The sequence below is a fragment of the Haematobia irritans genome, chromosome 2 (assembly GCF_050003625.1).
Source record: "Haematobia irritans isolate KBUSLIRL chromosome 2, ASM5000362v1, whole genome shotgun sequence".
In the NCBI taxonomy this organism is placed as follows: domain Eukaryota; kingdom Metazoa; phylum Arthropoda; class Insecta; order Diptera; family Muscidae; genus Haematobia; species Haematobia irritans.
In genome coordinates this window covers 180,308,281-180,380,369 of record NC_134398.1, presented here as the reverse complement: position 1 = coordinate 180,380,369, position 72,089 = coordinate 180,308,281, and the positions used below count along the sequence as shown (strand labels likewise).

Sequence of the window (72,089 nt, the reverse complement as noted above, 5' to 3'; positions counted from 1 at the left end):
CTGGGTCATTGTGAAATTCTGAGTCGATCTTGTGATGTGCGTCCGTCCGTCTGTGGAAATCACGCTAAACTTGCCAAGATATGGCTTGCAGACACGATTGCCATACACCCGGAAAAAAGGGGCTCTAATGCTAACTGAACTTTATTTAAGTTCTTGAAGATTAGTTGATTTTAGTTAAATTTTGCACAATATGAGTAACTTCCTTATTTGAATAATTTTTTGTTAACTGTAATGACGTGAACTAAAAATAAGAAAAAAGTTGTATACAAATATAGTGCACAATTTTACTACAAAATAAAATAGTTCATATTTTCCTAAAATGGCAGAAGTTTGCTTAATTAAATGAAGTTCAAAAACAAGAAAAAATTAATTATTTAAAAAAAAATATTTATTCAGTTTGACAAAAAGTATTAACTTATTTATAACATATTGCAATTAGAAAAATATTGACAAAAAGTATTAACTTATTTATAACATATTGCAATTAGAAAAATATTTTATTTAAAATTTTCTAAAATAAACCTACATTTTCTTCTACGGTGGGTTCACTTTTTTTTGGTTGTAGTTGGTAGAATTCTACCCAAGAATGGTAGATGTTTTTTGGTAGATTTTGCAAAATATTCCTTACCACATAAGATGTACTTCACAATAAAAAAAAAAAACATGTATATACGGCCGTAAGTTCGGCCAGGCCGAAGCTTATGTACCCTCCACAATGGATTGCGTAGAAACTTCTACTGAAGCCGATGGCAAGGTATCTTAAAACTTTCTAACACCGTAATATATACTATGTGGTATACCATACGTGGTATATATTAAACTAAAAAAGGCCGACTAAATACGTATATAATTAAGTTTCAAGTTCCTATAGAAATAAAATTTTGACAAAATAAAATTTTGACAACATTTTCTATAGAAGTAAAATTTTGACAAAATTTTCTATAGAAATAAAATTTTGACAAAATTTTCTATAGAAATAACATTTTGACAATGTTTTCTATAAAAATAAAATTTTGGTAGATTATTTTTGGCTCGAGTGGCAACCAATGGACCAATTTTTGTGTGATTGGGGATCGGCTATATATAACTATAGACCGATATGGACCAATTTTGGCATGGTTATTAGCGGCCTTATACTAACACCACGTTGCAAATTTTAACCGGATCGGATGAATTTTGCTCCTCCAAGAGGCTCCGGAGATGAAATTGGGGGAACGGTTTATATGGGGGCTATATATAAGTATGGACCGATATGGACCAATTCTTGCGTGTTTGTTAGAGACCACATTCTAACACCATGTTCAAAATTTCAACCAGATCGGATGAATTTTGCTCCTCCAAGAGGCTCCGGAGGACAAATCTGGGGATTGATTTATATGGGGGCTATATATAATTATGGACCGATATGGACCTATTCTTGCATGGTTGTTAGAGACCATATACTAACACCACGTATCAAATTTCAACCGGATCGGATGAATTTCCCTCCTCTAAGAGGCTCCGGAGGTCAAATCTGGGGATCGGCTTATATGGGGGCTATATAGAATTATGGGTCGATGTGGACCAATTTTTGCATGGTCATTAGAGAACATATACCAACACCATGTACCAAACTTCAGCCGGAGCGGATGAAATTTGCTTCTCTTAGAGGCCAAATCGGGGGATCGGTTTATATGGGGGCTATATATAATTATGGACCGATGTGGACCAATTTGTGCATGGTTGTTATAGACCATATACTAACACCATGTACCAAATTTCAGCCGGATCGGGTGAAATTTGCTTCTCTTAGAGCAATCGCAAGCCAAATTTGGAGGTCCGTTTATATGGGGGCTATACGTAAAAGTGGACCGATATGGACCAATTTTTGCACGGTTGTTAGAGACCGTACACCAAAACCATGTACCAAATTTCAGACTGATCGGAGGAAATTTGCTTCTTTTAGACCAATCGCAAGCCAAATTTGGGGGTCCGTTTATATGGGGGCTATACGTAAAAGTGGACCGATATGGACCAGTTTTTGCATGGTTGTTAGAGACCATATACTAACACCATGTACCAAATTTCAATCGGATCGGATGAAATTTGCTTCTCTTAGAGCAATCGCAAGCCAAATTTGGGGGTCCGTTTATATGGGGGCTATACGTAAAAGTGGACCGATATGGCCCATTTGCAATGCCATCCGACCGACATAAATAATAACTACTTGTGCCAAGTTTCAAGTCGATAGCTTGTTTCGTTCGGAAGTTAGCGTGATTTCAACAGACGGACGGACGGACGGACATGCTCAGATCGACTCAGAATTTCACCACGACCCAGAATATATATACTTTATGGGGTCTTAGAGCAATATTTCGATGTGTTACAAACGGAATGACAAAGTTAATATACCCCCATCCTATGGTGGAGGGTATAAAAAAAAAACTTTTGTTTGGGTATAAATTTTGAAAAAATGTTCTATAAAAAAAATATTTCACAAAAATTTTCTCTGGGAACACAATGCTGCCAAAATTTTCTATAAGAAAAAATTTTTCACAAAATTTTCGCTAAGAAAAAATTTTTTCTAAGAAAAACATTTTCTATAGGAATGCAATATTTACAAGTTTTCTCTAAGAATAAAATTTTGACAAAATTTTCTCTAAAAATTTTTTTTGATAAAATTTCCCATAGAAAAGAAAATTCTCTATAGAAATGAAACTTTGACAAATTTTTCAATAAAAATAAAATTTTGGCTAAATTTTCTGAAAAGTCTGTATTAAGTCAACATTTTTAAAAATTTCAATTCTCGTTTTAGATCCTATTAGCATAGTCCATTGCTGACCTTGTTGGTGCGAGCTAAAAATATTTAAAATTTCGACACATATATACATAATTCAAAGGATATCCAAATAAATTGTCATATACACCGCTCCCAAATTTTGGATTCTGGTGCAAATTTCATCCGATACGGTTGAAATTTGGAACGTATGTCAATAACCATCACGCAATAATTGGTCCATATTCGTCCGTAATTATATAGCCCGCATATAAACCTATCCTCAGAATTACCTCCAGCCACTTGGAGAATCAAATTTCATACGACCCGGTTGAAATTCGGTACGTGATGTCAACATACGGCCTCTATCCACTATACACAATTATCTATAGTCCCCTTTAATAAACGGTCTATAATTATATATAGCCCCTATATAAATAATTACCCAAATTTGATTGTCGGTGCAAATTTTCTAAATTTATTTAATTTATTTTCTATAAAAGGCCCTTTTCATTGTCCCACCAAGGTAACACATATGCCATTCATGAGCATTTTATATTTGAATCTCTGTTGGTAAAATCAATTCAGCAACAACAAGAAAGGCAAACACGCAGGCATTTCCCAACTTCTCACACTAAAGTGTTTACCTAAGAACAAAGACAAATGCAAATAAATTAAAGTGATTGGACGCCCTACAAGTGGCAATACTGCAATACTGGCATTATGACAAGTTTGATATAGTGTATATCAAATGCATTGAACTTCTCTTCAATATGCGCTACTCTATTCTATGTTAGGCTTAAGGATAAGCGATCAAACATGTAACCATCATAATTGAAAGAAGATAAACTAGACCCTTTTCGGTAACACTTGGGGTGTATGAAACAACCTTGTTCACAAGAGGTAGAGCTGTAGTGAACTATGCAGTGCCAGTGTGGACCCTACAGGTAGGCAAATTGCAACGGAATAACCTGTCCTGTCAGAATGCTGCCTTTAGAACAGCGGCAGGGTGTCTCTGCAGTGTTCTCCTGTTAATTTTTATGTGGAGGAAAAGATGCTGTGACGGCATTATCGTAACGTGGCTTTATCGTAGACTGAAGTAAACTGTGAATAGTGGTGTAATGCAGAAAAATCTCATATATAAAAACGAGCTAAAATTGAAATGAGTTATTGCTTGATTCTTACCAAATTTCATGAAGATGGGAATTAAAATCTTATCGATATCTTGTAAACGATAGTAGATATTCAAGACAAGTTTTGACATTCAAGACAAGGGCGACTCAACTGGTGATGCTCATATCTAGCGATTCAGCAATTCAGACATATTTGCCACCGTTATATTCTAAATTCTCTGCATAGGAAACCATTCCCATTATAACAAAAATTCTAACTCTAACTCCGACTCAACTGGTGATGCTCATATCTAGCGATTCAGCAATTCAGACGTATTTGTCACCGTTATATTCTAAATTATCTGCGTAGGAAATCATTCCCAAAAACTTATTAGGCGTTCTTTTGATTCGAGCGAAGAGTTTCAACTGTCTGTAAGAATAAACTGATTTGGACTGGCGTTCTCAACTTAATGAAACTGTAGGCTCGATTGTCTCAATGATAACATACCCTAAAATTTGTAACGGAATTGAGTTCGATGATATGAGCCGCAGCTTTGTAATTCGTAGTCGCTTGGGAAGTGCTTGTTCGTCGATTTGTAGTTGATCTTTCGACATTCATCGATTTATCGGTAACTGATGATGAAGTCTTTCAGAAGGCTTCATCAATTGTCATTATTGTCTCGCATATTACTCGTAGAAATTGTCTGACCACAGCTCCGATTGCGTCAATTGTGTGGTAGCCGTTTCAAACCTAGTAGCAGCTCTGTGTTGCTAATAATTCGAGTTTTGTAACAGATTCATATCGGTAGGCAGTTTAAGTCTTATTGAAGCCTACTTGGATGTCAGTAGTGAGACTGTTGATCCAAAAGTCTCAGTGATAGAACCGTAGGTCCGATGATCTCAGTCGCGGAACTGAAGAACTTAGTGGTGGAGCTGTCTCGGTCGGAGAATGAAGCCGCCGAGTCGCGACACCGATTTCAATTAATTAAAAATATCGATTTAAATCAGAAAAATATATTAATAATTGTCGTATATTTTGCCAAAATTGTGAACCTTTCGCCCACAATAAATCAAATTCAAGCAGCCGACAAAAATGGGTCGGCTTCATTCTCTGGTCTCGGTCAGAAAATTGTAGACCTATGGCCTCAATGGTGGAACAGTAGGTAACAGTACCTCAGTTATGTGCTTTACAGACTATCAGTTATTCCGGACAATGCTCGTGTCGAACATATCCCATATATTGTGCACATTATCAGTTAAGTCCGGAGGCATAATCGGTAGTGCTGCATGTTTATGGGATCGATAACACATTTACCGATTATTTAGTCATCGCCGACAAGTCGTATCGATCCGACACACTGTAAGATTCTTTACAAACACCGACATTCCGTGCGGAATAACTGATAGTCTGTAAAGCGCATTATACGATTCCTTAGCGGCTTAAAATTCAGAACCAAACTACGTTTCACTACGTCAATTTTTCGAGTCCCTGTTTGGTTGTAAAAAGTCTATAATAAGACCCATTCGGACGATGTGCTGGTTGATAAATAAATCTCCCTGCAGAAGAAATATGCTATAATGTCCAAAGTTACTTATGAAACTGTAGATCGCAGGTTATAGACCGTAAAGTCTCAGTGGTAGAACTGCTGAGCCGAAAATCAAAATCTTGGGACTGCAGCCCTGTAGTTCCCAGTTATAGAACTGTTTGAGCACAGGCGCGTTGTAGCATTGAAGAATGTGTAGTTACAGACAGTAAACAGGATCCACGATGAACAGCCATGTGCTGAAGGGAAAATACCTTTTACGAAAGTTTTGGCCCAACCGAAAACAGGCTGGTGCATTGGGTCGATATCAAATGATCATATGAGAGTTGACAAAAATAAATATTAATATTCGAAAATTGCTTTATTAGTTTTCAAACTAATCCCCATTGAGATCTATACCCTTTTGCATGCGTTTGAACCAATTCTCGAAGCACTTTTGCCCCCTTCTGATTGAGGTATCTCAAATCCATGTGTCTGTACGCATTAACCGCTTATTCAGGTGCCGGTAAACGTGGACCTCTAATTTTATATTTATTTTTATATATTCAGGTGCCGGTAAACGTGGACCTCTAATTTTATATTTTACGTACAGGAACAAAGAGAAAACATTCGGTGCCAGGGTAGGACCATACGACTGATGAGTCATCAAAAATGCAGTTCTTTGAGGCGATGTGTGATTAAGATTATCAACAGTTTGACCTGCGACTGGAAAAAATCCAAGAATACGAACAGATTTACGTAATTTGTCAGGCAGCCCTTAGCCATAGAAGACGGAAATTAAGAACAAGTATATACGGCCATAAGTTCGGCCAGGCCGAATCTTATGTACCCTCCACCATGGATTGAGTAGAAATTTCTACTAAAGACTGTCATCCACAATCGAATTTCTTGGGTTGTGGTAATACTTGCCGATGACCTTGCCATCTTAAAACTTCTTAACATCGTCCTCTAATTTGTAGACAAAAAAAAAAAAAAAACAGATTAAATACGTATATAATTCAGTTCTTGATCCGCTATATGGTATATAGGGAAGTGTATAAATAATTACCAACGCATATGAAGTTTTCGCTTTATAAGGGGGCTATATACAATTACGAACCGATATGGACCAATTTTGATGTGATTGGGGATAGGTTTATCTGGGGGCTATATACAACGGACCAATTTTGGCATGGTTGTTAGAGGCCATATACTAGCACAATGTAACAAATATCAACCGAATCGGATGAATTTTGCTCCTCCAAGAGGCTCTGGAGGTCACATCTGGGGATCGGTTTATATGGGAGCTATATATAATTGGCCCGATATAGATGAATTTTTGCATGGTTTTTAAAGACTAAATACCACGTACCAAATTTCAACCGGATCGGATGACATTTACAACTCCAAGAGACTCCGGAGGTCACATCTGGGGATGGTTTATATGGGAGCCACCGTGGTGGAATGGTTAGCATGCCAGCCTTGCATACACAAGGTCGTGGGTGCTATATATAACCTAACCTATGGGTGCTATATATAATTGGACCGATATAGACGAACGTTTGCATGGTTTTTAAAGACTAAGTACCACGTACCAAATTTCAACCGGATCGGATGAAATTTACTAGTTCAAGAGGCTCCGGAGGTCAAATCTGGGGATCGGTTTATATGGGGACTATATATAATTAAAGACCGATATGTATAAATTTTTGCACGGTTGTTAGGGACCATATACTAAATCCACGTACCAAATTTCAACCGGATCGGATGATCTTTGCTCCTCCAAGAGGCTCCGGAGGTCAAATCTGGGGATCGGTTTGTATGGGGTCTATATATAATTATGGACCGATGTGGACTATGGTTAGTAGAGATTGTATACTAACACCATGTACCAAATTTCAGCCGGATCGGATGAATTTTGCGCCTCTTACAGGATCCGCTAGCCACATCTGGGGATAGGTGTATATGGGGACATATATAATTATGGGCCAATATGGACCAATTTATGCATGGTTGTTAAAGACCATATATTTATACCACGTATCAAATTTCAGCCAGATCGGATGAAATATGCTTCTCTTAGAGGCTCCGCAAGCCAAATCTGGGGATCCGCTTATATGGGGGCTATACGTAAAAGTGGACCGATATGGCCCATTGTCAATACCATCTGACTGACATGAATAACAACTACTTGTGCCACGTTTTAAGTCGATAGCTTGTTTCATTCGGCAGTTAGCGTGATTTCAACAGACGAACGGACATGCTCAGATCGACTCAGAATTTCACCACGACCCAGCATATATGTACTTTATAGGGTCGTAGAGCAATACATCGATGTGTTACAAACGGAATGACAAAGTTAATATACCCCCCATCCTATGGTGGAGCGTATACAAATTGTAAATCGCCGTTACGAGATTGGAATTCAATAATCCCACCAATAAACTGGTAAAGGGAAGATCAATTGGATCATACCACTTATCGCTCTCTTAAGTACCACCCACCAATACCAACCAATATTTAATCGTCCATATCTGATAATTGTCTCTGGAACCATCTCGCTATCAATGCAAGATTGAATATATTTTATTTTAATATACAACATTTGATTAACCACTACTTTACCTCCACTTAAAATACATTTCAAGCTAGTTAATTCGATCCCAAAATTATCAAGCCCCGACTTCAAAATCCTCCTTCATCAGGCTTGAGGACTGCGATGGATGTTAAATGGTAAGTCAGTATTCTTTAACATTCATTTAATGCTCATGGCTATCTCGCTATTCCGTTCTTATACTTACCATTATACCTTTTAGTAAAACAGCCCTACGGGAAATGGATCAACCACAGAACCAGTACAGGACTAGTCCCTGGTGTGTATGGACCAGTCCCAGTTCTGGTCAAAACATATGGAAGCGACCGGTCACTTTAACATGGTTTTGTCATTGACGGGGTAAATTTACATTTTGGTACGCGTCTTGGACTCATTTCAAAGAACACGTTCTGGGACAATTTAGCAGGAGCACCCCCATAGACAGGTCCTCAGGAACCAGTCTCGGATAAACTCTTTGAAATCTGTTTCAATTTGGGCATTCCAATCGAATCCGAAATGAAAAAAAAAAAAACTTTTAAAATATGTCGAACAATAACAGGTTGGCTGATAAGTCCCCGGTCTAACAAAGAAAAACACATTTTTTTTGTCAAAATTTGTTTTTATTATTCAACATAGTTCCCTTCAAGAGCGATACAACGATTATAACGACCTTCCAATTTTTTGACACCATTTTGGTAGTACTCCTTCGGTTTTGCCTCAAAATAGGGTTCAGTTTCGGCGATCACCTTTTCATTGCAGCCAAATTTTTTCCCTGCGAGCATCCTTTTGCACAGAGCTTCCGCATATCCAAATATTGATGAATGATACGACCAACACGTTCCTTTGATATCTTTAAGGCCTCTGCTATCTCGATCAACTTCATTTTACGGTCATTCAAAATCATTTTGTGGATTTTTTTGATGTTTTTGTCGGTAACCACCTCTTTCGGGCGTCCACTACGTTCACCGTCCTCCGTGCTCATTTTACCACGCTTGAATTTTGCATACCAATCAATTATTGTTGATTTCCCTGGGGCAGAGTCCGGAAACTCATTATTAAGCCAAATTTTTGCTTCCCCCGTATTTTGTCCCTTCAGAAAACAGTATTTTATCAAAACAAGAAATTCCTTTTTTCCATTTTTTTTTCACAATAACAAAAGTTGCTTCTCAAATGACGCTCTATCTCACAAACTAATTGACTTACAGACATCAAATTTTGATACGAATCATATGAAGGTTGGTACTATATAAAAATAATATGCATTTAATACGAGCGACGCCATCTATGTGTCAGATCGGGGAATTATCAGCCAACCTGTTAGGTTATTCTGATAATTTTATTTCACTAAATGTGAAAATGCTTGATATTAAAATCTTAATGTATCTAAATAAATTACGACTATTTAAAAATTGCAACTAACTGGACCACAGGTACCAGTTCTGTGATAGGTCCGTCAGTGGCAATTTGCACCAATTTCCCATAGGACATTTAGTTTAAAGGGTGATACGGTCAAAATTTGGTCAATATAAACTTGACGTATTTCCTTCAATTTTGCATTTAAAAACCTGAACACCCCTCATTTTGAAGGTGTGTGTGTGTAGAATGTTGGTCCTATTTTGATTTTGGAATTCACTCTTCAGTTGTCAAAATGCCGTCCAAACAAGAAGAGCAGCGTATCAAAATTTTGCTCGCGCATCGCAAAAATCCGAGCTACTCGCACGCAAAGCTGGCAAAATCGCTAAAGGTTGCCAAATCAACCGTTACAAATGTAATTAAAGTGTTTGGGGAACGTTTGTCGACAGCCAGGAAGTCTGGATCGGGGGGAAATCGAAAACCGGAAGCCGCTGAGACGACAAAGAGAGTTGCCGGTAGTTTCAAGCGAAACCCTAACCTCTCTCTCCGAGATACCGCAAATAAGCTGGGTGTATCGTCTACAACCGTGCATCGAGACAAAAAACGAGCCGGACTATCGACTTATAAGAAGGTAGTGACTCCAAATCGCGATGATAAACAAAATACGACGGCCAAAGCGCGATCCCGGAGGCTGTACACGACGATGCTGACGAAGTTTGACTGCGTGGTAATGAACGACGAAACCTACGTCAAAGCCGACTACAAGCAGCTTCCAGGACAGGAGTTTTATACGGCAAAAGGAAGGGTAAAGGTAGCAGATATTTTCAAGCACATAAAACGGTCAAAGTTCGCAAAGAAATATCTGGTTTGGCAAGCCATCTGTACCTGTGGCTTGAAAAGCAGCATTTTCATAGCTTCCGGGACTGTCAACCAAGAAATTTACGTGAAAGAGTGTTTGAATAAACGTCTGCTGCATTTCCTGAAGAATCACGGTTGTTCCGTACTGTTTTGGCCGGATTTGGCATCTTGCCATTACGGTAAAAGGGCCATGGAGTGGTACGCCGCCAACAACGTGCAGGTGGTTCCCAAGAACAAGAACCCTCCCAACACGCCAGAGCTCCGCCCAATTGAGAAATACTGGGCTATTGTCAAGCGGAACCTAAAGAAGACCAAAAAAAACTGCTAAGGACGAGCAGCAGTTCAAGGCAAACTGGCTTTCTGCGGCGAAGAAGATGGACATGGTGGCTGTACAAAATCTGATGGCAGGTGTCAGGCGTGAGGCCCTGCAATTCGGATTTGGAAAAGCGAAAGCCTAACTGAATATTTTTCCTGAATTTTATACTAATTGGACTTGAAAACGAAATTTAATTTGATTTTTTAAATAAACGATTTCACGGATTTACACGCGTTTTCCCTTGACCAAATTTTGACCGTATCACCCTTTATCACTTTTCTCATTTATCTGTCCATACTTTAATTTATATATTTACACGTCGTCACATCCAATTAGCTAAAGTTTATCCTATTTTGTAATTTCATGGATTTAATCTACGGTTTTTATCTTCATTGTATTAAATGAAATTCCATATGAAGTGCTAATTTTTATTTGGGATTCGTAAAAGGAAAGGGAACCTAATCAAGGGGTAAGACATCCTCCTGGATGTCCTGGTTTTAATCACAAAATGGTACGGCCATTCTATTAGTTTATCTACACGAACACTACATTAATTTTCCTATTTTACAAGACTGAGCATGGCCAGAGCCATTAGGTAGCCAAGGTCAGAGGAGATGAGACCAAAACCGGGAACCCTTACAAGTTTCATCGCCATAAATTGAAATGTTCTGAGTTTTTATAAAACATATAATGTTAAATGTCTAGTTAAAACAGTATTTTCCGTTTCTCTATACATTCACAAACTGTAGTAAACATTCAGGTCAGACACACTTCTAAGAAATTCCGAAATTCTCTTTCATCGCTTGTCGATAAAAATATTCACAATACAAACACTAAAAGCCAAAGTATTCTGGGATTTTCTCCATTATTTTGCTTTCGTTTGCTTCATTCCCTATAAAGCTGACAGAGTGCGGTGAGTAAACATCATTTGAATTTATCATTAGCGTATGCATGTTATGTTGGCAACAGCTGACATTTTTCCGAACGTCTTTTAGTTTGTTAAAGTTCCGGGAGGGGGACGGTGTGAGTATACAAAGTAAGTCCTTAAGGATTTGGCATTAGGGTAAACAATCAACTTAGTTAATTGAAATTGAATCTCTTCAATTGAAATTAGAAATACATAAATTCTACCAGGAATAAATTGAGTGTACTAATTAAAGTTGATGGCTTAGAGAGATGCACATGTTGCGGGAATGTCAATATAATTTCATTTTACGTTTTTAAGATGTTTATAAAATAAATTGAAAATTTAATGTCATACAGAAGAAGATGAAAACAATTTCGATTTCAATCTTATTTTACAATAGCTCATATAAGATTTTTCCTTTCTTTATTATCTTTTCCATTTAATCATTTTCCATCTCTAATAATTTCTTTTGTTGTTTGCCTGATTACGTTCACTTGCTATACAACAGCCATAAAGAAATGAAAAATTGCAAAATGTTTTATTTTTTTCATAAAAGACCAATCAAGTTGCATGAGAATAAAGTGTGCAGTATACATTGAGTTCTTTCTTTTTGGAAATTGTATATGGGACTTGATTGGACCAGGGATGTGAAACGTAGATTTCAATATAGATTGTTTTTATACCCTGCGCCACACTGTGGAACAGGGTATTATAAGTTAGTGCATATGTTTGCAACACCCAGAAGGAGACGAGATAGACACATGGTGTCTTTGGCAAAAATGCTCCTGAGTCGATATAGCCATGTCCGTCTGTCCATCTGTCCGTGTACACATTTTTGTAATCAAAGTCTAGGTCGCAGTTTTAGTCCAATCGACTTCAAATTTGGCACAAGTATGTGTTTTGACTCAGATTTGACTATTGATTTTGGAAGAAATCGGTTCAGATTTAGATATAGCTCCGATATATATATTTCGCCCTATATGGACTTATATGGCCCCAGAATCCAGAGTTTTACCCTAATTTGCTTAAAATTTTGCACAAGAAGAACAATTAGTACTATAGTCAAGTGTGCTAAATTTTATTGAAATTGGCTCAGATTTAGATATAGCCACCGTAGTGCCATGGTTAGCATGCCCGCCTTGCATACACAAGGTCGTGGGTTGTATTCCTGCTTCGACCGAATACCAAAAAGTTTTTCAGCGATGGATTATCCCACCTCAGTAATGCTGGTGGCATTTCTGAGGGTTTCAAAGCTTCTCTAAGTGGTTTCACTGCAATGTGGAACACCGTTCGGACTCGGCTAAAAAAGGAGGTCCCTTGTCATTGAGCTTAACATGGAATCGGGCAGCACTCAGTGATAAGAGAGAAGTTCACCAATGTGGTATTACAATGGACTGAATAGTCTAAGTGAGCCTGATACATCGGGTTGCCACCTAACCTAACCTAACCTAACCTAGATATAGCTCCCATATATATCTTTCGCCCGATATGGACTAATACGGTCCCAGAAGCCAGAGTTTAACCCCAATTTGCTTAAAACTTTGCACATGAAGAACAATTAGTACTATAGTCAAGTGTGCCAAATTTTATTGATATTAGATATAGAGAAATCGCCACTGCTAAGTCGAAAACTTTAAAGAATGACTTCAATTTTCCTATATTTCTAATACATAGAAATCGACCGATAAATCATAAATACACCCCAGGGGATTACCAGACTGAAATTTTAAGTCTACAGTTTTTTAGAAGTCTAACAAATTTTGTCCAGATATAGTCAGATTAAACTGTACGAAAACCTTTATATATAGCACCCAACACACATGACGGATTTGATGTGGTATGGCAAATGTGGTGCAGGGGGCGACCGGGCATCTTCCCCAACGGACATATAGCCCAAAATGATTTTTTGGGCGTTATAACCTCCCTTTGGGCTTTATTTCCTCCTCCATCACAGTCATAAGCCCCATAAAAAATGTGGGTGTTATGACCGTTTTAATATACTTGTTATACCCTCCACCATAGGATGGCGGGTATATTAACTTTGTCATTCCGTTTGTAACACATCGAAATATTGCTCTAAGACCTCATATAAAGTATATATATTCTGGGTAGTGGTGAAATTCTGAGTTGATCTGACCATGTCGTCCATCCGTCCGTCCGTCTGTTGAAATCACGCTAACTTCCGAACGAAACAAGCTATCGACTTGAAACTTTGCACAAGTAGTTGTTATTGATGTAGGTCAGACGGTATTGAAAATGGGCCATATCGGTCCACTTTTACGTATAGCCCCTATATAAACGGACCCCCAAATTTGGCTTGCAGACCCTCTAAGAGAAGCAAATTTCATCTAATCCGACTGAAATTTGGTACATGGTGTCAGCATATGATCTCTAACAACCATGCAAAAATTGGTCCACATCGGTTCATAATTATATATAGCCCCCATATAAACCGATCCCCCCATTTGACTTGCGGAGCCTCTAAGAGAAGCAAATTTCATCCGATCCGGCTGAAATTTGGTACATGGTGTGAATATATGGTTTCTAACAACTATGCAAAAATTGGTCCACATCGGTCCATAATTATATATAGCCCCCATATAAACCGATCCCCCGATTTGGCTTGTGGAGACTCTAAGAGAAGCAAATTTCATCCGATCCGGCTTGCAAAAATTGGTCCACATCGGTCCATAATTATATATAGGCCCCATATAAACCGATCACCAGATTTGACCTCCGGAGCCTCTTGGAAGACCAAAATTAATCTGATTCAGTTGAAATTTGGTACGTGATGTTAGTATATGGTGTCCAACAACCATGCAGGAATTGATTCATATCAGTCCATAATTATATATAGCCCCCATATAAACCGATCCCCAGATTTGACCTCCGGAGCCCCTTGGAAGAGCAAAATTCATCCGATTCGGTTGAAATTTGGTACGTGATGTTAGTATATGGTGTCCAACAACCATGCAGGAATTGATTCATATCAGTCCATAATTATATATAGCCCCCATATAAACTGATCCCCAGATTTGACCTCCGGTGCCTTTTGGAGAAGCAAAATTCATTCGATCTGGTTGAAATTTGTTACGTGGTGGTAGTATATGATATTTAACAAACATGCCAAAAGTGGTCCATATCAGGCCATAATCATATATAGCCCCCATATAAACCGATCCCGAGATTTGGTTTTGGAGCCACTTGGAGGAGCAAATTTCATCCGAGAGAGCTGAAATTTGGGACATTGTGCTAGTATATGGTCGTTAACAACCATACCTAACTAGGTCCAAATCGGTCTATAGTTATATATAGCCCTCAGATAAATCGATCCCCAATCACACAAAAATTGGTCCATATCAAGTTCATAATTGTATATAGCCCGCATATAAGCGACCCCTGTATTTCAATTCTGGCTCTCTACGTACCGTGCAAAAAGTCCATATCGATTCGTAATTATTTGTAGACTTACCTACACATACCTTTTTTGTCTAATATATACCACGTATGGACTAACGCACAATTTAGAAAACGATGTTAAGAAGTTTTAAGATACCACAACCCAAGTAATTCGATTGTGAATGATAGTCTTTCGCAGAAGTTTCTACGCAATCCATGGTGGAGGGTACATAATATTCGGCCTGTTCGAACGGCCGTATATACTTGTTTTATATTAACATTGTGCTCCGCCGATTTAAATTTTAAGTCTAGAGATTTTGTAGACGTCTAATAAAAGTTTGTCCAAATCGGGTGATATTTAAATATAGGTGTATGGGAACATAAACTTTTACGTGAAGCACCAAATATACTTGAAGGTTTTGAGATGGTATCGGAAATATGGATCTACAAAGTGGTGCAGGGTATAATATAGTCGGCCCAGCCCGACATTAGACTTTCTTTACATGTTTAGTGTTGTTACGATTTTTTTCCATTCTTCTTATAGAACGAGTTGCAAAAATCACATCCCTTAATTCTGAATTGGTTTCTGTTGATCGTACGCATTGCATTAACTTCGTATACCACTTTCACTGCCCTCACCCTATGTCTTTGTGAATTTTTATGTAGGAATGAAAATGTAGGAATGCAATTCACATCTCTGGTGAATAATGATTCATAACATATGTGTGATATTTTCTTCATATTATTCTCTTTCGAAGCTAAAGTGTGCGTGTGTATACTATCAATAAAATTTTTTGGAACAACAATATCCATTGTTAACCTTAAGAAATGTACTCCGTAGCTCTACAGAAAATATTAGAAATAGATTTTAAAATTTATATAATATAGCAAAATGCTGTGTTGCTATATATAGAGAAGAAATTGACTTGAGCCATAAATAGTTTACAAAAATTTTGAGAACATTTTACAAGAAAAATACTCTACTCTTATTTCTTTCATATATGTATAGAAAATTTTGTCAAAATTTTCCTTTTACAGAAAATTTTACCAAATTTTATTTCTATAAAATATTTTGTCAAAATTTGTAAACAATTCATTTCTATCCAAAATGTTGTCAATGTTTTTTCCTAAAGAAAATTTTGGTCCACATTTTATATTAATACAAACTTTTGTGAAAATTTTATTACTATAGAAAATTTTATCAAAATTTTATTGCTATAGAAAATTTTGCCAAAATTTTATTTCTATAGAAAATTTTGTAAAAATTTTTATACTATAAAAAATTCTATTAAAATGTTTGTCAAAATTTTGTTTTTACAGAAAATTTACCAAATTTTATTTCTACAAAACAAATTTCAAAATTGTATTCCTATTAAAAATTTTGTTAAAATTTTGTTTTTACAGAAAATTTGCCAAATTTTATTTCTATAAAAAATTTTGTCAAAAATTTGTAAAAATGTATTTCTATAGAAAATTTTGTCAACATTATTTTCTATAGAAATTTTTGTCAAAATTTTATTTTTATAGAAAATTTCCCCAAAAAATTTGTCAAAATTTTATTTCTATAGATAATTTTGTCAAAATTTTGATTCTATAGATAATTTTTTAAACATTTTATTTCGATAACAAAGTTGTCAAAATATTACTTCTACAAAAAATTTTGTCAAAATTTTATTTCTATAGAAAATTTTCTTGAAATTTTATTTCTGTAGAAAATATTCTCAAAATTTTATTTCTATAAATAATTTTGTAAACATTTTATTTTGTAGAATATTTCGACAAAATTTTATTTCTGTAACAAAAAGTTGTTAAAATTTTACTTCTACAAAAAATTTTGTCAAAATTTGACTTCTACACAAAATTTTGTCAAAATTTTATTTCTATAGAAAGTTTTATATTATTTATATAAAAAATTTTATTGCTATAGAAAATTTTGTTTCTATAGAAAATTTTGTCAACATTTTATTTCTATAGAATTTTTTTTTTGACAAAATTTTCTATAAAAATAAAATGTTGACAAAATTTTCTATAAAACAAAATTTTCTATAGCAATACAATTTTTTATATAAATAATGTTTTCACAAAATTTTCTGTAGAAATAAAATTTTTATAAAACTTTCTATAGAAATAAAATTTTGACCAAATTTTCTATAGAAATAAAATTTGGACAAAATTTTTATAGAAATAAAATTTGGATAAAATTTTCTATAGAGATAAAGTTTGGACAAAATTTTCTATAGAAATAAAATTGTGACAACATTTTCTATAGAAATAAAATTTTGACAAAATTTTCTATAGAAATAAAATTTTGACAAAATTTTCTATAGAAATAAAATTTTGACAAAATTTTCTATAGAAATAAAATTTTGACAAAATTTTCTATAGACGTAAAATTTTGAAAAAAAAAATCTATAGAAATAAAGTATTAACAACAATTTTGGTAGAAGTAAATATTTAACAAAATTTTCTGTAGAAATACAATTTTGACAAAATCTTCTATCGAAATAAAATTTTGACAAAATTTTCTATAGAAATAAAATTTTGAAAAAATTGTCTATAGAAATAAAATTTTGACAAAATTTTCTATAGAAATAAAATTTTGACAAAATTTTCTATAGAAATAAAATTTTGACAAAATGTTCTATAGAAATAAAATTTTGACAAAATTTTCTATAGAAATAAAATTTTGACAAAATTATCTGTAGAAATAAAATTTTGACAAAATTATCTGTAGAAATAAAATTTTGACAAAATTTTCTATAGAAATAAAATTTTGACAAAATGTTCTATAGAAATAAAATTTTGACAAAATTATCTGTAGAAATAAAATTTTGACAAAATTTTCTATAGAAATAAAATTTTGACAAAATGTTCTATAGAAATAAAATTTTGACAAAATTTTCTATAGAAATAAAATGTTGACAAAATTTTCTATAGAAATAAAATTTTTACAAAATTTTCTAAAGAAATAAAATTTTGACAAAATTTTTTTATAGAAATAAAATTTTGACAACAATTTCTATAGAAATAAAATTTGGAAAAAATTTTCTATGGAAATAAAATTTTGACAAAATTTTCTATAGAAATAAAGTTTTGACAAATTTTTCTGTTGAAATAAAATTGTGACAAAATTTTCTATTTGAGAAAAAATTGCATATAAATAAAAATTGTGTTGAGTGAAAACATTGTGCCCCAACGTCCCTACAATACGCTAAATATTAGAAAAAAAACCTACATTAGGGAATTCCCCCTACTTCTGGCAACACTGCATTAGGAATGGCAAACTTAATATAGTTCCCATGGCATATAGTTCCCATGGCATATAGTTCCCATGGCATATAGTTCCCATGGTTCGGAATTTTACTTTCCATTCAAATCTCAAACTATTCGTTGATAAGGCCTTTTTCGAAAAATTTGGTTTCTAGCCAAGCCCACAACCACAAGGCTTTACCTTAAAAGGTGTAAATCTTTACTAAGCAATTGCCTTCTATCTTGTATCAGAGCAACCAAAACCACCCCGAAAAATCCAACCCTTGGTTACTATAGCAATCGAAACAAGGAAATTTGACATTTATGAAAAAAAGAAAAGAAAACAGACACAATAAACATTTTATAGCCGGTGAGCCGAATCGTAAAAAAGAAAAAAATGAATGAAATACAAATGGTAACAAGGCGCAAAAAGAAAGCCTCAAAATCTCAAAAATCAAAAAGTGTACGTGGTAAAGTGAAGCACATAGCTCATAAACGTAAAACACACGTTACCCATGAATTCGAAGAAAATGAAAAGGAGGTGATGGCATTGTTGGAAAACTCCAGCCTTATAAGTGAATCAAGTAATAATGAGACTAGAGAAGAAGATAATAAGTCACCAAGTGAACGATTTTTTTGTGGTACACCAATGACGGCAGACGAGGAGTTGGAGTCGGTTAGTGCAAGAAGAAACACGAGTGGGGGTATATCACCATTTGGTGAAGGAGAAGAAGAGGCAGATGTGAGCAGTGGTGGAGACCCCGAGGAGATTATCTCCAAACAATCCACTGATGATTTGTCTACTACGACACGTAGCGGCCAACAACCAACATTGGCCTCGACTTTCATACAAATCGATGATGAAACCATGGAAAGTTTAATCAAATTGGTTAGCAATGATTTTATAGGAAATTTTGAAGACCTCTGCTACAAACCTAATGTGGAAGCGGAAACTTCGTTGCTGACATATTCCAAGGGCTCGAGTTTAAATTCCAATGTAAATTTAATGATTAATCGTTTGTATATGGAAGCTAAATATCGGCGAACTAAAGTCAACATGGATATGGTCAAAGTTTTGAAAAATTCACAAAAATATGTCAAACTTTTCTACGACATTGGCCTCTGTACAACTCTGTGTGATTTCAAATTTAAGCCCATATTTATGGAACCCTCATGGGATTCGATGGATATACCATCGAAAAAACTGATAAAGCTTCATATTAAAGATTTACGTTTTACCGAACATCCCGAGCTTCAGGAGGAACATCGTTTGGCCAATAACTTGGAGTTGATCTACGAGCATCGTAATCAACGTTTAAAGGAGAAAATAACAGAAAAACTCTATGCTGATCTTCAGGTAGAGAGAAATGTTCTCAATGATTTACTCAAAAATGAAGAGAATTCGGGAAGAACCAACTCTCTTGCAATCGAAGAGCAACAGAAAAAAGCCTTAGCCATAGAGCAACGTATGTTTAAGGTGAAAGCTTTAAGGGAAAAACTTTACGGTGAAGAAAATACGAATAAGCAGCTTCTGCAAGATATCCTAGAGAATTGGCTGAAATTGAAAAATTTACGTAAAGAACAAAGCCATCAATATACACGACTGAAATTACGTCTCAAAATCGAAGATCTAACGGTGACTGAAATGAGAAAACGTCAAAAGCTATGGTCTCAACGATTCGATACAGATCTTAATGAAATATATCGTGAGAAACTAGAAGAGTATTATCGTTGCAAGCGTTTGTGGCGTTTGGAACGTAATGCCGGTGAAGATATCTTAGCGAGACCTCGTAAACCTAATGTGGGCCAACTATCTTCACAACTGCGAGATGAATTTGAGCGTTGTTTCGCCAATCCCAAAGAGCCTCGTATTGATGTTATACGCGTACTAGATAATGATGAGGATTTAGCCATTGCCCCTGGTCCCAAGAAACTTCATAGTTATTATATGCGTGTATTTTTCGATGGTCAAATGGTTGGTGAAACTCGTTGCTATAGACTGGAAAGAGATTTAAGTTTCAAGATTAATGAAAATTTAGGCATTGTTTTAAATCGTAGATTACCCAAGGATATCAAGATTAAGGTGAGTAGAGTATAGAGAGATTTTAACCTATATTGACTTTATAGTTTTAACTTCGTAAGCCAGTGTTACCGTTGTGTTCACTAATGCTGTGTCTCCAAACGATCGATTGAGAATCGCATCCTGAGTCGATCTAGCTCTTGGTGTCCGTCCGTCTGTCCATGTATGTGTTGTTCGCATGATTCCAGTCACAATTATTAATCGATTTTAATGAAATTTATTAGATGGCATTTTTTGGGTTTGATGGCAAATATTCTCCCAAGCAGTTCAACCAGTACACTTCCCGAAGATAAATTTAAAGATTTTACCTATGAAGACTATATCAGATTCTGGATTTGTAAGAACCATTTTTGTTTGAGTTTTAGAGGAATCATTAACATCTCTTGTAAGTGTGCAAGAAAATTATGAAATAACGACTTGATTTGAAATCTAAAATCTGCAGATTTTCACCCCCATTTTTCAAAATGATTCGAGGAGTAAAATATGGAAATTTACACTCAGTTGCAAGCAATTTTCATGATCAGTAAGTCAAAACGGTCTACATGGAGGCCTTACCAAATGGACCGATAAAACTAAATCATATACACTTTGTTGTGGGTCTAAAATGCCAGTATATTTTCAATTTGTGGCAAATCGGATAAAAACTACAATTTCTAGAAACCCTAGGAGTTAAATTGGAGTACCAAAACATGGAACCATACACACAGTATTCAGCACATTTAATTGTAGTTCTAGAATCTAGACCCCAAATCGGAGGGCCGGTTTATAAGGGGGCTATATCAAAAACTGTACCGATACTAAATATATTCGGCACACCTCTTTATGGTCCTAGAATACCTCTAGATTTCCAATTTCAGGCAAATTGGATAAAAACTACGGATTCTAGAAGCCCAAGTAGTAAAATCGGGAGAACGGTCTATATGGGGGCTATATCAAAACATGGTCCGATAATCACCATTTTCGGCACATCTCTTTATTTTCCTAGAATACCTTTACACACAAAAAAATTTCACCAAAATTTTTCCAATTAAAATTTTAATTGAGGTTTCAAAAATGTTCAATTAAAAATTTAATTGATTCAAAAATTTTTTTAATTGAAACAAAAATCAATCACAAAAATAATAGTATCAATTAATTTATTAATTGGATCAATTAACTTTTTAATTGACCTTCAATTAATTTTTTAATTGATACTATCATTTCTGTGATTGAAGACATTTCAATTAAAAATTAATTAGATCAATTAATTTCGTGATTGAATCAGAAACATTTTTTTTGTGTGTAGATTTCCAATTTAAGGCAAATTGGGTAAAAACTACGGATTCTGGAAGCCTAAGAAGTAAAATCTGAAGATCGGTCTATATATCAAAACATGGACTGATAATCATCATTTTCGGCACATCTCTTTATTTTCCTAGAATACTTCTAGATTTCCAATTTCAGGCAAATTGGGTAAAAACTACGGATTCTAGAAGCCCAAGAAGTAAAATCGGGAGATCGGTTTTATATGGGGGCTATATCAAAACATGATCCGAGAATCACCATTTTCTGCACATCTCTTTATTTTCCTAGAATACCTCTAGATTTCCAATTTCAGGCATACTGGGTAAAAACTACGGATTCTAGAAGCCCAAGAAGTAAAATCGGGAGATCGGTCTATATGGGGGCTATATCAAAATACGGACCGATACTCACCATTTTCGACACACGTCTTTATGGTCCTAGAATACCTCTAGATTTCCAATTTCAGGCAAATTGGGTAACAACAACGGATTCTAGAAGCCCAAGAAGTAAAATTGGGAGATCGGTCTATATGGGGGCTATATCAAAACATGGACCGATACACCCCATTTTCGACACACCTCTTTATGGTCCTAGAGTTCCTCTAGATTTCCAATTTCAGGCAAATCGAATAGACTATACACTTTCTAGACGCCCAAGAAGCAAAATCGGTCCATATGGGGGCTATACCAAAACATGCACCATTTTCGGTACACTTTTTGATGGTCCTAAAATACCTCTAGATTTCCAATTTCAGGCAAATTGGATAAAAACTACAGTTTTTATAAGCCCAAGACCCCAAATCGGGAGAACCGTTTATATGGGGACTATATCAAAACTTGGACTGGTATAGCCCATCTTCGAACTTGACCTGCCTGCAAACAAAAGACGAATCTGTGCCAAATTTCAGGACGATAGCGCCATTATTGAAGGCTGTAGCGTGATTACAACAGATATACAGACAGACAGACAGACAGACGGACATGCTTATATCGCCATAGAATTTCTCCCTGATCAAGAATATATATACTTTATATAGTCGGAAATCGATATTTCGATGTATTACAAACGGAATGACAAACTTATTATACCCCCGTCACCATTCTATGGTGGTGGGTATAAAAACTAAATCCGATACACGTAAATCGGATAATAACTATGGTTACTAGAAACCCAAGGAGTTAAATTGGGAGGTCGACCTTATGGAGGCTATACTAAAGCATGTACCAATACTGACCATTTTCGGTTCGCCTCTTTGTGGTCCTAAAATACTTCTAAATTTCAAATTTCAGGCAAATTGGATAAAAACTACGGTTTCTAGAATCTCAAATAATAAAATCATTTCTTGCATACCTATTTATAGTCCTAAAAAACCTCCAGATTTTCAGGCAAATTAGACAAAAACTACGGTTTTTACAAGCCCAAAAAGAAAAATCGGAGAGATCGGTTTATATGGGGGCTATACTAAAGCATAGACTGATACTCACCATTCTCGGCGCACCTCTTTATGGTCCTACAATATCTCTAGGATTTCCAATTTCAGGCACATTGGATAAAAACTACGGTTATGTAAGTCCAAGAAATAAAGTCTGGAGATTGGTCTATATGGTGGCTATACCAAAACCTGGACCGATACTCACCATTTTTTGACACACCTCTTTATGGTTCTAAAATACCTCTAGATTTCCAATTTCAGGCAAATTGGATAAAAACTTCTATTTCTATAAGGCCAAGACCCGAAATCGCGAGGTCGGTTTATATGGGGACTATATCACAACCTGGACCAATATAGCCTATCTTCGAACTTGACCTGTCTGCTGACAAAAGACGAGTTTGTGCAAAATTTCAGCTCGATGACTTCATTATTGAAGACTGTAGCGTGATTACAACAGACAGACAGACGGACATGGTTATATCGTCTTAGAATTTCTCCCTGATCAAGGATATATATACTTTATATAGTCGGAAATCGATATTTCGATGTGTTACAAACGGAATGACAAACTTGTTACACCCCCGTCACCATTCTATGGTCGTGGATATTAAAAATCAGATCAAATTAACAGGTTGGTAAGTCCCCGGCCTGACACATAAATGTCGTCGCTAGTATTAAATGCATCTTATTTTTATATAGTACCAACCTTCAAATGAATCGTGTCAAAATTTGACGTCTGTAAGTCAATTAGTTAGAGAGAAGTTCACCAATGTGGTATCACAATGGACTGAATAGTCTAAGTGAGCCTGATACATCGGGCTGCCACCTAAACTAACCTAACCTAAGTCAATTAGTTTGTGGGATAGAGCGTCTTTTGTGAAGAAACTTTTGTTATTGTGAAAAAATGGGAAAAAAGGAATTTCGTGTTTTGATAAAATACTGTTGTCCGAAGGGAAGAAATACGGTGGAAGCAAACACTTGGCTTGATAATGAGTTTCCGGACTCTGCCCCAGGGAAATCAACAATAATTGATTGGTATGCAAAATTCAAGCGTGGTGAAATGAGCACGGAGGACGATGAACGCAGTGGACGCCCGAAAGAGGTGGTTACCGACGAAAACATCAAAAAATCCACAAAATGATTTTGAATGACCGTAAAATGAAGTTGATCGAGATAGCAGAGGCCTTAAAGATATCAAAGGAACGTGTTGGTCATATCATTCATCAATATTTGGGTATGCGGAAGCTCTGTGCAAAATGGGTGCTGCGCGAACTCACATTTGACCAAAACCAACAACGTGTTGATGATTCTGAGCGGTGTTTGCAGCTGTTAACTCGTAATACACCCGAGTTTTTCCGTCGATATGTGACAATGGATGAAACCTGGCTCCATCACTATACTCCTGAGTCCAATCGACAGTCGGCTGAGTGGACAGCGACCGGTGGACAGTCTCCGATGCGTGGAAAGACTCAAAAGTCCGCTGGCAAAGTAATGGCCTCTGTTTTTTTGGGATGCGCATGGAATAATTTTTATCGATTATCTTGAGAAGGGAAAAACCATCAACAGTGACTATTATATGGCGTTATTGGAGCGTTTGAAGGTCGAAATCGCGGCAAAACGGCCCCATATGAAGAAGAAAAAAGTGTGGTTCCACCAAGACAATGCACCGTGCCACAAATCATTGAGAACGATGGCACAAATTCATGAAATGGCCTTCGAATTGCTTCCCCATCCACCGTATTCTCCAGATCTGGTCCCAGCTACTTTTTCTTGTTCTCAGACCTCAAAAGGATGCTCGCAGGGAAAAAATTTGGCTGCAATGAAGAGATGATCGCCGAAACTAAGGCCTATTTTGAGGCAAAACCGAAGGAGTACTACCAAAATGGTATCAAAAAATTGGAAGGTCGTTATAATCGTTGTATCGCTTTTGAAGGGAACTATGTTGAATAATAAAAACGAATGTGTTTTTCCTTGTTAGACCGGGGACTTATCAGCTAACCTGTTAAGATGTAGTTCCTACATAAATGTATCGCCCTATTTCGATAAATGGGCTCAGATTGTGCTTCTTTACTAACCGATCGGCGTCGAATTTGGCACAACGTAGACTAATTCATCACCTTTCAAGTGTGCAAAATTTCATCGAAATCGGTTCAGATTTAGATATAGCTCGGTGCAATGGTACCCGCCTTGCATACATAGGATCGTGGGTTCAACCCCAGTTTCGACCGAACACCAAAAAGTTTTTCAGCTGTGGATTTACCGCTCACATTTATGCTGTTGATGTTTCTGAGGGTTTCAAAGCTTCTCTAAGTGGTTTCACTTAAATGTGCGCAGCACTCATTGATAAGGGAGAAGTTCACATTGGACTAAATAATCTAGGTTAGATTAGGTGTAGTGGCAGCCCCTAACATAAACTATTTGAAATAAGTCTGGAACTCTTCAGTGAGTAAAGTTATCAATAAGAAGTTTTTGGTGCGAAAGCTGCCTATAAGTTCCTATCTAGTGGGTCCTGGGACTGGCCTATGAGCGTGTGTGGATTTGTTTCAACTGCCAAATCCGCAATTATGGATTTGCTATGTTACAACGTAAAAAACAACCGTGGTGCAATGGTTAGCATGCCCGCCTTGCATACACAAGGTCGTGGGTTCGATTCATGCTTCGACCGAACACCAAAAAGTTTTTCAACGGTGGATTATCCCACCTCAGTAATGCTGGTGACATTTCTGAGGGTTTCAAAGCTTCTCTAAATGGTTTCACTGTAATATGGAACGCCGTTCGGACTCGGCTATAGAAAGGAGGTCCCTTGTCATTGAGCTTAACATGAAATCGCGCAGCACTCAGTGATAAGAGAGAAGTTCACCAATGTGGTATCACAATGGACTGAATAGTCTAAGTGAGCCTGATACAACGGGCTGCCACCTAACCTAACGTAAAAAAAAACCTACAGAAAATAATGCATGTATCTCTACTAGTTCGCAGAATATGGACCGGTTTGACGGAATTTTTATTTGCTTTTCTTTTGTTATGTTTTTCCTTTTTTATAATTTTTTTTTTTTGCTATATCCTAAACCTCCCTTGGTTGCGTTTACTAACTCCAATTTTACATTGTGTTTTCTTTTAGCTCTATAAAAAATCCAAAATATCTTCATCGCAAAAAATAGCCAATATTATTGTGCCCTTGCCATTATCGTCACCAATGACAATGGAAGCACAAAGTTTCACTATAACGTTTTCCTCACATAAACAACCAATTTCGGGTTATTTGAGATTGGATCTGGAAAGCGATGATCAACTTTATCCACCAGAAATTGTGAAGAAATTATTTCCAGCTCCAAAACAACATACCCACATTCCCAAACATATAATGAGGGAATGGTATCAGCGGAAATTATTGCCTCCTTTACCCTCAAATACATCTCAGTTAGATGGACATTATGACCATCAGTCGGCGTTGTCATGTAGTGAAACTGAAGAAGAATTGGAACAAGGTCCACTATCTCAAACATGTATTTTTCACGAAGATCTTTTACGCTTCTGTGATATATCGGAAGTAGAGAATAATCCCCGATTGAGAGTTCTACGTTCACGTTATGCGAAAAATGATGCACGTACCCGAGATTTGAAATTTGTGCGGATGTTGGATCATGAATTGGAATTTGATTGGGAAACGGAGGAATGTGTCATAGATCCAGGCAATTGGATGGATCCAATTGATTTGCATAAACATGAGGGTAAGAAATATTTAAAGAATCTCTATGAAAGCATACAGAATCAATGCAATCGTTTGAATAAAATGGTGGCAAGTCATGAAAATTTACTTTTATATGATGAGCCCATGAGTTGGAGGTGAGTCTTTGTAGAGCTTTATTAAACCTTAAAATATATGGTAAAATATTTTTTTTCGTCATTTCAGTGCTCTCTTTAATGCCATTCGTTTGATATTCCAACCCCATCTAGCATCCCGTAACCTGCATCAGCCATTATCCTCCCCTACTAGTACACAAAATTTCTCATTGGATTGTCCTCAAAATTTTAAAATTGTCTGTAATATCATCAGAGCCACTGGTATTCCTGTGCGTATTACAAATCCCGATGATACGGATAGTAAAGGCCGTAGCAGTCCGGAATCGACAAATGTATTTTTGTTACAAAGTACGAAAGAAGTGAACCTATTTTTGTCCCCTATTAGTAATAGATTTTATTTTTAGATCTAAAATATTCCAATGTAAGGTCATTTATAGCTATAAGCTATAGGGATAAATTTTGTCGCACTATGACAGCTGAAGGTTCAAATCCTACATGGAATGAGCAGTTAATATTGAATTTAAGGTAAAATATAATTTGTATACTCAGAACCATAGAAGGATGATGCGGATATAATAAATTTACTGAGCATTTAGATACCGAAATTTGTATTCGATATATAAACTGGGCTTTTAGATATCGTAATTTAAATCCCATTTGCCTGAAATTGGAAATCTAGAAAATTACCCCTACACAAATACATAGAGCATGGCGGATATGTATTTCAACCATCTTAAGGATGCCATCAACAGCTGACAAATTTATTCCTGTGACAGTTATTGGTTACAAACTCACAAAAGCATTTTGATCTAACGGATTCAGGAATAAATTTATGCACAATGGAATTCAGGCTTGATAATTTGGTATATATTTATTTATTTGACTGGAAGACCACAAGTGGCTATCGGTAAAGTCCTTCAGTATTTAATAGTAAATAAATCTTTTGTTTATCGTACCATTTCTCGATGCCGTGATAGATGCATCCCGTCACAAAAAAAAAAGTATATACGGCCGTAAGTTCGGCCGTATATATTTGTATAAACTACTAATGAATGTCATGTACAATCGAATTACTTGGGTTGCGATAACACTTGCCGATGACAAGGCATCTTAAAACTTCTTAACACCGTTTTCTCAATTGTAAGTTAGTCCATACGGGGTATATATTAAACAAAAATAAAAAAGGCCGATTAAATACGTATATAATTCAGTTTCTATAGTAATAAATTTTTGACAAAATTTTCTATAGAAATAAAATTTTGGTAGATTATTTTTGGTGATCGGCTATATATAACTATAGACCTATATAGACCAATTTTGCTAGCGCAATGTACCGAATTTTACCACGTACCAAATTACAACCGGATCGGATGAATTTTGCTCATCTAAGAGCTCCGGAGGTCACATCTGGGAATCGGTTTAAATGGGGGCTACATATAAATATGGACCAATTTTGACATGGTTGTTGGACCCCATATACAAACACCACGTACCAAATTTCAACCGGTGTAACGTGGTTTTGTCGTCGGCTGAGGTAGACCAGTGGTCGTCCCGGATCAACTTTAAGGACCCACAAACCTTAAATTAAGAACACACGATTTGGTGGTATTTATACAATAATATTAGTACGAGCTTTATTTATTTGACCTTATATACGTATAATGTTTATGTCTGCACGGTATGCTGAGGGGCGGTGATTTATTACGTAGCCTCTTAGTACTGAAGTCGGCGGTTGTTGACGATTTGGTTCGGCTAAAGTCGTTGTTGCGGTGATGATGATCGGTTGGTGATTCGGTTGACGGTTCGGTTGATTGTTCGGTTGTTGATTCGGTTAATGGTTCGGTAGCGGTGATGGTAGTTGCTGGTCAGCCGTCGGTGGCTGGTTGTGTTGGTTTGGTCGGCTGTCGATGGTTGGCCGATGTTGATGATTCGGGTGATGCGGCGATATGTTGTTGATTCGGGTGATGCGGCGATACGTTGTTGATTCGGGTGATGCGGCGATTCCACGTGGATAGCGATGTTGACAATCCGGGTGAGGTGGTGATTCGATGTTGATTGTTGATTCGTTGTTGGGTTAGTAACAAAACTATAAACTATTTGTCGAAACTACTAGGGGAAGCAAGCTAATAGCCGAAGCTATTAGTGCGGAAGCAAGCTAATCGTCGGTGAAACGATTAGTGAGGAAGCAAGCTAATTGCCGAAACAATTAGTGCGGAAGCAAGCTAATAGCCGAAGTTATTAGTGCGGAAGCAAGCTAATCGTCGGTGATACGATTAGTGCGGAAGCAAGCTAATTGCCGAAGCAATTAGTGCGGAAGCAATCTAATAGCCGAAGCTACTAGTGCGGAAGCAAGCTAATAGCCGAAACAATTAGTGCGGAAGCAACCTAATAGCCGAAGCTATTAGCGCGCAAGCAAGCTAAATGCCGAGACACTTAGTGCGGGGATAGAGTTCCTGTCGCTTAGTGTGAACTGACTGCGGTCGTGCCACTTGTCGTGTTCAGTACCCTTCGGCTGTCGGGAGACTCTTCTTCGTTGTCCAAAACCACCGAGTTTATATTCTCCCTCAGCCACAACGTAGGTGAGAATTATGTTCATAGCAAACTAAAATAAATGTTCCTCAAAGTCGGACTGCCATATTAATTATTTTCCCCTTACCCACCCAGACTCTATTGAATGACAGTGGCTATGTGGAGAGTAGGGCAGTGGGTATGTGGCCATAAAAGGCACACATACATTAAACAACAGGAGGCACAATCAAATAAATCTATGTACGGACGAATACAATACAAAAATGTATTTCGTTCCGTTACACCGGATCGGGTGAATTGTGCACTTCCAAGGGGCTCCGGAGGTCAAATTTGGGGATCGGTTTATATGGGGGCTATATATAATTATGGACCGCTGTGGATTGCATTGTTGTTAGAGTTAAAAAAAATTATACGGGCAGGTTAAAATCCCAACGGGGATGATTTTTTATTTTTTTTTTATTATTTTACTATTGTTTTACCTTTTCTTTATTGATTTTCTATTCTGTTTTTGAAATTTAATTATAAACTTGTAATTTTTATTTGTAGCTTTATTATTAAGTTATCTATTTGTCTATTAAGTATTAATATCTTAATATTGTACTTATGGTCTCTCATGTTGATGCTTATGATCGATTTGGCCACAATAGGCTTACAGATTATGCGAAAATGATAAATGAATGAAATGAATGAATGAAATGAAATTTAATTGTCCAAAACTTAAATTTTCACTTAAAACGGCCTAATTCTGTACTTTCTAACATAAGACTTGTCCAAAAGGATTGCATCGGAAGTGAAAACAAATCGTTAGGAGATCCCGGGATGCGCTTTAAAAGAAATGTTTGTGGAACAACTTCAATTTTTTTTTTGCTGGGGCAGCTGGTTTAAGTCGGTTCAGATTTAGATATAATATAGCTCCCGTATATACCTATTGCCCGATGTGTGCCAAATTTGGTTAATATCGGTTAATACCGTTAAGTTGCCTATAAAATTGTTTTAGATTTAAATATTTCCCATATTTTTATACCCTCCACCATAGGATGGGGGTATATTAACTTTGTCATTCCGTTTGTAACACATCGAAATATTGCTCTAAGACCCCATAAAGTATATATATATTCTGGGTCGTGGTGAAATTCTGAGTCGATCTGAGCATGTCCGTCCGTCCGTCTGTTGAAATCACGCTAACTTCCGATGTAGGTCGGATGGTATTGCAAATGGGCCATATCGGTCTACTTATACGTATATCCCCCATATAAACGGACCCCCAAATTTGGCTTGCGATTGCTCTAAGAGAAGCAAATTTCATCCGATCCGGCTGAAATTTGGTACATGGTGTTAGTATATGGTCTCTAACAACCATGCAAAAATTGGTCCATATCGGTCCATAATTATATATAGCACCCATATAAACCGATCCCCCGATTTGGCTTGCGGAGCCTCTAAGAGAACCAAATTTCATCCGATCCGGCTGAAATTTGGTACATGGTGTTAGTATATGGTCTCTAACAATCATGCAAAAATTGGTCCACATCGGTCCATAATCATATATAGCCCTCATATAAACCGATCCCCAGATTTGGCTTGCGGAGCATCTAAGAGAAGCAAATTTCATCCGATCCGGCTGAAATTTGATACAGGGTATTGGTATATGTTCTCTAATGACCATGCAAAAATTGGTCCACATCGGCCCAGAATTATATATAGCCCCCATATAAGCTGATCCCCAGATTTGACCTCCGGAGCCTCTTAGAGGAGCAAAATTCATCCGATCCGGTTGAAATTGGGTACGTGGTGTTAGTATATGGTATCTAACAACCATGCAAGAATTGGTCCATATTGGTCCATAATTATATATAGCCCCCATATAAATCGATCCCCAGATTTGTCCTCCGGAGCCTCTTGGAGGAGCAAAATTCATCCGATCCGGTTGAAATTTGGAACGTGGTGTTAGAATGTGGTCTCCAACAAACACGCAAGAATTGGTCCATATCGGTCCATAATTATATATAGCCCCCATATAAACCGTTCTCCACATTTGCCGGACCGGAGCCTCTTAGAGGAGCAAACTTCATCCGATCCGGTTGAAATTTGCAACGTGGTGTTAGTATAAGGTCGCTAATAATCATGCCAAAATTGGTCCATGGTCTAAAGTTATATATAGGCGATCCCCAATCACACAAAAATTGGTCCTTATCGGTTCATAATCATGATTGCCGCGTGAGCCCAAATAATCTACCAAAATTTTATTTTTATAGAAAACATTGTCAAAATGTTTTTAAATTTTGTTAAAATTTTATTTCCATAGAAAATTTTGTCAAAATTTTTATTCTATAGAAAATGTTGTCAGAATTTTATTTCTATAGAAAATTTTTTCCAAATTTTATTGCTATAATTTTTTTTTCCAAATTTTACTTCTATAGAAAATGTTGTCAAAATTTTATTTTGTCAAAATTTTATTTCTATAGAAACTTTAAACTTAATTATATACGTATTTAATCGGTCTTTTGTAGTTTAATATATACCACGTATGAACTATGTGGTATATATTACGGTGTTAGGAAGTTTTAAGATACCTTGCCATCGGCTATTGTTACCGCAACCCAAGAAATTCGATTGTGGATGACAGTCTTCAGTGGAAGTTTCTACGCAATCCATGGTGGAGGGTACATAAGCTTCGGCCTGGCCGAACTTTCGGCCGTATATACTTGTTTGTTTACTAACATTGTGTTCCACCCCAGGGCATTAACCGACTTAAATTTTAAGTCAATAGAACATAAACCTTTATATATAGCACCGAACACATTTGAAGGATTTCGGATGGTATCGAAATTGCAGATCCACAAGTGGTGCAGGGTATAATATAGTCGGCCTCGTCCGACTTTAGACTTGTTTTTTAGTAACATTGTGTTCCACCCCTGGGTGTTAACCAATTTGAATTTAAGTCTATAGATTAAGTAGAAGTCTCGCCAATATCGTCCAGATTGAGTCAGATTTAAATGTATGTATATGAGAATTCTTGAATTCAATTTCATTGAGGGCAATTATGCACAATAAATACTCAAGTCAAAATTTTTATACTGTCTTAATCACAGCTCAAAAAAATGTCCTATTTTTGAAAATGTCGGAAACTCGAAAAGACGAGTTTCCGACATTTTCAAAAGATCGAAAGTCGACTTCTTAAGTAACATTGCAATCATTAATGACGTTTATATTGGTTTCGTAATCTGTTATTAACTCATATGCCGTAATTCGTATCCGCGTAGTTTGAAATTTAAAATCTGGAGGTATTTTCGATGGTCTCTCAAACCCTTTCAGTAATTTTCCTATTTCAAAAATATTTGCAGTGGAAGCTTGGCCGATTTACGGGACGATTTCAAAATTTGTCTTTTCGATGAAGTGGTGGAAAATCAATGGAATGATGATTCATCTCTAAGAAATGCCGACATATTTCAAAGGATACAAAATAATTGGTTGGGAGAATATAGGATACCCATAAATGCGATATTAGCACAACAAAAGGTAAGAAAGAAAATAAAAATTTGAGAAAAATGTTAATAATATGGAAACTTTTCACTCACAGATTGATGGAGTTTTTGAATTGAATATACCAAAAATTCTTCTGGGCTATAAAAGGCCCTCATTGGACAATATATCGGGAAATATTGATACAAATATTGTGATAGAACAATTTCCAGAAATTAAAGAATCCGTACGTTTATGGTGCTATTTAAGTGTGGAACCCTCAATAGAATTACCCACCATTAATACTAAATCTTTGGAATGTTCCGAATTAATAGAAATGCGTTATTATCTTAATGATTGGAGAGTGGAGGCAATGGAAATGTATACTGAAAAATTTCTAGATCCTTTAATAAGTACAGCCGAAGGGAAACGTGTGTGTATTACTCGGCTACTTCAAGCTTTGCCGCTTCCCATAGAGGCTAGTGAAAATCTTTTGGATAGTGCTTGTAGATATACTTCAATGTTAGCAACGACAAAAAGTTATAATCCTTGCCAGAAATTCGAGGGGATATGGTTGAATAATGAGGTGAGTTAGAAAGTTATATTAAACATTTTCTATTTAAACATTTTGTATTTTTCTCAGTTGCTATTGGAAATTTCTTGGGGTTCCCCAAAGGACTTGGGTGTCTTACTTTGTAATTATCTCCTACATTTGGGCTTACAATGCTGGTTGGTCTTGGGCATTGCCTATGATCATGGTGAATGTTCTTATGTTTTATATTCTTCCGACGAGGAAATGCTATTCATAGATCCTTGTTCAGGAAAACGCTACTCGGTGAAGGATGTATTTTGTCCCCTGTACAAGATTCATATGGTGGTATCCACCAATAATGTAAGCTAAGACATATTTTTGAAAATTCCTATAAAAAAAAAAATATTTTTTTCTGCTACTTGTTTTCAGTTCTATCTTAATATCCAATCGGAGCCCCGTGTCACTATGATGAGTTTTAATTTCAATGATTCCTCTTGCTGGCTGCCAGGATTTTCCAAAAGAAATCCTGCTCCCTTGGGAGGTTTTCAATCTCCTAGCTATAAATATCGTCCATCATTTAGTATTCTTGAGCTACGTCATAACATTGAAAGGAAAATTATGAAGAAGATAAGTGCTTGGCGTACAATGAGGAAAACTATTTGGAATAGGTGAGTATCTGGAATTTGATATCTTTGGGAATATATTTCACATGGGTAATGGTTTTTAGAGCCTTTCAACCACGTTTGCTGAATATTTTACAAGGAATGGAACAGAGTGTTACCTATGGTGGTGGATCTTCCTATGAAGAACTAAAGTACAATAATATGTTGGCTGCGGAGTTTCCCAATTATAAGGTAGGTTTAACACCAGATAGAAATTATCTGATTTTGAGGAATTATACGAAGGTAGTTGGAAGAAGAATATATAGGCTTCCAAAGAGATCAATAATTTAGGAGAAGAGGCAATATGACCACAGAGTCTCATTTTACCTCGATTCAATTGGCTCAGTAACATTCCAACTTTAAGTAGGTAGGTTGAAGCCCGACCGAAATTTTTTTCAGGGCCTGCAAAATAGGCCCCGATGGCAGGTACGTGGAAGTTCATGGGAGTTTGGGACTATGTATGAAAACTAGTATAGGATTCATAGAGCACAGGATGGTCGGGGATGTTTGGTGGGAGACAGACCTTCAATGCCTCAGTGTTTGTTTTAATGTTCAGTAATTTTTCCGTTAACCATTGGTTTATGGTTTGTGGTTGAGACCAGTGTTGTCAGATTAGGGGATTTTTCCCCAAACTGGGGATTTTTTTCTCGTTGTTGGGGATATTTTTTTTTCACTTTGGGGATCCGGGGATTCGACTGGGGATGACGTCGTGATTTGGGACTTTTTCTGTGGATATTTCACAATCACAGTATAAAATTTGTTATAGAACGTGTAAAAGCGAAGTACAATAACGCTTATGGGCTTTGGTAGAATTTGCAAAATATTCCTCTCCAACTAAGAGGTGCTTCACAAACTTTCTAAAGAAGTAAAATTTTGACAAAAATTTTTGTAGAAATAAAATTTTGATAAAACATCCTATAAAAATAAATTTTTGATATAATTTTCTATACAAATAAAATTTTGATAACAATGCTATAGAAATTAAATTTTGACAACATTTGCTATAGAAATAAAAGTTTCAAAAATTTTCTATAGAAATAAAATGTTGACACAATTTTCTATAGAGGTAAAATTTTGACAAAATTTTCTATAGAAATAAAATTGGGACAAAATTTTCTATAAAAATAAAATTTTTACAAAATCTTCTACAGAAATAAAATTTTGACAAAATTTTCTATATAAATAAAATGTTGACAAAATGATCTATAGAAGTTGAAGAAGAGAAACCAAAAATAACAAACAAAACGAAATAAAATAAAATTTTGACACAATTTTCTATAGAACTAAAATTTTGACACAATTTCCTATAGAAATAAAATTTTGACAAAGTTTTCTATTGAAATAAAATTTTGAAAAAATTTTCTTTTGATAAAATTTTGAGAAAATTTTCGATAGAAGTAAAATTTTGACATTTTCTATAAAAATAAAATTTTGACAAAATTTTCAATAGAAATACTTTTTTGAAAAAATTTTCAAAAAATAAAATTTTAAAAAAATTTTCTTTAGAAATAAAATTTTGAGAAAATTTTCTAAGGATATAAAATGTTGACAAATACTTCTATTGAAATAGAATTTTGAGAAAATTTTCCTATAGAAATAAAATTTTGAAAAATAATTCTTGTTTGGATTTTCACCAATTTTTGGTAGATTAGTTTTGGTATAACTTTCGGAAGAAAAAACTCCGCAATTTTTATTGCAAAACACACATCGATTGCAACAATTGACGAGCTAACAGACTTGCTGAAGTCCTTACCTATTAAAGAATTCGATATTGTAAGATTGTTTTTATTTTTCATAGAATAAAATTTGCACACATACAATAATTATATGAATTTTTTTCTTTGGGGATTTTTCGTAGGGGAAATATTTTAGTTGGGGATTTCTTGGGGAAATAATTTCGAAATTTTGGTGATCTCTCTCAAAAAAATCTGGCAACCGTGGTTGAGGACTCAACCATATGCCCACCTTGAGTCCTCACCTACCAGGGGCTAAACCGTATAAGGGCCAACTTTGCCAATGATGTAGTATGTGTAGCTAGCGGCAACTCTTTTAAGTGTAGAAACAAAAGAGGTCGCCATGTGATCGAATCAAGAGGAGGATGGAGTAGCAGACACTTTGACATGATCGGAGGTCTGGGCAGGTTCTTTATTACGGAAAATATAATTATTTCGTTTGTGGGATTCTTTTTCTTCAATTTCGCGTGAACATAAAATACCTGTGAGCAGTCGATGTGGATAACACCTAACATAGAGAATCCCAAAAATACTCCAACCGACGTACAGTGTTTCAAAATCGCTTTTTATACCCTAAACCACATAGTGGTTAGGGTATAATAACTTTGATCTGCCAAAAAATATGCCTACCAGAAATATAGATTTTAGACCCCATAAAATATATACCGATCGACTCAGAATGTCCGTCGATTTGTTGTTTGCAGGATTCCGGACGCAATTATTCACCGATTTTGATGATTTGGTACAGAATGTTTTTTGGGCATAAGGACGAACGCTATTGAATTTCGAAGAAATCGGATCAAATTTAGATATAGCTCCAATATATATGTATCGCCCAATTTCGACAAATGGTGTCATATTTCGATCATTTACTAACCGATCGGCGTCAAAATTACCACAAAGTAATCCGATGTGCCAAATTTCATCGAAATCGGTTCAGATTAAGATACATATACATGTATCGCCAGATTTATAAACCGATCTGACTCAAAGTGGGCCAAATTTAATGTTCTATAGCACTCACTATATGTGCACAAAATCATCGAAATCGGTTAAGATTTATATATATAATACTCTTATTTATTAACCAATGTTGCTCAAATTTCAAATATACATATATTAGCCGATATATTTAGACTTACATGTAGCTCTTATATAAATCTTTTGCCCTATTTTCGGAAATTTGGATTTATTGCCACACTAACTGAGCGATTTCCTCTTTTTTAATAATGGACTCAATATTAGTGGCATACTAACTCTGTAGGCTCAGAATCAACTATAGCTCCTAATATCAGAAATTTCTGTTCAGATTGTGATAAAACTCCCATAACCATGTACACATTAATGTTCTTAAATATGGAAATGCGGGTTTTCCCAAAACCTGTACCATTGATACCCCACAAACAATGTTTACTAATTCTGTAGGGGTGGTTTAGGATATGATATAGTCGGCCCCGCCCGACTTTCTACTTTACTTTTTTTGTTTTTTGTGTGTAAGCTGGTGTTTTCCTCTAAATTTGCATGTTTGTGGGTTCCTAGTGGGTCAACGGGCTGATCTGTAGGCATTGAAAGTTAGTCACCTCGGGGGTAAATTTTGAACCGATTTCAAAAATGTTTACGAGCGTGAGCGAATATCTTTTAGAGTTTTCGAAATATGGGCCCCATAATATATTGTTGGCAAAATTTTAACAAATTGGAGTTAGTATCCTTGTTTTCTCAGCTATATTCCCAAAAAAAAAATTCTACGCATTCTAGAAAAAAATGTGCAGCTATGTGCCTTAGAATAAACATTGTAGACTCCACAATTTGGAATTTCAAAATTATACCGAAAAAGGCACCAACATTCTCTCTGTTGTAGCATTTTTCTAGATGTCTTTTGCTGGTTTCTTATAAAATACCAAACAAGCATACGTTTTACGCTTTTATCGGTCATTTTAGTCAAGTTGTTTTTAAAAAGAAACAAGTATATACGGCCGTTCGGTCAGACCGAATCTTATGTACCCTCCACCATGGATTGTGTAGGTTAGGTGTAGTGGCATCCCGATATTTCAGCCTCACTTAGACTATTCATTCCATTGTGATACCACAGTGGTGAACTTCTCTCTTATCACTGAGTGCTGCCCGATTCCATGTTTTAGCTCAATGACAAGGGACCTCCTTTTTATAGCTGAGTCCGAACGGCGTTCCAGCATTACTGAAAAACTTTTAGGTGTTCGGTCGAAGCAGGAATCGAACCCACGACCCTGTGTATGCAAGGCGGGCATGCACGACGGTGGATTGTGTAGAAAATATTACTTCTAACATCGTATTCTAAATTGTAAGTTAGTTCATACGTGAAATTTAGTGGACAAAAAAGGTATATATAGGGAAGTCAACAAATAATTACGAACCGATATGAACTTTTGAGCAGAGCCAGAATTGAAATATTGGGGTCGCTTTATATGGGGTTATATACAATTATGAACTGATATGAACTAATTGTTGTGTGGTTGGGGATCGGTTTATCTGAGGGCTATATATAATTTAGACCGATGAGGACCTAGTTAGGTATGGCTGTTAACGGTCATATACTAGCACAATGTACCAAATTTCAACTGAATCGGATGAAATTTTCTCCCCCAAGGGGCTCCAAAACCAAATCTGGGCATCGGTTTATATGGGGCTATATATGATTATGGGCCGATATGGACCAATTTTGGCATGATTGTTAAATACCATATACTAACACCACGTACCAAATTTCTACCGGATCGGATGAATTTTGCTCCTCCAAGAGCTCCGGAGGTCAAATTTGGGATCGGTTTAAATGGGGGTTATATATAATCAAGACCGGCATGTACCAATTTTTGCATGGTTGTTAGAGAACGTATACTGACAGCACGTACCAAATTTCAACCGGATCGGGTGAACTTTGCCTTCCAAGGGGCTCCGGAGGTCAAATCTGGGATCGGTTTATATGGGGGCTATATATAATTATGAACCGATGTGGACCAATTTTTGCATAGTTATTAGAGACTATATACTTACACCGTGTACCAAATTTCAGCCGGATCGGATGAAATTTGCTTCTCTTAGAGGCTCCGCAATCCAAATCTGGGGATCGGTTTATATGGTGGCTATATATATGGACCGATATGGACCAATTTTTGCATGGTTGTTAGAGGCCATATACTAACACAATGTACCAAATTTCAACCAGATCGGATGAATTTTGCTCCCCCAAGAGGCTCCGCAAGCCAAATCTGAGCGTCGGTTTATATAGGGGCTATACGTAAAAGTGGACCGATATGGCCCATTTGCAATACCATCCGACCTACAATAGCAACTACTTGTGCCAAGTTTAAAGTCTATAGCTTGTTTCATTCGGAAGTTAGCGTGATTTCAACAGACGGACGGACGGACATGCCTAGATCGACTCGGAATTTCACCACGACCCAGAATATATATATACTTTATGGGGTCTTAGAGCAATATTTCGATGCGTTACAAACCGAATGACAAAGTTAATATACCCCCATCCTATGGTGGAGGGTATAAAAAATTTGTTTTAAAATATTTTCATCCTCATTCACTTGTCTTTTCTATAAATCATTATGTGTAAACATGTTTAACATCCTTGCGGTAATTAGTTGGGAAATATGCAAATTACAAAAAAGAACGTTTTTAATATATGTCCCTACTTTGGGGACTTTTGGGATTTTTGATACGAATTTTGGGAATGGTATATTTGGCAATATTTCTAAAAACAAGTTTCCCTGCAAAAATCAATAACAATCATAATAATATCACAGTTAGTTCAATAATTATAAAGGTTTCAACTCATATTTATAATTTCCAAAAATTGATGTGCGTGAAGTTAAATTCCGAATTTAGTTATCACACACACAAACCATTTTTGTGCAGAGCTCTTAAAGAGCTCTATTCTTTATAAAATGTTCAAATGGCCACTGGAGGCATACTCTCCAGAATTTTATAAATAATTTTATTTTTCTCCAAAACTGAATTCTACCAAATATCGATAGAGCTCTTCAAGCTCTTTCATATGGTGCATGGGTTATAGTGGGACAGTTGCCCATGTGGCCACAATGGTCACTTGAGTCCCATCCTCTCAAAAAATTGTGCCGAAAAACTAAATTTTCTGCAAAATTTTGAGACATATGTGTGAATGTAGCTGTGAGTGATAATATCACAAATGAGTGGTTTAATTTTAGATAAAGTAAATTGGGCAGGAAGACCATTTAATATTTTTCCTGGTGATCAAAAAATAATTCTATCATTGGTTAGAGCAGAACATACTTCTAACAACTCTTTACAGTGCTCTGTTAGCTGCTTTATGAAGCTATGTTAACTAATTAACAGAGCTCTGCAAAAAATTGGTTTGTGTCTGTGCTAACTACATTTATCTTCACGCACATCAAAAATTGTTCCTTGCCCCCATAGTTCAATTCAATTTTCGTAATTTTTGTTTTTTTTCGATTACATGGTTAGGTTAGGTGGCAGCCCGATGTATCAGGCTCACTTAGACTATTCAGTCCATTGTGATACCACATTGGTGAACTTCTCTCTTATCACTGAGTGCTGAGTGCCCGATTCCATGTTAAGCTCAATGACAAGGGACCTCATTTTTATAGCCGAGTCCGAACGGCCACACTGCAGTGAAACCACTTAGAGAAGTTTCGAAACCCTCAGAAATGTAACCAGCATTACTGATGTGGGTGAGGTGGGACAATCCACCGCTGAAAAACTTTTTGGTGTTCGGTCGAAGCAGGAATCGAACCCACGACCTTATGTATGCAAGTCGGGCATGCTAACCATTGCACCACGGTGGCTCCCTTCGATTACATGAGAAGAAAGTTCTTTCAAAAAACTCATCAACGATATATTATATTTAGAACGTTATTTCTTAGTAAAGTGCGCCAAAAATTTGCACTAAATAGTCGATTTTTGTAAATGTACCTTTATATGGGAGATATACAAAATCTGAACTGATTTCGACCGTATTTGGCGCACTTGACGATACCAACGAATATACTCCTTGTGCAAATCAGATTTAAATCCTGCCTTCTGGGGCCATATAAGCACAATCAGGCATAAGATATATGTGGGAGCCATATCTAAATCTGAACCGATTTTAAGTAAATTATTATTATAAAAAAATTATCCTGATATCTATTTTGACAACATTTTCTATTGAGATAAAATTTTGATAAAACTTTATATTGTGATAAAATTTTGACAAAATCAAATATCATAATATAAAATAAAATAAAATTTTGACAAAATTTTCTATAGAGATAAAATTTTGACAACATTTTCTATAGAGATAAAATTTTGACACAATTTTCGATATAGATAAAATTTTGACAAAATTTTCTATAGAGATAAAATTTTGACAAGATTTTCTATGGAGATAAAATTTTGACAAAATTTTCTATACAGGACTAGTGCTGTGTTGATTTTTATACTCACTTGATATTAAAATCTATTTGAATACACAATTTTACTACAATGCAACTATCACAATTATTTATTGTTCTACATATTCCTTTCTGATGCAATACGGACGGAAACAGGGTCCCAGACTGTTTCATGAGCAGTTGTCTATGGGGTAGTCCTACTAAGTTGTTCCAGGACGTATCGTTTGGGATGAGTCCAAGTCGTGTCCTAAAGTGTACATTTTTCCGGTCGATTCCATACGCTTGGACCAGAACTGTGGCTAGTCCGAACACACCAGGGCTTAACCCTGTACCTGTCCTGGGGTTGATCCATTTCCCGTAGGGATGTTACAGCGGGCAGCTCGACTGCCTTCTTCGTTGATTATGTTGCGAATATTCATTTAGTCAATACGAATATAAGAGGATCTGTGGGTTTGATAAAGTGAAGAGCAGAAAGAAACTTCTCCTTAGTTTATTAACGAAAAGGTTGTATGTGTAATGAATTAAATTGAAGTAAAAATTTTATATTAAATTATGACACATATAGTTTTTTGCTGTGCACTTACATGTACATAAATACTAAATATAATCTCTTTACCATATAAACCTATTTTAAATTAAATATTTATATTAATTGCTTAATATTGTATTATTTCAATAACATTTTATTATTTTGTTTTAATTACAGATTTATGGTTTCACTCTCAATTACTCGTATACAAATCTAAATCAAATATCCGAACGTATTAAATCCACTGGCATACATTTAAATTCAAGTAAGAATGTTGAGTTTTCATTGGCCGTCCATATACACACATATCCCAATAATATCCTATCCATATGGATTTTACTAATCTCAGTTGTGATAAATAAATAAAATCATGGTAATAATAATAAAATCGTTTTAATTGAAAAATAAAAATATTTCAAGAATGAGTTTGACAGATATGTGTGTATGCATTTTTTTTTTGGTTTTCTCCAAATGCATTTGGAATATGTTTATTTATATACATCAACAATGACATAAATCCAGGCAAATGATACGAGAATATGCTTGGGAAATTATTCTAGAATCCATTTAATTCTAAGCAAACAAATTGGCTTCCATGATGATGTCTAGATAAGTTTTAGTAATTTTTATGATATTTTTTTAAAGCAGAATATTTTATATATTTAGATGCTTTAAAAAAAGAACAAATAATTTTCCGGGATTAATGTGAAGGAAAACAATATTTGGGTATCACAAGGACTGGTTTTGTAATAAACTTTATAATCGTTTACTCTTATTACTTAAGCTGATATATGATCCAGTTAAGAAATGTAAATGTAAGGAAATACACCATCCGCCATAGAGTTGACTCATTACGTTGTACTGCACAAAGCTTTAAAAAGAAGTTATGATAAGTAAGTTCGGCTAGGCCGAATCTTATGTACCCTCCACCATGGATTGCGTAGAAACTTCTACTAAAGACGGTCATCCACAATTAAATTACTTGGGTTGCGGTCGATGGCAAGGCATCTTAAAACTTCTTAACATCATCTTCTAAATTGTAAGTTAGTCCGGAATATATAGTAGACAAACGAAAAGGTCGATTAAATAGGTATATATTTGGCGAAATGTCCCAAATTTCACCGGGATCGGATGAATTTTGCTCCTTCAAGAGGCCCCGGAGGTCAAATCTGGGGATCGGTTTATATGGGGGATATATATATAATTATGAACCGATATGGATCAATTTTTGCATGGTTGTTAGAGATCATATACTAACACCACGTAGTAAGTTTCAACGGACGTAGGTCAAATCTGGGGATCGGTTTATACAATTTTTGCATGGTTGTTAGAGACTATATGCCAACACCATGTTCCAAATTTCATCCGGATCGGTTTAAATTTGCTTCTCTTAGTGGCTCCGCAAGCCAAATCTGGGGATCGGTTTATATGGGGGCTATAATAATTATGGACCAATGTTGACCAATTTTTGCATGATTGTTAGAGACCATATACGAACACCATGTACCGAATTTCAGCCGGATCGGATGAAAGTTGCTTCTCTTTGAGGCTCCGCAAGCCAAATATGGGGATCAGTTTATATGGGGGCTATACATAATTATCGACCAATGTTGACCAATTTGTGCATGATTGTTAGAGACCGTATACCAGCACCATGTACTGAATTTCAGCCGGATCGGATAAAATTTGCTTCTCTTAGAGGCTCCGCAAGCCAAATCGGGGGATCGGTTTATATGGGGGCTATATATAATTATGGACCGATATGGACCAATTTTTGCATGGTTGTTAGAGACCATATACTAACATCATAAATTTCAGCCGGATCGGATAAAATTTGCTTCCCTTAGAGGCTCCGCAAGCCAAATCGGGGGATCGGTTTATATGGTAGCTATATATAATAATGGACCGATGTGAACCAATTTTTGCATGGTTGTTAGAGACCATCTACTAACACCATGTACCAAATTTTAGCCGGATCGTATGAAATTTTCCTCTCTTAGAGGCCTCGCAAGCCAAATTTGGGGGTCCATTTATATGGAGGCTATACGTAAAAGTGGACCGATATGGCCCATTTGCTATACCATCCGACCTACATCAATAACAACTACTTGTGCCAAGTTTCAAGTCGATAGCTTGTTTCGTTCGGAAGTTAGCGTGATTTCAACAGACGGACGGACGGACGGACATTTTCAGATCGACTCAGAATTTCACCACGACCCAGAATATATATACTTTATGGGGTCTTAGAGCAATATTTCGATGTGTTACAAACGGAATGACAAAGTTAATATACCCCCCATTCTATGGTGGAGGGTATAACAAATTGGAAGTTGTTCCACAAACATTTCTTTTAAACCGCATCCCACAATCCCCCATCATTTTTTTCAGTCCTTTTGGACGAGTCCACAAACATTTCTTTTAAAGCGCATCGTGGGACCCCCTATCGATTTTTTACACTTTCGATACAGTCATTTTAGACAAGTCTTAGAATTAGGCCCTTTTAAGTGAAAATATAAGTTTTGGACAATTAAATTTCTCAAAATAGGATATAAAACCAATAAAAATTTAGAAAATATTAAAAATAAAAAAATCAAACCAGCTGGGATTTCAGCCTGTGCCGTTTGACTTAAAAAAATCTATACAGAAATATATGCCAAAAAGAAACAAAATAAAAACGATGTAGATAATAAAAATATTTTTTTTAGAAAAATATTTAATAAAACAAATAGCGCTGTTGGCAAACATTTGAATAAACTTTTTGATCCATCGTGTTCAATGGCGTTTGTGGCTGAGTGTGCTAAGGCATTCTGTTATGGTGTCAATAGAGCCAGATTCAAATCCCAGTAGAAGCGAAGAAGTTTTTCAATTTGTAAAAAGTAGATAATAAAAAAATAAAAAGTGAAATTGAAAAATTTTTTTTAGTTTTTGAAATTCTTCATCCAAATGAACTTCCAAGGCACAAATTCTAAAGCAATGCAAAAGATCCCAAAATGGAGTAATTCCGTCCTATGACAAGCCCATGTAAAATTCATTGGAGATGATCCAAGTTTGCACTACTTCCGCATCACAAATTGGGAATCCAAACTACTTTTTGGGAAGCTCCTTCATTGATAGGTACCCATTAAAAATATGAAAAAAGAGAGTTAAAAACAAGTATATACAGCAGTAAGTTCGGCCGGGCCGAATCTTAAATACCCACCACCATGAACCAAATATTATGGTTTCCTTTGAAATTTCAGGAAGGCTTGAGGACTTGAGGACACTTCCCGAAGATAAATTTAAAGATTTCACCTATGAGGACTATATCAGATTCTGGATTTATAAGAACCATTTTTGTTTAAGTTTTAGAGGAATCATTAACATCTCTTGTAAGTGTGCAAGAAAATTATAAAATAATGTCTTGATTTGAAATCTTAAATCTGTAGAAGTAAAATCTGGAAATTTTACATTGAGTTTCAAGCAATTTTTATGATCAGTGCGCCTTCTACACCCTCAAGAAGTAAAGTCGGTCTATATGGAGGCATTATCAAATGGACCGATAAAAACTTAATCCGATACACGTTTTTGTGAGCCTAAAATACCAGAATATTTACAATTTCAGGCAAATCAGATAAAAACTACGGTTTCTAGAAACCCAAGCAGTTAAATCGGGAGATCGTTCTTATGGGGGCTATACTAAAATATGGACCGATACTCACCGTTTTCGGCACACCTCTTTATGACTCGAAAATATCTCTAGATTTCCAATTTCAGGCAAATAGGATAAAAACTTCGGATTCTAGAAGCCCAAGAAGTAAAATCAGGAAATCGGTCTATATGGGGGCTATACCAAAATATGAACCGATACTCACCATTTTCGGCACACCTCTTTATGGTCCTAAAATACCTCTAGATTTCGAATTTCAGACAAATTGGATAAAAACTACTGTTTCTATAAGCCCAAGACCCCAAATCGGGAGGTCGTTTTATATGGGGACCGTACCAAAACATGGACCGATACTCACAATTTTTGGCACACGTATTTGTGGTCCTACAATACCACTAGATTTCCAATTTCAGGTAAATTGAATAAAAACTGCGGTTTCTATAAGCCCAAGAAGTAAAATCGGGAGATCGGTCTAAATGGGGGCTATATCAAAATATGGACCGATACTCACAATTTTTGGCACACGTATTTGTGTTCCTACAATACCTCTAGATTTCCAATTTCAGGTAAATTGAATAAAAACTGCGGTTTCTATAAGCCCAAGAAGTAAAATCGGGAGATCGGTCTATATGGGGGCTATATCAAAATATGGACCGATACTCACAATTTTTGGCACACGTATTTGTGTTCCTACAATACCTCTAGATTTCCAATTTCAGGTAAATTGAATGAAAACTGCGGTTTCTATAAGCCCAAGAAGTAAAATCGGGAGATCGGTCTATATGGGGGCTATATCAAAATATGGACCGATACTCACAATTTTTGGTACACGTGTTTGCGGTCCTACAATACCTCTAGATTTCCAATTTCAGGTAAATTGAATAAAAACTGCGGTTTCTATAAGCCCAAGAAATAAAATCGGGAGATCGGTCTATATGGGGGCTATACCAAAACATGGACCAATACTCACCATTTTCGGCACACCTCTTTATGGTCATAAAATACCTCTAGATTTCAAATTTCAGGTAAATTGGATAAAATCTACGATTTCTATAAGCCCAAGACCCCAAATAGGGAGGTCGGTTTATATGGGGACTATATCAAAACCTGGACCGATATAGCCCATCTTCGAACTTGACCTGCCTGCAGACAAAAGACGAGTTTGTGCAAAATTACAGCACGATTGCTTCATTATTGAAGACTGTAGCGTGATTACAACAGACAGACAGACAGACAGACAGACAGACAGACGGACAGACGGACATCGTTATATCGTCTTAGAATTTCTCCCTGATCAAGAATATATATACTTTATATAGTCGGAAATCGATATTTCGATGTGTTACAAACGGAATGACAAACTTATTATACCCCCGTCACCATTCTATGGTGGTGGGTATAAAAATTGAATTAAAATAACTTCCTGTGTAGTTAATCTAAAGAACATCTTTGGTAGGACATTTTTGGAAGTGCTTTTGAAGTTGTGCCTTTAAAATTATTCGTGATGACGGAGAAATTCTAAGAAGATCTAAGTATGTCCGTCTGTTTGTTTTGGAATCATGCTTGGGCTTCTAGACCCCTAGCAAAAAAAAAGCGTTGCCTAAAAAGTAGTGAAAATATTCTTTTTGATCGGAAATTGGTGAAAAACTGGCGGAGAAGCGATTAATTTAACATGGGATGTCCACTATTTCAACTGAATTGCATCAGTTGAATATGAATTAAAAAATTATATTTTGACAAATAATATTTCTTTGTGAATTTGTCTGTGTGATATTGGTAACTTTTTGTATAAGCTACAATGTAGCCTTCCACTTTTGATTTTTTTTTTTTTCAAAATTGTCGCGAATACTAAGACATTTGGAGAATTTGCAATTATTCCATTTTGCATTGCAGTTATCACTATACAACTCTCATACACAAAGTTTAAGTCTCTCGCATAATCAAGCAATTATGTTGACATGCAGCTGTGTGTGGGTGGATGCGGCTGTGTGTGTATGTGAATTAAAATGTTTTGTGAACAACACAAAATGGAACAAAAGTTTTAGTGTCGCATACTGAATAATTAATAAATGCAAACAAGTTTAGAGAGTTTTAATCAAAATTGTGTATTTTCGAAATTAATGTCACTTTAAGTTGTGCTCAACGCAGCAGCAACAACCACACTGCAGATGTTGCACAAAAAGTCGTAGTTCGAAAGTTTATGGGTTCTGCTGCGGATGGGAGGGGGAAAAATGTCAACGAATGCAAAATGCTGATGTTGGAAAAAATATTTTAAATTGTATGGAATATTTAGGAATTTAATAGGTAAGAAAGGCTAAACGTTCGGCTGGTATTATGGTTTCAGCAAACAATTTTAACCAAAGAAATTGCAATCCAGTATTCTCCCAAACTCGTAGTTCATTTACACAAGGTGGCTAATTTGAAATATATGTATTAGAAGTTTAGGGCAATTAGAGTCATTTTTACAACTTTTCGACTAAGCAGTGGCGATTTTACAAGGAAAAATTTGGTATTTTGACCATTTTTGTCGAATTCAGAAAAACATATATATGGGAGCAATATCTAAATCTGAACTGATTTCAACCAAATTTGGCACGCATAGCAACGATGCTAATTCTACTCCCTGTGCAAAATTTCAACTAAATCGGAGTTAAAAATTGGCCTCTGTGGTCATATGAGTGTAAATCGGGCGAAAGCTATATATGGGAGATATATCTAAATCTGAACCGATTTCAAACAAATGTGGCACGCATAGCCACAATGCTAATTCTACTCACTGTGCAAAATTTCAATTAAATCGGAGTAAGAGATTGGCCACTGTGGTCATATGAGTGTAAATCGGGCGAATGATATATATGGGAGCTATATCTAAATCTGAACCGATTTCGATAAAATTTGGCACACTTGACTACGCTACTAATTGTACTCCTAGTGCAAAATTTCAACCAACTTGCGATAAAACTCTGGCTTCTGGGACCGTATTAGTCCATATCGGGCGAAAGATATCTATGGGAGCTATATCTAAATCTGAACCGATTTCAATAAAATTTGACTCACTTGACTATAGTACTAATTGTTCTTCTTGTGCAAAATTTTACGCAAATTAGGGTAAAACTCTGGCTTCTGGGGCCATATAAGTCCACATCGGGCGAAATATATATATATGGTAGGTATATATAAATCTGAACCGATTTCTTCCAAAATCAATAGGGTTCTATTCTAAGGCAAAAAGACATACTTGTGCCACATTTGAAGTCGATTGGACTAAAACTGCGACCTAGACTTTGATTACAAAAATGTGTTCACGGACAGACGGACATGGCTATATCGACTCAGGAGCCCACCCAGAGCATTTGTGCCAAAGACACCATGAGTCTATCTCGTCTCCTTCTGGGTGTTGCAAACATATGCACTAACTTATAATACCCTGTTCCACAGTGTGGCGCAGGGTATAAAAATTATAATTGTACACACGTTTAACTGGATTTTTATGTTGCAATATCTTTTCATGTTAATGGACTGTTCCTTTATTGTCTTGTGTTCCTTTTTCGATGTGTTACAAACGGAATGACAAAGTTAGTATACTCGTCATCCTACGGTGACAAGTATACTAACTTTGGTAGGCTAAATATTTATGGTTTAAGAATTGTGCTAAATTTGACTTTAGGTGTAATTGGATAAGATAAGATAACATGTGACATTCCCCCACAACATACTCGACCCACTCTCATATACGCATATTGCATGCGTGAGTGTGTGTGCGTAACATAAAAAATATTAAGTGATTAAATTAACAAAATGTTGTACAATCCTTTTATTGTTTCTAATCTCTTTTCAAAATTTTAATAGAAGCTGTTTAAAATCCCCATATAAACCAAAATGTAATCTTATTAAGGATGGAGGCCGAATCATGTGCAAGGACTCTGCAGAACTCACAATAACACCCATGAATATGTCTGGGTCGAAACAATTCATTTAGCAGAGCAGCGTAGATGATGATGTCGTATGTAGGCGCTTAAGCTTAACACTGTCACATATGCGTTCAAAAATATATGGCAGTGTGTATTTGCAGCATATGTATGTGTGCTTGTGCGTGCGTGCATGTGTTTATGAGCTTTTTAAGTAACAATATAAAATAATGAAAATGTTTAATCATCATCGGCCCCCTAATTTGTGTTGTCCTTAGTAAACAGTTTAATGTTTCATTTTTTTTATTCCTACATATGTTCAGGTCCACCTTTTTCGCCCATGGGTTTCAAAAGAGATGAATGAATGATTATATAGGGAAGATTATGATCGTTTTTTAAAGGTAAAAAGCAATGTAGCTTAAAATCTTTGGATATAAAATTTTTTTCCAACCATTGTTGGATGGTGATGGGGGTATAACTATAGCCACCACATTAACCGATTTCCCGATTTTATTTGGGAGAACGCTTTATATCGGATAAAAATTACAGTGTAGGGGTATTTTTGGTCCACAAATAGGTTTGTTTGGACTTCTATATACCGCAATTATTATCGGATTTGTTTGAAATTTGAAATCTAGACATAGGATATGTACAGTCTCTTTGGTATCGGTCTATGTTTTTGGTTCACACTCAAAAAAAAAGTGAACTCTCTATTTCACTAAAGCCAATTTAACTTTATTTTAGTTCATGGAATTATTATGTTTGGTAAAAGTTTCCTTTACTCTAATAATTTTTTGTGTACGTTAGTTAAATTAACTAAAACCGAGGAAAAAAATATACTCAAATGAAGCATAAAGATTAACTAAATTCGTGTTTTCCACAAAATAGTTCAGAATTTCTTTATATTTGTAAATTTTACCAAAAATGCGTCCATCATGAACTCCGTATGTCACTAAAGACATTCTTGCAATCTTGAGCTCCAAGTTTTTCCTTCAAACTACAAAATTTTCTTTAACAAGTGAAAAAACTTAGTTATGTCTAATAAATTTTCTTAAATCTTTCGAAAAATATTTACTTATTTTTATGACATCGGCGTGATGCCAACGTTTGTAATACTGTTTAGTTAAAATTTTCTACAATTATTCAAAACTTTCTAAAATTAACCGAAAGTTTTTTCCTGGTGCGTTCACTTTTTTTTCAGTGCAGCCTCTTTATAGACCGATCTCCCGATATAAGTTCTTGGGCTTCGCGAAACCTTTATTTTTCTCTGATATGCCTGCCATTAGAAATCTAGAGATACTTTGGGTCCACAAGTAGGAGCCCCTAATATGATGCGTATCATTCTCGCAATTGACTGTAATATACGAAGGAACACTGTCATAAATTTTGCATTCTGCATCCTTCACAATATTATGAAATAACAACAAGTATATATGGCCGTAAGTTCGGCCAGGCCGAATCTTATGTACCCTCCACCATGGATAGCGTAGAAACTTCTACGAACGACTGTCATCCACAATCGAATTTCTTGGGTTGTGGTATCTTAAATCATTTTCTAAATTGTGGGTTACTCCATACATGGTATATATTAGACAAAAAAGGTATGTGTAGGTAAGTCTACAAATAATTACGAATCGATATGGACTTTTGCTCGATACGTAGGGAGCCAGAATTGAAATATGGGGCTATATACAATTATGAACTTGATATGGACCAATTTTTGTGTGATTGGGGATCGATTTATTTGAGGGCTATATATAACTGTATGTCCGATATGGACCAAGTTAGGCATGGTTGTTAACGGCCATATACTAGCACAATGTCCAAATTTCAACTGACTCGGATGAAATTTGCTCCTCCAAGTGGCTCCAAAACCAAATCTCGGGATCGGTTTATATGGGGGCTATATATGATTATGGTTAGGTTAGGTTTGGTGGCAGCCCGAAGTATCAGGCTCACTTAGACTATTCAGTCCATTGTGATACCACATTGGTGAACTTCTCTCTTATCACTGAGTGCTGCCCGATTCGATGTTAAGCTCAATGACAAGGGACATCCTTTTTATAGCCGAGATCGAACGGCGTTCCACATTGGAGTGAAACCACTTAGAGAAGCTTTGAAACCCTCAGAAATGTCACCAGCATTACTGATGGGATAATCCACTCCTGAAAAATTTCTGATGTTCGGTCGAAGCAGGAATCGAACCCACGACCTTGTGTATGCAAGGCGGGCATGCTAACCATTGCACCACGGTGGCTCCCTATATATGATTATGGCCTGATATGGACCACTTTTGGCATGGTTGTTGGATACCATATACTAACATCACGTACCAAATTTCAACCGAATCGGTTGAATTTTGCTCTTCCAAGGGGCTCCGGAGGTTAAATCTGGGGATCGGTTTATATGGGGGCTATATATAATCATGGACCGATTTCGACCAATTTTTGCATTGGTGTTTGATGCCATATATTAACACCATGTACCAAATTTAAACCGAATCAGATGAATTTTGGTCTTCCAAGAGGCTCCGGAGGTCAAATCTGGTGATCGGTTTATATGGCGGCTATATATAATTATTGACCGATGTGGACCAATTTTTGCATGGTTATTAGAAACCATATACTAACACCATGTACCAAATTTCAGCCCGATCGGATAAAATTTGCTTCTCTTAGAGGCTCCGCAAGCCAAATCTCGGGATCGGTTTATATGGGGGCTATATATGATTATGGACTGATATGGACCACTTTTGGCATGGTTGTTAAATATTATATACTACCACCACGTACCAAATTTCAACCAGATCGGATGAATTTTGCTTCTCCAAAAGGCACCGAGGGTCAAATCTGAGGATCGGTTTATATGGGGTCTATATATAATTATGGAGCGATTTCCACCAATTTTTGAATAGGTGTTTGAGGCCATATATTAACACCACGTACCAAATATCGCCTGAATCAGATGAATTTTGGTCTTCCAAGAGGCTCCGGACGTCAAATCTGGTGATCGGTTTATATGGGGGCTATGTATAATTATGCACCGATGTGGACAAATTTTCGCATGGTCATTAGAGACCATATACTAACACCATGTACCAAATTTCAGCCGCATCGGATGAAATTTGCTTCTCTTAGAGGCTCCGCAAGCCAAATCGGGGGATCGGTTTATATGGGGGCTAAATATAATTATGGGCCGATGTGGACCAATTTTTGCATAGTTGTTAGAGACTATATACTAACACCATGTACCAAATTTCAGTCGAATCTGATGAAATTTGCTTCTCTTAGAGGGTCTACAAGCCAAATTTGGGGGTCCGTTTATATGGGGGCTATACGTAAAAGTGGACCGATATGGCCAATTTGCAATACCGTCCGACGGACATCAATAACAACTACTTGTGCCAAGTTTCAAGTCGATAGCTTGTTTCGTTCGGAAGTTAGCGTGATTTCAACAGACGGACATGCTCAGATCGACTCAGAATTTCACCACGACCCTGAATATATATACTTTATGCCGTCTTAGAGCAATATTTCGATGTGTTACAAACGTAATGACAAAGTTAATATACCTCCATCCTATGGTGGAGGGTATAATAATATTGGAATGACACTATCATTTGGACGAAAATACAATGCGGGAAAAATTAATGTAACACCAAGGCAACATATCTTTTGCAAAACGAAATCGACCTTAGTTTCAAGGAAACTCCAAAAAAAAACAAGTAAGGAAAGTATAAAGTCGGGCGGGCCGACTATATTATACCCTATCAAACTCGTCCAATGTGTTGGGTGCTACATAAAAAGGTTTATGTTCCATACACATATATTTAAATATGACCTGCCCAAAATTTGTTAGAATTCTAAAAATTTTATAGACTTTAAATTTAAGGCGGTTGATGCTCTGTGGTGGAACACAATGTTGTTAAAAAAGAAGTAAGGAAAATCTCCCTGTGCAAAATTTAAAGCAAATTAGGGCAAACTTCTGGCTTCTGGGACTATAGGAGTTCATGTAGGGCGAAAGATATATATAGCTATATCTTAATCTGAACGGATTTCAACAAAATTTGGCATGCATAGCTACAATATTAATTCTTTTCCCTTTGTATAATTTAAAGCAAATTAGGGCAAAACTCTGGCTTCTGGGGCCATATAAGTGCATATCGGGGGAAAGATATAACATATAGGAGCTATATCTAAATCTGAACCGATTTCAACCAAATTTGGTATGCATAACTACAATATTAATTCTACTCCCTGTGTAAAATTTAAAGCAAATTAGGGCAAAACTATGGCTTCTGGGGCCATGGAGCTATATCTAAAACTTAACCGATTTCTTCCAAAATCACTAGGGTTCTATTCTGACCCAAAATACATACTTGTGTCAAATTTGAAGTCCATTGGACTTAAATTGCGACCTAGGCTTTGATTACAAAAATGTGTTCACAGAAGGACCGACAGATGGATATGGCTAGATCGGCTCAGAGGCCGGCCTTGAGGAATATTGCCAAAGACACCATATTCAATTACCCTCTTCTTTGGCTCGGAATGAATACCAAAATCAGAAGAAGAAATTTATGGAACCAGCTATAATGTTTTATCAGAGTGATAAGCTTATCTATTTAAGGAAGGTTAGATTTTGTTAGATATAGGGGCAGCCCCTTATTTAAGGCTCACTTAGACTATTCAATCCATTGTGATACCACATGTAATGAACTATCTCAATAGGTGCTGGCTGATTCAATGTTTAGCGGAAGGGACCTCCTTTTTTATAGTCGAAATTCTCAGGGTAGTTATACCAATTTACATTTCATGTAGCAATAGGAATAGGTTCTTCCAAAGGATTTTTTAACTTTTTATATCCTCCACCATATGATGTGGGGTATATTAACTTTGTCATTCCGTTTGCAACATATCGAAATATTGCTGTAAGACCCCATAAAGTATATATATTCTGGGTCGTGGTGAAATGCTGAGTCGATCTGAGCACGTCCGTCCGTCCGTCTGTTGAAATCATGCTAACTTCCGAACGAAACAAGCTATCGACTTGAAACTTGGCACAAGTAGTTGTTATTGATGTAGGTCGGATGGTATTGCAAATGGGTCATATCTGACCACTTTTACATATAGCCCACATATAAACCGATGCTCAGATTTGGTTTGCGGAGACTCTTGGGGGAGCAAAATTCATCCGATCCGGTTGAAATTTGGTACATGGTGTTAGTATATGGTCTCCAACAACCATGCAATAATTGGTCCATACTTATATATAGCCCCCATATAAACCGATCCCCCGATTTGGCTTGAAAATTTCATCCGATCCGGCTGAAATTTGGTACATGGTGTTAGTATATGGTCTCCAACAACCATGCAGGAATTGGTCCATATAGGTCCATAATTATATGTAGCCCCCATATGAACCGATCCCCAGATTTGACATCCGGAGCCTCTTAGAGGAGCAAAATTAATCCGATCCGGTTGAAATTTTGTACGTGGTGAAATTTGTCACATTGCGCTAGTATATGGCCGCTAACAACCACGCCAAAATAGGTCCATATTGGTCTATAGTTATATATAGCCGATCCGCAAAAATAATCTACCAAAATTTTATTATTATACAAAATATTGTCAAGATTTTATTTCTATAGAAAAATTTTGTCAACATTTTGTTAAAATGTTATTACTATAGAAAATTTTATTAAAATTTTATTGCTATAGAAAATTTTGTTAAAATTTTTATCTATAGAAAATTTTGTTAAAATTTTATTTCTATAGAAAATTTTGTCAAAATTTGATTTCTATAGAAAATTTTGTCAGAATTTTATTTCTATAGAAAATTTTGTCAAAATTTGATTTCTATAGAAAATTTTGTCAAAATTTTATTTCTATAGAAAATTTTGTCAAAATTTTATTTCTATAAAAAATTTTGTGAACATTTTATTACTATAGAAAATTTTGTCAAAATTTTATTACTATACAAAATTCTGTCAAGATTTTATTACTATAGAAAATTTTGTCAAGATTTTATTTATATAGAATATTTTGCCAAAATTTTATTTCTATAGAAAATTTTGTCGTATATACGTATTTAATCGGCCTTTGTTGTTGAGAAGTTTTAAGATACCTTCCCATCGGCAAGTGCTACCGCAACCCAAGTAATTCGATTGTGTATGACAGTTTTTAGTACAAGTTTCTTTGCAATCCATGGTGGAGGGTACATAGGATTCGGCCTGGCCGAACTTACGGCCGTATATACTAGTTTGTTTTTGTTTTTTAGATGTTTGCATCCACTCGTGCGCTGGAGATTATTTCCTTTGGTTGCCATAAAAAATTGAGTTAATTTTTAAGGACAAATTATTTTATTAACAGAAGATTTCAACCCAAGCTATTTAATGTAATGATGGCTTGATTGTGGTAACCAATATACATGCATACATATACATCTAAGAGCAAACCTAACACATTTCATTTTTCTTTTCATATATGGATATACATATTTAGAGATTCTGAAGAATTAACATATGTGTGTGTGCGAGAATGTGTGTAACTGAATACGTGTGAGTAGGTAAATGAGTCTCAGGTATTACTTAATACCTTAAATTAAATGCACATAATTATGACCATATGGTAAATGACAATCATTTGGATTTTGGTTTAAAATGTTAGCACATGACTCAGAAATGAAATGTTTACTGGATTTGAATCCAGTAAAAATTTCTTTGATTGAGAAATTATTTACCCATTTTAAATGGAAGTTAGGATGTAAAATCCTAATCGGATTGTTTTAGGATAAATTGTTGCCATACTAGTTTTGTGGGCTTTTTGGGAGAGCTTATTTGTTGGGGTTTTAAGGCTTTTATAAAGTATACCCAGCAAAAAAAGAGCTTCCAAAAAAGTAGTTTGGATCCCCAATTTGTTATCCAGAAGTAGTGTAAACTTGGATCACCTCCAATGAATTTTACATGGGCTTGTCATAGGACGGAAATACTCCATTTTGGATCCTTAGCATTGCTTTAGAAGTTGTGCCTTGGAAGTCCATGTGGATGAAGAAATTAAAAAAACTAAAAAACAAAAATATTTTGTTCCAATATCTTTTTATACCCTCCACCATAGGATGGGGGGTATATTAACTTTGTCATTCTGTTTGTAACACATCGAAATATTGCTCTAAGACCCCATAAAGTATATATATTCTGGATCGTGGTGAAATTCTGAGTCGATCTGAGCATGTCCGTCCGTCCGTCTGTTAAAATCACGCTAACTTCCGAACGAAACAAGCTATCGACTTGAAACTTTGCACAAGTAGTTGTTATTGATGTAGGTCAGACGGTATTGAAAATGGGCCATATCGGTCCACTTTTACGTATAGCCCCCATATAAACGGACCCCCAAATTTTGCTTGCCGATCATCTAAGAGAAGCAAATTTCATCCGATCCGGCTGAAATTTTGTACATGGTGTTAGTATATGGTCTCTAACAACCATGCAAAAAGTGGTCCACATCGGTCCATAATTATATATAGCTCCCATATAAACCGATCTCCCGATTTGGCTTGCCGAGCCTCTAAGAGGAGCAAATTTCATCCGATCTGTCTGAAATTTGGTACATGGTGTTGGTATATGGTCTCTAACAACCATGCAAAAATTGGTCCACATCGGTCCATAATTATATATAGCCCCCATATAAATCGATCCCCAGATTTGACCTCCGGAGCCCCTTGGAAGAGCATAATTCATCCGATTCAGTTGAAATTTGGTACGTGATGTTAGTATGTTATATGATATTTAACAACCATGCCAAAAGTGGTCCTTATCAGTCCATAATCATATATAGCCCCCATATAAACCGATCCCCCGATTTGGCTTGCGGAGCCTCTAAGAGAAGCAAATTTCATCCGATCCGGCTGAAATTTGGTACATGGTGTTAGTATATGGCCGTTAACAACCATGCCTAACTAGGTCCATATCGGTCTATAGTTAGGTTAGGTTAGGTTATGTGGCAGCCCGATGTATCAGGCTCACTTAGACTATTCAGTCCATTGTGATACCACAGTGGTGAACTTCTCTCTTATCACTGAGTGCTGCCCGATTCCATGTTAAGCTCAATGACAAGGGACCTCCTTTTTATAGCCGAGTCCGAACGGCGTTACACATTGCAGTGAAACCACTTAGAGAAGCTTTGTAACCCTCAGAAATGTCACCAGCATTACTGAGGTGGGATAATCCACCGCTGAAAAACTTTTTGGTGTTCGGTCGTAGCAGGAATCGAACCCACGACCTTGTGTATGCAAGGCGGGCATGCTAACCATTGCACCACGGTGGCTCATCGGTCTATAGTTATTATAGCCCTCAGATAAATAGATCCCCAATCACACAAAAATTGGTCCATATCAAGTTCATAATTGTATATAGCCCACATATAAGCGTTCCCCATATTTCAATTCTGACTCTCTACGTACCGTGCAAAAGTCCATATCGATTCGTAATTATTTGTAGACTTACCTATACATACCTTTTTTGTCTAATATATACCACGAATGGACCAACTCATAATTTAGAAAACGATGTTAAGAAGTTTTAAGATAACACAACCCAATTAATTCGATTGTGGATGACAGTCTTTCGTAGAAGTTTCTACGCAATCAATGGTGTAGGGTACATAAGATTCGGCCTGGCCGAACTTACGGCCGTGTATACTTGTTATTTTTATTTTTTATTTTAATCAGTATTTTTTGTTGCACTTTGATTTTCGTATTATCAAATTTTCTAGTTGGTCTATTGGCACCATAACAGAACGCCTTGGCACACTCAGCCACAATCGCCATTGAAGACGATGCATCAGAACATCTATTGAAATGTTTGTGACATGAACCTAATATGACACCACGGCATGACATTCAAACTACTTCCTGAGATGTTCTTTATTATTTATGAATGAACAAATAATGAACTCTGGTTCAAATCTCACCAGCAACAATTTTTTATTAAATATATTTCCTTTTGGAAGTGGAAAAAATCCATAGTGGATCCCGGGATGCGCTTTAAAGGAAATGTTTGTGGAACAACTTCTATTTTTTTGGTGGGTAGCAATATTATGTCAACTTCGAGAAAAATTGGTTTTTCAATATTTTAATATTTTATTTTTTGAATTACAAACAAATTTATGTACGGCCTAATCTTATGTACCCACCATCGTGAATTAAGTACAATAAACTCCTTTAAAAACCGATCGTCGTAGTAAGTCGGTTTAGAAATTATAGCAACTTGAAATTGGTGGCAATGTATGTCCGCCACTCTCACAAACAGCATGACAAACATACCACCATACCCCAAACACCATTCAATGGTGTTGGGGGGTATAAAAAACTGAATATTATGGCAAATCCTTTTATTGAAACAATTAACAAATTTGTGAGAATAGCTTCAATTTATGATAATTAAGTCTTAAATAAAAATTAAGTAGGAGATTAAATTTCTTACGCTGTTGCCACTTCAGTGATTTTAAGCTTCTTTCGAACAAATCCTAAAAGTGACTTTCAACCACGGTAAACGATGTTAAGTTTAGATTTGTTTTTGTTAGACATAATAAGAACTTTATAAAAAAAGTATTAAACTTTCAGAAAAGTTATGACAACAATTAAACGTGTAGATTATAGGAAATGAATAAAGACAGGAGCAGCCAATTGCAGATGAACATAGTAGCCCAGACGAGCGGGCTTATTAGAACACGATATAGTGTCTAGAACCAACTTAGAAGGAATACATAGAATAATTTGAAATAAAAGATTTCATGTCCTTAAAATACGACTGCAAATTTTGCTTAGCATAAAAGACGCATTTCTCTAATATAACGTTTTTTTCCTTGTCCAAAAGACGATAAACTTTTCAATGAAGTCGTATTGTCCTTATAATTAAGTGATTTGACTTCAAAATTGGTATTATAACATGAAAGAAAAAATGTTTGAGCTAAGGTCAACTTGGCTTTAATAATTCATAAAAATTCTATAAAATTAAAGAAATTGTATTTAACTGTGTTGTCTTTTTGCATCTTGACTACAAAGCAAAAAATCATTCAAAAATAGGACATGTTTTTCAACACTTTATTTTAAAAATGTTTTTACTTGCAACATAGCTTAAATTCTACTGGAAGTCGATTCTGAATTTGGAAAATAAAGTTATCGTTAACTCGTTTTTAAAGGACTTTCATGGCATATGAAGAAAAAAAGCTGAAAAAACGAAAAACAAGTATATAAAGGGTGATACGGTCAAAATTTTGTCAAGGGAAAACGCGTGTAAATCGGTGAAATCGTTTATTTAAAAAATCAAATTAAATTTCTTTTTCAAGTTCAATTAGTATAAAATTCAGGAAAAATATTCAGTTAGGCTTTCGCTTTTCCAAATCCGAATTGCCGGGCCTCACGCTTGACACCTGCCATCAGATTTTGTACAGCCACCTTGTCCACCTTCTTCGCCGCAGAAAGCCAGTTTGCCTTGAACTGCTGCTCGTCCTTAGTATTTTTTGGTCTTCTTTAGATTCCGCTTGACAATAGCCCAGTATTTCTCAATTGGGCGGAGCTCTGGCGTTTTGGAAGGGTTCTTGTCCTTGGGAACCACCTGCACGTTGTTGGCGGCGTACCACTCCATGGCCTTTTTACCGTAATGGCAAGATGCCAAATCCGGCCAAAACAGTACGGAACAACCGTGTTTCTTCAGGAAAGCCAGCAGACGTTTATTCAAACACTCTTTCACGTAAATTTCTTGGTTGACAGTCCCGGAAGCTATGAAAATGCTGCTTTTCAAGCCACATGTACAGATGGCTTCCCAACCCAGATATTTCTTTGCGAACTTTGACAGTTTTATGTGCTTGAAAATATCTGCTACCTTTCCCCTTTCTTTTGCCGTATAAAACTCCTGTCCCGGAAGCTGCTTGTAGTCGGCTTTGACGTAGGTTTCGTCGTCCATTACCACGCACTCAAACATCGTCGATAGTTCGGCTCGTTTTTTGGCTCGATGTACGGTTATAGACGATACACCCAGCTTATTTGCGGCATCTCGGAGAGAGAGGTTATGGTTTCGATTGAAACTACCGGCAACTCTCTTTGTCGTCTCAGCGGCTTCCGGTTTTCGATTTCCCACGATCCAGACTTCCTGGCTGTCGACAAACGTTCCCCAAACACTTTAATTACATTTGTAACTGTTGATTTGGCAACTTTTAGCGATTTTGCCAGCTTTGCGTGCGAGTACCTCGGATTTTCGCGATGGGCGAGCAAAATTTTGATACGCTGCTCTTCTTGCTTGGACGGCATTTTGACAACTGAAGAGTGAATTCCAAAATCAAAATAGGAGCAAAATTCTACACACACACACCTTCAAAATGAGGGGTGTTCAGGTTTTTTAAATGCAAAATTGAAAGAAATACGTCAAGTTTATATTGACCAAATTTTGACCGTATCACCCTTTACGGCCGTAAGTTCGGCCAGGCCGAATCTTATGTACCCTCCATCATGGATTGCGTAGAAACTTCTACGAAGGACTGTCATCCACAGTCGTATTAATGGGCTGTAGTATCTTAAAACTTCTTAACATCGTTTTCTAAATTGTGAGTTAGTCCATACGTGGTATATATTAGACAAAAAAGTTGTGTATAGGTATGTCTACAAATAATTACGAATCGATATGGACTTTTGCACGGTACGTAGAGAGCCAGAATTGAAATATGGGGGTTGCTTACATGTGGGCTATATACAATTATGAACTTGGTATGGACCAATTTTTGTGTGATTGGGGATCGATTTATCTGAGGGCTATATATAACTATAGACCGATATGGACCTAGTTAGGCATGGTTGTTAACGGCCATATACTAGCACAATGTACCAAATTTCAACTGACTCGGATGAAATTTGCTCCTCCAAGTTGCTCCAAAACCAAATCTGGGGATCGGTTTATATGGGGCTATATATAATTATGGTCTGATATGGCCACTTTTGCCATGGTTGTTAAATATCATATACTACCACCACGTACCAAATTTCAACCAGTTCGGATGAATTTTGCTTCTCCAAAAGGCACCGGAGGTCAAATCTGAGGATCGGTTTATATGGGGCCTATATATAATTATGGACTGATATGGACCAATTCCTGCATGGTTGTTGGATAACATATACTAACATCACGTACCAAATTTCAAACGAATCGGATTAATTTTGCTCTTCCAAGGGGCTCCGGATGACAAATCTGGGGATCGGTTTATATGGGGACTACATATAATTATGAACCGATTTCGCCCAATTTTTGCATTGGTGTTTGAGGCCATACATAAACACCACGTACCAAATTTCAACTGAATCAGATGAATTTTGGTCTTCCAAGAGGCCCCGGAAGTCAAATCTGGTGATCGGTTTATATGGGGGCTATATATAACTATGGACCGATGTGGACCAATTTTTGCATGGTTATTAGAGACCATATTCTAACACCATGTACAAAATTTCAGCCGGATCGGATGAAATTTGCTTCTCTTAAAGGATCGGCAAGCCAAATTTGGGGGTCCGTTTATATGGGGGCTATACGTAAAAGTGGACCGATATGGCCCATTTGCAATACCATCCGACCTACATCAATATCAACTACTTGTGCCAAGTTTCAAATCGGTAGCTCGTTTCGTTCGGAAGTTAGCGTGATTTCAACAGACGGACGAACGGACAGACGGACATGCTCAGATCGACTCAGAATGTCACCACGATCCAGAATATATATACTTTATGGGGTCTTAGAGCAATATTTCGGAATAGCAAAGTTAATATACCCCCATCCTATGCACCCAGAAAAAAGGGGCTCTAATGCCAACTGGACTTTATTTTAGTTCATGAAGATTAGTTGATTTTAGTTAAATTTTGCACAATATGAATAAATGTTCCTTATTTGAATAATTTTGTGCTAACTTTAATGCCATGAACTAAAAATAAGAAAAAAAGTTGTATACAAATATAGTGCACAACTTTACTAAAAAATAAAATAGTTCATATTTTCCTAAAATGGCAGAAGTTTGCTTAAATTGAGTTCATAGATCTCTCAAATGAGTAAATTTTACTAAAATTGTACCTGTCTCGAACTTCGTACAGCGCTAAAGACATTTTAAAAATTTTTAAGTCCAATTTTTTCTTCCAACATATGCAATTTTCTTAAACAACAGAAAAAAATCAATTATTTTTAAACATTTTTCTTCAATCTGACAAAAAGTATTAACGTATTTGTAACATGTTGCAATTACAAAACTATTTTAGTTAAAATTTTCTAAAATAAACCTACATTTTCTACCACGGTGGGGTCACTTTTTTTTTGGGTGTGGTGGAGGGTATAATTAAAATTTGCTTCCTAGAAGCAAGAACACAAAACCCAAATTTAAAAGAGAATTGTGTCTTAAAAGTATCCTTACTGTATTCTCCGCTTCTTGGGCTCGGAATCAATACCAAAATTGTTAAAGTAAAGACAAAATCTTAGGAACCGGGCATGTTTTTTTTCAGTGTGGAACATGTTATACTCAACCATGTCATTTTCTCGAAAATGGTGTATCTGATTTCGGCGACTATGTACATGCATCCCGAGAAAACAATATTTTTCCGACAAAAATGTTCCACACTGTTCAAAAATAAAATTTTGCTCTTGAAACATGTTTGAGGGGGAATCATGAGTGTATATGTCTATGAAAATTCGAATGACATAAAATTGGAATTTTTTCTTTAATTTTTTTCGCTTTTTTTCTTCCTCTATTAATTTCCAAAAAATAAAATTTAGAAATTGTTGTGAACTTTTTCGCATCCGAAGAACCACTATCACTTTGCTTTGCTTCCTTTCACTTGTCATTTGCTGTATTTCAATTTTGCTCCCTGTCCATTCACAACTCAATAAAGGAAAACTTTTCCAGGAAATAAAAAAAATCCCATACTAGTCAACCACATACGAACATTCACTCACTCATTGGCACAACTCCAATTAGAAACTGTGGCTGCAATAATAAATCTTGGTCGTTAACTTATTTGTCCACTTTATGGTTTAGTGGTTATTTGAAAAACTTCACCTATGTCCATATGACTGCTGGTATAGTATCGGCCAACTTGTAGTGTCCTGTGAATTTTTATTTCGATTCGGTTCTCTTATTATTTTAAAAGAAAAACACTTGGTTAACTTTCATTGAAGCATTACTCTTTTGTTGGATGGGTTAGGTGGTTGCTTCTAAGTTTAGAAAAAGAAAAAGACAAAATGAAGACGAAAGGTATTGAAGGAAATGTAGGGGTGAAATGAGAAAATAGAAAATATAAATCAAATAATCCATTTAAAGAAAATCAAAGTTTTTCTTACATTCAAGGGAAACTATTTCTCTACATTTATTTAAAAAACAAAACACAAATCACAAGATACACAGATACACAATGGGATGTGTGATGATCATATATAGTGAAATATTTATTTTTTTAATAATCGTCATTAAATTAGAAATAAGTTATTTTTTAAAAATAAAAAGAGATCCCGCAATCACAAAAATTCACAAATTTTGCTTAAGTGTCCATATTTATAAAAACATTTCATTATTTGGTATTCCATGGCATTCAGGATAGCGCGTCTATTATTTTTATTATTGAATAACAGGTTGTCTGATAAGTCCCCAGTCTGACACATAGATGGCGTTCAGTTAAACAAATTGTTGAATCAATTAAATGTTTAATTGAATATTTATTAAAATTCAACTAAATTTTAATTGGAAAAATTTAAGCTGCATTTTTTGATCTAACATAGACATCATAAAATTTAGAAGACAATGTGAAGAATTTTTAAGAATTTTTATGTGTTACCACAACCCAAGTAATTTGATTAAGGATGACAGTCTTCAGTAGAACTTACTATACAATCCATGGTAGAGGGTACATAAGATTCGGCCTGGTCCAACTTTCGGTCGTATATAGTTGTTTAGTTATAGGTAAAATCTTATAATTTGTACCTACTGTGTTTAGTACACACACAAAAAGGCAACAGGAAGCCTAACTTTTTGACTCTTTTATGTTGGTGTTTTTCTATAAGAACAGACGAGTGGTAATACAGTATATCTCTGTGTGTGAGAGAATGCTTACATATCATCACATGAGATAACGGCTCACTAAATTCAATATTCAATCCACGTTTTGAGTTTAAAGTATCTGTCCATTTCAGGGATATACCCAAATTAATTAAATCGAAGATGAAAGCATATATGACCGTAAGTTTGACGGGGCTGAATCTTCAATACACATCAACCAATACAAATTACCAGAGAAAATCTCGTGGTACATACAAAGAAAACTTCATTAAAAGTCAGCCAACGAAAAATGTTCATTGATATAACGAAACATTTTAATTAATACAATGAAAATATTTGTTAATAGTACGATACGTTACGTAGATAAACAGAAAATTCGTTATAATAAAATTTCGTTGTATTAACGAATATATTTCATTGGCTGACTTTTAACGACACATTTCGTTAATATAACGAAACTTTTTCTATTAGTGTAATCGATTACAAGATAATATAAATATACATAATATAAATTTAAGGGGAATATGGTATGGTTTGCAAATACAAAATTTGCATATATGGAGACTACATTGTAAAGGGAAAGAAATTACTCTTTTTTATAACCAACAAATTCTGTCAGTGTACAGTGACTTATTTTTAAAGAATTATTATACATTGCTTTTTATACCCTCCACCATAGGATGGGGGTATATTAACTTTGTCATTCCGTTTGTAACACATCGAAATATTGCTCTAAGACCCCATAAAGTACATATATTCTAGGTCGTGGTGAAATTCTGAGTCGATCTGAGCATGTCCGTTCGTCTGTTGAAATCACGCTAACTTCCGAACGAAACAAGCTATCGACTTGAAACTTGGCACAAGTAGTTGTTATTGATGTAGGTCGGATGGTATTGCAAATGGGTCATATCGGTCCACTGTTACGTATAGCCCCCATATAAACGGACCCCCAAATTTTGCTTGGGGATCCTCTAAGAGAACCAAATTTCATCCGATCCGGCTGAAATTTGGTACATGGTGTTAATAAAGGGTGATACGGTCAAAATTTGGTCAAGGGAAAACGCGTATAAATCGGTGAAATCGGTGTATTTAAAAAATCAAATTAAATTTCTTTTTCAAGTTCAATTAGCATAAAATTCAGGAAAAATATTCAGTTAGGCTTTCGCTTTTCCAAATCCGAATTGCCGGGCATCACGCGTGACACCTGCCATCATATTTTGTACAGCCACCTTGTCCACCTTCTTCGCCGCAGAAAGCCAGTTTGCCTTGAACTGCTGCTCGTCCTTAGCAGTATTTTGGTCTTCTTTAGGTTCCGCTTGACAATAGCCCAGTATTTCTCAATTGGGCGGAGCTCTGGCGTGTAGGGAGGGTTCTTGTCCGTTTGAACCACCTGCACGTTGTTGGCGGCGTACCACTCCATGGCCTTTTTACTGTAATGACAAGATGCCAAATCCGGCCAAAACAGTACGGAACAACCGTGTTTCTTCAGGAAAGGTAGCAGACGTTTATTCAAACACTCTTTCACGTAAATTTCTTGGTTGACAGTCCCGGAAGCTAAGAAAATGCTGCTTTTCAAGCCCCAGGTACAGATGGCTTGCCAAACCAGATATTTCTTTGCGAACTTTGACAGTTTTTCCGGGATCGCGCTTTGGCCGTCGTATTTTGTTTATCATCGCGATTTGGAGTCACTACCTTCTTGTAAGTCGATAGGCCGGCTCGTTTTTTGGCTCGATGCACGGTTGTAGACGATACACCCAGCTTATTTGCGGCATCTCGGAGAGAGAGGTTAGGGTTTCGCTTGAAATTACCGGCAACTCTCTTTGTCGTCTCAGCAGCTTCCGGTTTTCGATCTCCCCCCGATCCAGACTTCCTGGCTGTCGACAAACGTTCCCCAAACACTTTAATTACATTTGTAACGGTTGATTTGGCAACTTTTAGCGATTTTGCCAGCTTTGCGTGCGAGTAGCTCGGATTTTCGCGATGCGCGAGCAAAATTTTGATACGCTGCTCTTCTTGCTTGGACGGCATTTTGACAACTGAAGAGTGAATTCCAAAACAAATCAATAGGAGGAACATTCTACACACAAACCTTCAAAATGAGGGGTGTTCAGGTTTTTTAAATGCAAAATTGAAAGAAATACGTCAAGTTTATATTGACCAAATTTTGACCCTTTATATGGTCTCTTACAACCATGCAAAAATTGGTCCACATTGGTCCCCCATATAAACCGATCTCCAGATTTGGCTTGCGGAGCCTCTAAGAGAAGCAAATTTAATCCGATCCGGCTGAAATTTGGTACATAGTGTCAGCATAAGATATCTAACAACCATGCAAAAAGTGGTCCACATCGGTCCATAATTATATATAGCCCCCATATAAACCGATCCCCCGATTTGGTTTGCGGAGCCTCTAAGAGAAACAAATTTTATCCGATCGGGCTGAAATTTGGTACATGGTGTAAGTACATGGTCTCTAGCAACTATGCAAAAATTGGTCCACATCGATCAATAATTATATATAGCCCCCATATAAACCGATTCTCCGATTTGGCTTGCGGAGCCTCTAGGAGAAGCAAATTTCATCCGATCGGGCTGAAATTTGGTATATGGTGTTAGTATATGGTCTCTACTAACCATGCAAAAATTGGTCCACATCGGTTAATAATTATATGTAGCCCCCATATAAACCGATCCCCCGATTTGGCTTGCGGAGCCTTTTGGAAGACCAAAATTCATCTGATTCAGTTGAAATTTGGTACATGGTGTTAATATATGGCCTCAAACATCAATGCAAAAATTGGTCGAAATCGGTCCATAATTATATGTAGCCCCCATATAAACCGATCCCCAGATTTGTCCTCCGGAGCCCCTTGGAAGAGCAAAATTCAACCGATTCGGTTGAAATTTGGTACGTGATGTTAGTATATGGTATCCAACAACCATGCAGGAATTGGTTCATATCAGTCCATATAAACCGATAGGGAGCCACCGTGGTGCAATGGTTAGCAGGCCCGCCTTGCATACAAAAGGTCGTGGGTTCGATTCCTGCTTCGACGGAACACCAAAAAGTTTTTCAGCGGTGGATTATCCCACCTCAGTAATGCTTGTGACATTTCTGAGGGTTTCAAAGCTTCTCTAAGTGGTTTCACTGCAATGTGGAACGCCGTTCGGACTCGTCTATAAAAACTAGGTCCCTTGTCATTGAGCTTAACATGGAATCGGGCAGCACTCAGTGATAAGAGAGAAGTTCACAAATGTGGTATCACAATGGACTGAATAGTCTAAGTGAGCCTGATATTTCGGGCTGCCACCTAACCTAAACTAACCTAACCTTAACTTACCGATCCCGAGTTTTGGTTTTGGAGCCACTACGAGGAGCAAATTTCATCCGAGTCAGTTGAAATTTGGTACATTGTGCTAGTATATGCCCGTTAACAACCATGCCTAACTAGGTCCATATCAGCCCATAGTTATATATGTAGCCTTTAGATAAATCGATCCCCAATCACACAAAAATTGGTCCATATCATGTTCATAATTCTATATAGCCCCCATATAAACGACCCCCATTTTTCAATTCTGGCTCTCTACGTACCGTACAAAAGTCCATATCGATTCGTAATTATTTGTAGACTTACTTAGACATATCTTTATACCCTGCGCCACACTGTGGAACAGGGTATTATAACCCAGCAAAAAAAGCATCGCCAAAAAAGTAATGAAAATGTTCTTTTTGGATCCGGAAGTGGTGCAAAATGGACGCAGAAGCGATGAATTTAACATGGGCTTGTCATAGGACGGAAGTCCTTCATTTCAACAGCCGTTGCTCTGAATTTGCATTACTTCTTTAGATGTGATCCGAATTCAATGTTTTGGATGTAAATTAAAAAATTCTGTGACATTTTTTCAAATAAATAATTTTTAATGGATTCTAACGCTTGTCGGAAACGTTTGACCTCAGATATTTTCAAAAATTCACAATTTTTTCAGATTGGATTTAGCATTTTTTTCGACAAAATTTAAATGATTTGTACCATTTTATGAATTCTTACTCTGTTTTTAACCTATTTGAGACAAAAAAAGTTAAGTTTACCCATTACAAGTATGAAAAAACCATGTTATAAAAAATTGAATTAAAAGAACTTCCTGGGTAGTTAAAATAAAGAACATCATTGGGAGTGCATCTTCTGGAAGTGCTTTTAAAGTTGTGCCTGTAGAAGAACTTCCAAATTTTTTTGCTGGGAAGTTAGTGCATATGTTTTTTGTTTAATATATACCACGAATGGACTAACTCACAATTTAGAAAACAATGTTAAGAAGGTTTAAGATAACACAACCCGAGTAATTCGATTGTGGATGACAGTCTTTCGTAGAAGTTTCTACGCAATCCATGGTGGAGGGTACATAAGATTCGGCCTGGCTGGACTTACGGCCGTATGTACTTGTTTTTATTTATAACTGCAATTCAATACCATTATATCATACAAAATTGAAACAATTGTCATCAATCATGGTCTTGTCATAGTTGATATGAAATCCTAACATTGTCAGTTGGGTTATGTTTCACATGATTTTATAGTTTCAACTCCACATGACATAGTTGTCCATTAAAAAAAAAAAACTATTTTTGTAAAAGAATTCCAATTGCATGCAGTATGACTGTATGACATTCCATGTGACAGAAGATTTATGAAGAAATTCTATTGCACTCGAATGACATAGATAGTAAATTGCTTCAATATCATTTCCAACTGAGTTAATCAGTTCAATCAATAAAGTTTATGGATTGAATTCTAAGAATACTTCGTATGGTCCTCTATGGGTAACGTAACAAAACTACACAACATAAATATTTTGCAAACTCAAGAATACCATCAAAAGATAAACTTTATTACATATCCATATGCATATTTTGTATAATTAAAGTTTTTAAATAAATATTGAAATATTGTTGATATGATTGTCAGTTTTTTTTTCTTAAATTATGTATTTTGTTGTGATACCCACCACCATGGAATGGTGGACTATACTACGTTTGTCATTTCGTATGCGAAAGTTATTTGCATGCGACGTATCGAAGACTTATTGAATTATATAAATTCAAGGTTGTGGTGAATTTCCAAGTCGATCTAGCAATGTCCGTTGGCCCTGAGGCCTCAATGGTAATCCTATATAGTTTAAATTCGACATGAGAAATCTGTAGCGTGCCAAAAGTTGTGTATATTGGTTTATAACAGGTTGGCTGATAAGTACCCAGTCTGACACATAGATGGCGTCGCTAGTATTAAATGTGTTTGCAGCTGTTAACTCGTAATACACCCGAGTTTTTCCGTCGATATGTGACAATGGATGAAACATGGCTCCATCACTACACTCCTGAGTCCAATCGACCGTCGGCTGAGTGGACAGCGACCGGTGAACCAACCGCTGGCAAAGTAATGGCCTCTGTTTTTTGGGATTCGCATGGAATAATTTTTATCGATTATCTTGAGAAGGGAAAAACCATCAACAGGTCGCGGCAAAAAGGCCCCATATGAAGAAGAAACAAGTAAGGAAAGTCTAAAGTCGGGCGGGGCCGACTATATTATACCCTGCACCACTTTGTAGATCTAAATTTTCGATACCATATCACATCCGTCAAATGTGTTGGGTGCTATATATAAAGGTTTGTCCCAAATACATACATTTAAATATCACTCGATCTGGACAGAATTTGATAGACTTCTACAAAATCTATAGACTCAAAATTTAAGTCGGCTAATGCACTAGGGTGGAACACAATGTTAGTAAAAAACCAGTAAGGAAAGTCTAAAGTCGGGCGGGGCCGACTATATTATACCCTGCACCACTTTGTAGATCTAAATTTTCGATACCATATCACATCCGTCAAATGTGTTGGGGGCTATATATAAAGGTTTGTCCCAAGTACATACATTTAAATATCACTCGATATGGACAGAATTTGATAGACTTCTACAAAATCTATAGACTCAAAATTTAAGTCGGCTAATGCACTAGGGTGGAACACAATGTTAGTAAAAAAATAGGGGAAACATTTAAATCTGGAGCAATTGTAAGAAAACTTCGTAAAAGTTTATTTATGATTTATCGTTCGATATATATGCATTAGAAGTTTAGGAAAATTAGAGTCATTTTTACAACTTTTCGACTAAGCAGTGGCGATTTTACAAGGAAAATGTTGGTATTTTGACCATTTTTGTCGAAATCAGAAAAACATATATATGAGAGCTATATCTAAATCTGAACCGATTTCAACCAAATTTGGCACGCATAGCTACAATTCTAATTCTACTCCCTGTGTAAAATTTCAACTAAATCGGAGTTAAAAGTTGGCCTCTACGGTCATATGAGTGTAAATCGGGCGAAAGCTATATATGGGAGATATATCTAAATCTGAACCGATTTCAACCAAATTTGGCACGCATAGCTACAATGCTAATTCTACTCCCTGTGCAAAATTTCAACTAAATCGGAGCAAAATATTGGCCTCTGTGGTCATATGAGTGTAAATCGGGCGAAAGCTATATATGGGAGCTATATCTAAATCTGAACCGATTTCAACCAAATTTGGCACGCATAGCTACAATGCTAATTATACTCCCTGTGCAAAATTTCAACTAAATCGGAGCAAAAAATTGGCCTCTGTGGTCATTTGAGTGTAAATCGGGCGAAAGCTATATATGGGAGATATATCCAAATCTGAACCGATTTCAAGCAAATTTGGCACGCATAGTTACAACGCTAATTCTACTCCCTATGCAAAATTTCAACTAAATCGGAGCAAAAAATTGGCCTCTGTGGGCAAATGAGTGTAAATCGGGCGAAAGCTATATATGGGAGCTATATCTAAATCTGAACCGATTTTGCTGATATTTTGCAAGTTTTTCGAGACTCCTAAAATATTCGGATGTACGGAATTTGAGGAAGATCGGTTGATATACACGCCAATTATGACCAGATCGGTGAAAAATATATATGGCAGCTATATCTAAATCTGAACCGATTTTTTCCAAAATCAATAGGGATCGTCTTTGAGCCGAAACAGGACCCTATACCAAATTTTAGGACAATCGGACAAAAACTGCGAGCTGTACTTTGCACACAAAAATACATCAACAGACAGACAGACGGACAGACAGACGGACAGACAGACGGACAGACAGACAGACGGACATCGCTAAATCGACTCAGAATTTAATTCTAAGACGATCCGTATACTAAAAGGTTGGTCTATGATTACTCCTTCTTGGCGTTACATACAAATGCTCAAACTTATTATACCCTGTACCACAGTAGTGGTGAAGGGTATAAATATGGGAAACATTTAAATCTGGAGCAATTTTAAGAAAACTTCGCAAAAGTTTATTTATGATTTATCGCTCGATATATACACAGTCTCACATAAGTTTACATACCCTTGAGGTTTTTACCTTATAACTAAACATGTTTCTTGTTGTTGTTTATAATCCAGACGAAAAACATCTTCTTGAAAATGGACAAATACTTTGTTTTCAAATTAATTTACAAAATCTAAAGCATATATATGCATATTTTATTATATTTTAATAATTAAATAAAATACAATTTCTTAAACCGTATGTAAACTTGTGTAAGACTGTGTATGCATTAGAAGTTTAGGAAAATTAGAGTCATTTTTACAACTTTTCGACTAAGGAAAATGTTGGTATTTTGACCATTTTTGTCGAAATCAGAAAAACATATATATGGGAGCTAGATCTAAATCTGAACCGATTTCAACCAAATTTGGCAAGCATAGCTACAATGCTAATTCTAATCCCTGTGTAAAATTTCAAGTAAATCGGAGTTAAAAATTGGCCTCAACGGTCATATGAGTGTAAATCGGGCGAAAGCTATATATGGGAGATATATCTAAATCTGAACCGATTTCAACCA

The 72,089-nt window shown here is 36.1% G+C and overlaps 1 protein-coding gene across 2 annotated transcripts; it reads left to right on the top strand.

Annotated features, from left to right (window-relative positions):
* The first annotated feature begins 18,317 nt into the window (after nt 1-18,317).
* Cc2d2a (Coiled-coil and C2 domain containing 2A) lies at nt 18,318-41,940 on the top strand. Of its 2 annotated transcripts, none has more exons than XM_075296951.1 (10): nt 18,318-20,148; nt 25,983-26,707; nt 26,775-27,013; nt 27,070-27,190; nt 32,545-32,713; nt 32,775-33,242; nt 33,300-33,548; nt 33,618-33,856; nt 33,916-34,042; nt 41,707-41,940. In XM_075296951.1, the coding sequence occupies exons 1-10, from the start codon at nt 18,463-18,465 to the stop codon at nt 41,893-41,895; spliced, it is 4,212 nt and encodes a 1,403-aa protein (XP_075153066.1). In that variant the 5' UTR covers nt 18,318-18,462; the 3' UTR covers nt 41,896-41,940. The 2 variants fall into 2 exon arrangements, with proteins under 2 accessions (XP_075153066.1, XP_075153065.1); XM_075296950.1 differs by having other exon boundaries at nt 18,319-20,148; nt 32,539-32,713.
* The last annotated feature ends 30,149 nt before the right edge of the window (nt 41,941-72,089 follow it).

Bases quoted from the DNA above. Each gene is read 5' to 3' on its own strand.
- Cc2d2a (XM_075296950.1), top strand. From the start codon at position 18,463: ATGAATGAAATACAAATGGTAACAAGGCGCAAAAAGAAAGCCTCAAAA. The intron at 27,014-27,069 runs GTACGAAAGAAG...TTTTATTTTTAG, and splicing joins AAATGTATTTTTGTTACAAA to ATCTAAAATATTCCAATGTA. The intron at 33,549-33,617 runs GTAAGCTAAGAC...ACTTGTTTTCAG, and splicing joins TGGTGGTATCCACCAATAAT to TTCTATCTTAATATCCAATC.